Source organism: Lytechinus variegatus, chromosome 15, assembly GCF_018143015.1.
Source record: "Lytechinus variegatus isolate NC3 chromosome 15, Lvar_3.0, whole genome shotgun sequence".
Classification (NCBI taxonomy): Eukaryota; Metazoa; Echinodermata; class Echinoidea; order Temnopleuroida; family Toxopneustidae; genus Lytechinus; species Lytechinus variegatus.
In genome coordinates this window covers 18377552-18449640 of record NC_054754.1, presented here as the reverse complement: position 1 = coordinate 18449640, position 72089 = coordinate 18377552, and the positions used below count along the sequence as shown (strand labels likewise).

Sequence of the window (72089 nt, the reverse complement as noted above, 5' to 3'; positions counted from 1 at the left end):
AAATACCAGGTATTTTAGTAATGTGAAAGCAAACTACGCGTAATATCCCCGAAAGAAAATACCCGCTAAATAGCAGGTACTTGGCGAAATTACGAGAACTTTCGTGGGGATTTTTCCAAGGTCGCAGGTATTTTGGCGATGTGAAAGCAAATTACGGGAACTTTTATCCCAGCGTGTCGTTGGGCGCGGCGGCGTGGGTGGCTGCTGGGCTAGTGATTTTGAATCTCGCGCCTTGTCTGCTTATCAGACCATACTGCGCATGCTCGTAACTTCGGGAACTTATCCCGAAGGATGTGTTTCGGGGCGGTGTGAATGCAGGAATAATTAACGGGTATTTTTTAGCCTTAAAAAGTTCTCGTAATTTAACGGGGATTCTTGTGATCGAGGCGGTTTGAAACCGCCTAATGAGGAACTGACAGAACCTGAAGAGAGTGAGAAAGAAAGAGAGAGGGAGAGAAAGGGATGAAGTGATGAGGATTGGCCAGAAGGAGAGAAAGAGAGAGAGAAAAGAGGAGACAAGAAATGGAAGGAGAGGAAATAGGGGGCAGATGTGGCTAGGAATTGCAACTGAGAGAGACAGAAAATGATGACTACACTGAAAAAACTCTGGTGTTGATTTAACACCAGCCCGGAATCTATTTATGTCCACAGCAGAGAAGTGTTAAACAACACCAGTTTGGTTTTGGTCTAACACCAGATATGTCTTAATACAACACCAATTAGTATTAAAACAGCATCGGTTTGATTCCAAACTGGTGTTATTTCAATACTTCTCTGGTGTGGACACATACAGATTCCGGGCTGGTGTTAAATCAACACAGGAGTTTTTGCAGTGTAAAAGAGAAAAAGACAGAGAGAGAAAGAGAGAGCTTTATTATGTTTATTCATTTTTGTCTACAGAAAATATTTTGAAAATTACAATTTCCCATAATATTGAAAGAAACCATAAAATGTAATACCTTCTCATTAATTTCAATAACTAAGCTACTTATATCTTTCCTTTTTTTCTCATCACCATGGAAACCATCTCCTTTTGCTTCAGCTATAAACCGCTTCCTCGTGTCATATAAATCCCTCCCGATGTAACGCAACCCCCCGTAATCGTCTGCCATAAAGCAGCCTCATTTACCATAAAAACCCATGTGGTTGTGCCATTGGTAAAATGTCTGGTTCATTGCTCGCATATAAAAATCAGTTCTCTTTCACTCCATGAAGCTGGCAGCGTAGAATTAGTGCATAAAAAATTGTTTTTTTTTTTCAAGAATGAAACAAAAATAAAATCAACAAGAATAACATGTTTTAACAAGACCCATTATGGGGTAAAAATGCTGTTTAAAGGTCAAGTCCACACCAGAAAAATGTTCAATTGAATAGAGAAAATTCAAACTAGCATAACGCTGAAAATTTCATGAAAATTGGATATAAAATAAGAAAGTTATGGCATCTGAAAGTTTCACATATTTTTCACGAAACAGTGATATGCACAACTCAGTGACATGCAAATGAGTCAGTCGGTGATGTCCATCACTCACTATTTCTTTCGTTTTTTTATAGTTTGAATGATGCAATATTTCATTTTTTACAAATTTGACAATAAGGACCAACTTGATTGAACCATGTAGTATTAAACAATGATAATTCCACGTGTTCAGGGAGGAATTAATTGTTGTTTCACTTGACAATGAGAAAATTCAAATATTTCTTATAACATATAATAAAATACAAAAGAAAAATTGAGTGGATAACGTCATCAGTCTCCTCATTTGCATACCAACCATGATGTGCATATAACTTTTGTGAAATTAAGCGAAAGTTTAAAATGTCATAACTTTCTTATATTACATCCGATTTTGATGAAATTTTCAGTGTTATGCTTGTTGGATTTTCCCATTTTTTTAAAAATCAACTTTTTGTTGGGGTTGACTTGTCCTTTAAAAGGAGAAAAGAGAAAATTTGAAAAGTAATTTAATATATCGTAGTCACAAATTTTCAGACTCGTCTACATTGAACATGGTGTTTTAAATGGCTTCAGTATATAGAGAACAATGCAGTCTGAGGATCTGATGTTGTACACATAATATCATATGCGTCCTTGGGAGATACTTCAATAGATTTTAGTATATCTAAAAACAATCCACCCGAGTTCCATTTTTTTCAGCACAATAATTACCTTTCAGTAAACATCGTTAGCAATGTTAACAATTTTTCTTTATTCTAAGATGCAATCATGAAAAGGTTCTTGACTACATCTCCTTCCATCTCCACTAGATTATAATTTCAAGGTATTCATCACCATGGAAACCAACCATTCTATTATCATCTTCAATATCATTCTCCGCAATAGAGGTCATGTCAAGGATGTTATCAAATCTCACTACTCTGCTGTAAGGATCAAATCATTTTCGTTTCCTATTTTATATATAGGCCCATACTTTTTGATTCAATCTTCTTCTAAAATGATGTGAATATAAGCACAGAATCATATTTTTTTTACATTTGTTTCAAGTACTAGATAATGAATTCATCCTTAATCTGTACACAAATGTCAGTATCATATTTATTTGTACACTTCTGTACAGTGTGTCCCCCCAAAAAGGAAACCCATTATCAGAGACAGATTTCACAATTATTAAATAGGTTTTTATTATAAATTTGATACTCATGGCAAGAGTGGAATCTCATCTCTCATTTGAAACCAACAGCTTAGCAAGTCGTTCACGCATGCCAGATTAAAAACAATAGATATTGAGGCATATCAGAAATGATTTGCACAGAAACATACGAGTGAATCCGAATCGAATCTCATTTTGGGGATCAGTGAGAGAAGCAAGAATAAAAAGAAATGCTCATGAGCCAAATATCAACGGTGGTCGTATCACAAACCAATCTTGTCCAATTTTTTTGCAAAATCTAGTTTTGACATTAAAATTTCAAACTTGTCTCACTCAATAATACAAGAAGTGTTTGTCTCATATTAGGTATAAAAATGAAGAGGAATAATTGAATGATATGATTATGTAAATGAAATATCATAATTTATTTGTCTTTCAATTTTGTTTTTCCTCTAATGTTCGTCAAATCGTACATATAATTTGTAAGTTTTTGTATCAATATTGTATTTTTGTTCTGAACAGAATAATGGAAAATGCCAATGATGTTCCAAAATAATTAAATCAAATTCACAAAGATTCCTCTTCTCTGTTACCATGGTGGTAACATTTGTTAACATTTCTTTATCCTCTTGTTTCTGCCAAATTAAGTCCATTGCCATCCTTTCCACTAAAATCGATCAAACTAACATGAAATGACGTATACAAAGTATTTTGCAGTTTCCTTCCCATACATTCCTTTCCTTCTCCTCCTCATTTCCCTCCTCTACCCATTGATCCATCTTCCTAGAGCTTCTTTTATTCCTTCCTCTTCTTCACCCCCTCCTATTCCTCCTCCTCCTCCTCCACCCCTTGCTCCATCCATCTCCCCCCCCCCGCCATCGCCCTCAGCAATGAATTACAGACGCTTGGGAGAAGATTCATTATGAAGCCACTGCTGCACGCAATGATAGATAAATGATGAACATCCCTCCGCACGTTCCTTTCATCGTACATTTGCTAGCTAGCCTTACAACCCGTCTCCCATTTTCACTTCTCATCTCTATCACCAAACTAGCACAACCCAATTTTAAAATCAAACGATGCAAGTTGTACTTTTAAAGAAGTAAATCTAGAATAGGCACTAAAAAAAATATGTTTAGTTAAGAATGTAGTGGGTCTTCCCTCATTTTCATTCATTCGAGACTTAACACCATTTGATTCCTTACTTTAAAAATCACTAACATATATTTCTCACCAATCAAAGTAATTTTTCTTCATTGTTACATACCCTCATAACAGCTTTTATCTAATGAACCATTCACACGTCCAATTTTTTTCACTCAATTTACTCTTTTACAAGTACTTTGCTGTCAAGTTCCTTCATAAGTTGTTTTTCTGGTGATTTTTAATTTTTACCAATATCGCAATGTAACATGAAATTGCTATTTACTTGGTTCATGATATCATATGTATTTGCTCTTTTATGATTGTTGTTTTATATTTTGTTTGTTAATTTAACATTTTCAGCCTGCGAGCTTCTTGTTTGATGTATCTTTAGAATTAACCAATTCAATCTATCTACCTAGATCATTCAAACACTAATGATTAACAAATGAAAAAGATGTACATAATATCTATTTCATTTACTTTGAACATGAATGCCAGTTCTTACAGCATTCAATGAAATGACCACCAAACTCTTTTAAATATATATTAATGAAAAAAATATGTGCCTAATGATTATAGTAGATAATCTGCAAGCGCTGAAAAATTGACAAAACAAGCATGCATTCCACCTGAAAGTCTTTTACAAACCAATTATAATACACTGCCCCACCTATGACTTATATGTGTTGGTGTTCTCCAGAGTGGTCAATTTTCAGCGTAAATTTCATGATGTCAGATACTTCAATTAATGTTACTGTACCACATTCAGAGGGGTTGTGGCTCAGTGAATAGGTTTTCAGACTTTGAACCACAAGGTCTGGGGTTCAAACCCCACCGCTGCATCCATGTCCTTTGGCAAGGCATTTATATACATTTGCCACTCCCCACCCAAGTGTAGTAAATGGGTACCGACTAGGAAGGAGTCCCTTGAATGTTCGAGTGTCTGATCAGGACAGCCATGCTAAGGCCGGGGTAATAGATGCAGTGCTTAGAAACATTTGTATTAGGCTGTATATGAATGTTACATATCATTTATTATTATTCTCTACCATGAAGCGATGGCAAGTGATCCTGATTTTACTGCAAGTTTATTCCTTCATCATGCCGCTCCAAAATGCTCATCCTGCTTTAAAAATTATGGCTCAACACAACCTGGGCCATCCTGTCAGCAATCCAGTCTCTGTCTATGCTCTTGTTGTTTATCTTTTTTTCAATTATGAATGCAAGCGGAAGAAAGGATAATAATTGAAAGATTTGGCACCTACCCGGTGGAATAGGAAGACAATAAAGTACTTTGAAAATGAGCTGAAGGATGAAAATCACTCACGACTGATTTCTCCTTGATTTTCTCATTAGTGCTTATTTAACTCCATAATCTAAGTTCTGCTATAGTACTGGGTGACAATGAAATTCCCTCCGGCGACAATTGCTCCAGGCTCTATTGCGTCTAAGATATAGGGTTAGGGTTGCAATAGGGTTTTATGTTCTGCTTAAAAGGGTGTGGGCTGGTTTGAACATGGGGTGGTGCACATCCTGGAGAGGTGGAACTAAAGTAGTATGGGGGGGTTACGTTTTGAGTCTTGAGGAGATGAAACTAAAGTTTGGAAAATTCAGCTGTTGAAAGCAGAAGGGGTAGAAATTTTCTTTTGCTTGCCAGTGTTGGAACTCTTCTGCCTCGGCAGGAGGGTGCACGTGCATCCAGTGCACCCCCAGCCTAAACACCCTTGGTTTATTATAAGATATAGTGCACTACCCCAGCCTATACACCCTTGGTTTATTATAAGATATAGTGCACTACCCCATCCTATACACCCTTGGTTTATCATTAGATATAGTGCACTACCCCAGCCTAAACACCCTTGGTTTATTATAAGATATAGTGCACTACCCCAGCCTATACACCCTTGGTTTATTATAAGATATAGTGCACTACCCCATCCTATACACCCTTGGTTTATCATTAGATATAGTGCACTACCCCAGCCTATACACCCTTGGTTTATTATAAGATAAAGTGCACTACCCCAGCCTATACACCCTTGCTTTATTCTAAGATATAGTGCACTACCCCAGCCTATACACCCTTGGTTTATTATAAGATATAGTGCACTACCCCAGCCTATACACCCTTGGTTTATTATAAGATATAGTGCACTACCCCATCCTATACACCCTTGGTTTATCATTAGATATAGTGCACTACCCCAGCCTATACACCCTTGGTTTATTATAAGATAAAGTGCACTACCCCAGCCTATACACCCTTGCTTTATTCTAAGATATAGTGCACTACCCCAGCCTATACACCCTTGGTTTATTATAAGATATAGTGCACTACCCCAGCCTATACACCCTTGGTTTATTATAAGATATAGTGCACTACCCCAGCCTATACACCCTTGGTTTATTATAAGATATAGTGCACTACCCCAGCCTATACACCCTTGGTTTATTATAAGATATAGTGCACTACCCCAGCCTATACACCCTTGGTTTATTATAAGATATAGTGCACTACCCCAGCCTATACACCCTTGGTTTATTATAAGATATAGTGCACTACCCCAGCCTATACACCCTTGGTTTATTATAAGATATAGTGCACTACCCCAGCCTATAAACCCTTGGTTTATTATAAGATATAGTGCACTACCCCATCCTATAGACCCTTGGTTTATAAGATATAGTGCACTACCCCAGCCTATACACCCTTGGTTTATTATAAGATATAGTGCACTACCCCAGCCTATACACCCTTGGTTTATTATAAGATATAGTGCACTACCCCAGCCTATACACCCTTGGTTTATTATAAGATATATATATGTATCGTGTTAAATCCAGGGTTGAAGTTGGTCATTCCATTAGCGAGTGGAATTTACAGCAGAGCAATTGTCGCCAGAGCAAATGTCATGGAACCATAATTTGACTTGTAAGGGGGAAAAAGTACTTAGCGATATCGATGGCAGTTATGACCTTCCAATTCACCCTTCAAGCGCTAATTTGACTCCATATTCTGAGTCCTGATATTTTTGACTTGTAGCAAGAAGATCCTCAGTGATATTAACGACAGCAAAACTCCAATTATAAGAAAATGTGCTTAATCTGCTCCACATTTTGAATTCTGCTATTCTTTACTACCTGCAAGAAGGTCTATAGAGCTATAAATGGCAGTAAAGCACTCCTCCCAATATACTGTTAAAGTGCACATTTCAACAAAATTATATAAGTGTTTATTTTACCACATATTTTGAGATCTAATACTGCTAATCTATTGCAAAAATACAAGAAGCGATAACATGACATTTGAAAGTGCACAATAGGTTTTTTTTTATTATTATTATTATTTGTTTGGCATCACCTGTGCCTGGGAGGCGAAAAGCGAACTGAATCACTATGACCCGCAGGTCTCTCCTCCCGATATAACTGATTGGGGGGAATGCAGGTGGACCACTACACCGGGGTTTCCCCCTACTCTTATACGAATAGTGCAGTGGGTTCTTAACGTGCAAAGGTGTTGACTCTCCTCTACACGGGGCCTCCATTTAACGTCCTATCTGAGGGACGGAGTGTTTTCCATTGTAACATAGCCTGCATCTATGAAACATGAGAGAGACGTTTACACACAATGCACTGGCTTCAGTCAATAGGTAAATTTCATAACTGCAGTTTAATCATATTTTATGCTTAGTAATTCACATTTGGTGAATTTGCTACTAAAATTCTGAGAATTTGTTCAATACATTGCGTTCAATGATACCTCTATTACTGATTATTCAGCTTTAACGGATTTAAATTGTTGAATTTGTATGTGTACGCATTCTATGTTGTTGTTTTTATGTTAACATCACCATGATAAAAAACATATCTGAACATGTTATCCTGTTTAAAGATATGAATAAATGATTCTTAGTACCTTTTCCATCATCATGTAGGCGGACAAAATGATGTCAAAGAATCATGATTCAAATCATTGTTATGATTAATCAACCATTTTCTAAAGTGATATCAAAACGCCCCTTTATCTGCTTTTCATGTAAGTGTTTTGAAACACGTTTACATTTACTTGTGAATACATGCATTCCTGATTGTCAAACCGTGTTTCGAATCATGATCCTATAGTAAAAAAAAGTGGTGACTGAACACAGCGAACGCACCCTAGAATACTCCTTGACAAATCCGTCTTACACCACTAGCGACTAAAGGGCAAACTGAATGAGGCTAATGTAAGGAGCTGAATAATTGAAGAACGTGATCTTGCAAATACTGACTTACATCAATAATAAAGAGGCTTTTGATATTTCCAATTATCAATTGGATTTCACAAAGCCAGCAGCGTGATGCAGGCAAGACAAAGCACAGCTTAGTACACAGTACAAAAAATGTTGTTTACTATATGAACTCTATTTTAGGCATCCATTATTAGAATATTGAAGATTATATATCCATAATCAAACTCGGTCATTTACTAAATTTCAATGCCTCTTTTATTAGTTGTTATGTACTGTAAAGTTCATAGAGTAAACGGCATTGTATACAAATTCAAACCAGCGTTATACTCAAGGGGAAAGCTGTTCTTAAAACGAACAACAGACAATCAGAAAAGCAGCTGGGCGTGGGGCAAGTTTGACTAAAATCACCTCAAACATCTGCAATGTCATGAATAATGAAAAGCTCTGGATAGTTTAGAACCCAAACATCTCTTGGGTAATGACAAGCTTCTATCTTCTGGTACTGGTAAGGAGCCACTCCATTGGTTGAGAGCAGATTTGTCAACAAATTCTACAATGCAAAAAAGATTGGCGTTAGATTTTACACCATGGGTGTCAAATTTAAGACCACCAAGCTTTAATATCAGACTAAACCTACATGCATTGAAACTTCACCATGATGGTGTCAACAGAAGACAAAATAATGGTTTATTTCCAATATGTCTAATGCTAACTTGTCTACTATCATTTGGTCTACCATCAATTTGTCCACTATCCACATGGTCTGCCGATTGTCCACTCACCATTTCATCTATATTCCATCCATTTGGTGTAATTGGACTAAGCGTTAATGGTGCAAAATAGAATGGATATTAGACCAACTGGTTATGAGACGAAATGGTCATAGACGAAATGATTTTAGACAAAGTGATGATTGGACCGAATGGTTGTGAGACAAAAAGTTGGACGGAATGGCATTAGACTAAATGAAAGTAGACTACGTGGTGAGTAGACGAGTTGGCAGTAAACGAATTGGCGATTGACCAAAATTATGGCCTAGCAGTTATTGGTGTTGATTGGACACTGTAGAAGTTGATATTTTAAAGGGATTGGGTAAGTGTGTGTAGGTTCACAAAAAAATTGAGCTGTGGAATGCTTCATGATATCAGTGCATGCAATAATGTTTCAAGAGACAACTTACACCACATTCGACAATTTACCCCCCAATGCCGGATTTGTAGTCCTCATTAAACACTGACCATTGTAAATTTAACACCCTTATATCCTTACACCATGTTATTGATCACAAATTTGAAGGAGAGCTGATCAACTCATCTTCTTTAGATGTGAAACTGTCAACAAGGCAGATCAAGACACCCCAATCGACAATTTACCCCCAAAATCCAAGATTTGTGGTCCTATCACAACACTGACCGGTGTAGATTTAACACCTTTAGATCTCATACCATGTTATTGATAACAATTTTGAAGAAAGGGAGCACTGATCAACTCATCTTCTTTAGATGTGAAACTGTCACTGAGGCAAATCAGATGCCCCAATCGACAATTTACCCCCAAATGCCAGATTTGTGGTCCTCTCACAACATTGACCAGTGTAGATTTAACACCCTTACATCTTTACACCCTGTTATTGATCACAAATTTGAAGAAAGGGAGCACTGATCAACTCATCTTCTTTAGATGTGAAACTGTCACTGAGGCAAATCAGATGCCCCAATCGACAATTTACCCCCAAATGCCAGATTTGTGGTCCTCTCACAACATTGACCAGTGTAGATTTAACACCCTTACATCTTTACACCCTGTTATTGATCACAAATTTGAAGAAAGGGACCACTGATCAACTCATCTTCTTTAGATGTGAAACTGTCACTGAGGCAAATCAGATGCCCTATTCAACAATTTACCCCCATGCCAGATTTGTGGTCCTCTCACACCATTGACCGGTGTAGATTTAACATCCTTCTATCTTCACACCATGTTATTAATAGATCACAATTTTGAGGAAAGGGACCACTGATCAACTCATCTTCTTTAGATGTGAAACTGTCACCGAGGCCAATCAGATGCCCCAATCGACAATTTACCCACCAATGCTGGATTTGTGGTCCTCTCACAGCATTGACTGGTGTAGATTTAACACCCTTATACCTTAACACCATGTTATTGATCACAAATTTGAAGAAAGGGAGCACTGATCAGCTCATCTTCTTTAGATGTGAAACTGTCACCGAGGCAAATCAGACGCCCCATCGACAATTTACCCCCCATGCCAGATTTGATCAGGATAATGAATGCAACCTTCCCCTTCAATTTAGTACCTGATTGTGAAGAAGCTTATTTGTTTATCAAGAAAGCCTTCAGGTTAAAGACGAGACCTTCATATCCAGTCTGTCAAGGCTGATTGGAATATACATTTGATGGAAAAAAAAACACGTTTTGAAGATTTCGCATTAGCTGTGATCAACTGTCAAATGTGATTATTCAATTTGTTGGAATCATGTTTGTAAATGTCCCCAAATGATTACCAACTCAAGGTTATCAGGAGCCAGTAACACAAAGCTTAGCAATGATCGTAGAAAATTTTTCTACAATTTGTTGGTGGTCATCTGAACCGTAATTCTAGGCAGCAATGTACAATCAATCGTAAAAATCAAGTGTTCGATTAATCGCTAACCTTGGTGTCAAGGGACTCGGGTCACATACTGATCACAGATATCGTTAACTTAAAGGAGAATGAAACCACTGGAACAAGATAGCTTGTATGAAAACAGAAATATCAAAGAAACAGATCAACAAAAGTTAGAGAAAATTGGACAAATAATTAGAAAGTTATGAGTATTTGAATATTGCGATCACTAATGCTATGGAGATAGCAAACTGGCAATGCGACAAAGATGTGTGATGTCACTTGTGAACAACTCTCCCCATTACTTTAGTATATATTTCACTTGAATTGCCTCTTTTCTCACATCTATCCATAGATCATGTGTTCTTTCTACATGAGGGCATGTATTACATATTTTTTAAGAATACATCATGGATAAAGAGTTTGTATCATTAGAAAAAGCAAAAAGAGACATTTTGAGGGTATTTTATAGTCCACCAAAGGGAAAGTTGTTCATCAGTGACATCACACATCCTTGTCGCATTGCTAATGGGAGGATCTCCATAGCATTAGTGATTGCAATATTCAAATGCTCATAACTTTCTCATCATTTGTCCGACTTTTCTCAAACTTTCTTTATTTCTATTCTTTGATTTTTCTGTTTCTACACAATTCTATTTGTTCCAAAGGTTTCATTCCCCTTTAATTTTGATGTTTAAATCCATCAGAAATCTAAAAATTATGAGAGTATCATACCTTTTTGTAGTTTGTGCACCACCTGATTTATCACAACTATATGTAACACAGAGCCAATATCTAAGAGTTATGAAGTCTATATTATACAACTCCCAAGAATGTTTTGTAATCTGATTGGTCCAAACCGGATCACATGATATTCATTGAATTGCACTAATATTGCAACCAAAATACACTATCCTGCACTCTGACGTCATACCAAAACTACTATCCTGCACTCTGACGTCAGAGTGCAGGATAGTGCGAGGTCATGAATTATCTAGAATTTAGATCAAATATAGCATTCGGGGCAACTCAGTAACATATGGGGGAGGGGGGTGTATAAAACAAACAATGCACAGATTCTTGTGCATAGAGGACCTAAATAATGAACTCTGCTCAACTCGCCAAATGGACATACTGCACTCGGTCCTATAGACCTCGGTGCGGTATATCCATTGGCTCTTCTTGCACTTCATTATTTGCCCCTGCATGCATCATTTGTATACTATCTTATACTGTATGAGATCATTTGCTAAGTGTTTGAGAACACCCCTAATTGGTAAATAGAATGCTGCCAGCAGAAGATAAATAACTATATATTTGTGCATACTGCCTAAAAATAATTTTGTTATAGAGATTTGTTACATGATGACAATATTTTTTCCTGTAAATGGTCAATATAACTGCAAATTATCTGAATCGGTATAAAGCATGATTAATACTGATTTCGATGTAAAAATATTAAGATTCGAGTTTAAATTATCATAAACCATAATGACATTATTTTGGTCAAAGTGAGATTAGCATTTTGCTATTATATTACCTGAAATTACAAAGTTTTTTCCATGTTAGATGTACACCCTACTGTATCATGTACATTAAATGTACTTGGCAGTGAGATTTATCAATAAATTCAATTCAATTCAATTCAGAATGTTCAAATGATTGATGAATAATGCATATGCAATGACAACATTATTGATGAATAAACCCAGACGCAGACATTTTGAGGAAACCTATACTAGTTTCACCATTCAAGCATGCCCTTCAAAAGGATGCTTGGTCTAGATAAAAGAGGAAGTGATAGAGGTCGAGGGCCTGAATGGGGGGTGTAATGTTTGTGAAGGTGAGCAGAAAGTAATGAGAGGGATGAGTGAGAAAGAGAGAGTGAGGAAGAGAGGAGGAGAGAGGGAGATAGACGGATCCACTCTAAATTCCAAGGATGTAAAACATAAAAAATCTTGCCATCCGTTGGAAAATGCTATGCATCTGTTGTGTACTCATTGCATACATGTTACATACGCACTATCCATTGAGCATCCATCCACTGCAATTTCATTTGTTCCACGGTACAACGTAAATCCGCAACATACATGAGCAACAAATGTTTCATGTCCGTTATCATCCGTTAAACTTCCAAACTTTGTCCATTTCTGGAGCAGATGAAAATGGATGGAGCCACCTGCGAAATTTTGCTTGTCCGCTGTGTCATTTATGAATATGTTTTGTGTCCACTGGCCTGTGGGACCAGGCCTTTAAATTTTTTGAGATTAAAAAGTAAATCCTAAAAGGGCAAGTCCTTGACATGGATCCATAGAGAAAAATCCAACAAGCATAATGCTGAAAATATCATTAAAATCGGATGTAAAATAAGAAAGTTATGGCATTTTAAAGTTTCCCTTTTTTTCACAAAATAGTTATATGCACAATTTAGTTACATGCATATAAAAGAATCGATGATGTCCATCACTCACTATTTGACAATAAGGACCAACTTGACTGAACCATAAAATTTTAAACAATGGTAATTCCACAAGTTCAGGGAGAAATCAAACTTTATTTCACAGGACAATGAGGAGAAAATTTGAATATTTCATGTAATAAAATAGTAAAGAAATAAAGAGTGATGTCATCAGTTCCCTTATTTGCATACCGACCGGGATGTGCACATAACTGTTTTGTGAAATTGAGCAAAAGTTAAAAATGTCATAACTTTCTTATTTTACATCCGATTTTGACCAAAACTTTCAGTGATGTGTTTGTTGGATTTTTTCTCTTTTTATTCAAATCATCTTTTTGTTTGGGTGGACTTGTCCTTTAAAATTAAAAATACATCCCATGTTCTGCTGGTCACTTATCATATCCGATCTGGATTTGTTTAAGATACTTCAAATTCAGAGTGTAGAGAGGGGGATAGGACTGGAAGAGATTAAGAAATAGATGATATTACAGACAGGCAGACAGTGAGAGAACAATGTACAGAGACAGAGGAAAAAGATAGAGAGAGAGAGAGAGAGAGAGAAGGAAAGAAGGGAGGTTAAGAGTTCCACAGGTTTATAGGTAACAATGGATTTGTGTTATTGCAAAAAAGAAAAGCAAGAGACAGGGGGAGGACTGTACTAAGAAATCAGGGAAATTAAGAAAAAAAAAGAAGTACGAGAGAGGGAGAGAGAGACTGACCAAGAAAGGTGGACATACGTATGGCATACACGCAACCGGCTAAGAGCACATCTAATTTACATCTGAAGGATGTGAGCAAGTTGGAGGGCCCACTCACGGAGTTGCCAATTTGATATCGGATGTAGCACGGCGTACTTTGGTTTCAGGCGGTCCCTCGTGCAGCTCTCCCCAATATTGGGGGAAGGTCAAGAGAAGCCACGGTCAATTGGCAACCTCATGTTTCTTCCATCCTTGAGGTCCTTACAGACATGTTGAGACATCTACCTTACCCGTTTCCCAGCGCATAGGAACAATTAAAATGGAATTCATGGATACTAATGAATGTCTAATAGATAGGAAAATGGATGCCATGACGATAAAAGCAACACAAATGTACAAGGTCCCTTAAAATTCAAACTTAAAATTACATCATGGAAGCCTTGATATTGAAAGACTGTTGATCCTTGTTACCATGGTAGTTACTATCATTATGAGGCACCAAGGCCTTCATGAATCGGGCATAAAAAACACATGATTTTGCCCTTAAGACAGCCTAAAATTGTCCCTAAAATTCCCCCCACCCCCCTTTCTAGAGTCGCCCTAAAATCTGTTACAAACAATATTCAAAAATATCTAGAAAGTTAATATTCTATGTGGAACAATGTTATTTGCTTGTATATACTGCACAATCGCCTGTTCCCCCTGAAAAGTAGCCCTTACATTGATTTTAAAAAAAATGCCCCCAAAATTCTGTGATCGCCTTAATGTGGAAAAAAGCCCATAAAAAATAAAAATCTTTTCCTACCCTGATCGGACAACAGACTGTTACAAGAATCTGTACGAAAATTAGAAAATGGGCACCTAAATCCAAAATGTTTTATAGATTAAGATACTGGACAACATTTAGCCTTAAAACAGAATGCTCAGGGGTATAGAGCTGATTGTATTAAAAAAAACCCAACTTTTTATAAACAAAAAGTTATGAAAGACTTTATGAAAAAGTGGAATATGGAAAGCAATGTTTTATTTCCAATGGTGAAATATTGTAAACATATAATTTTGCGATGTATGGTATCTGCCATAAATCTACCCGAATCCACTTCAAAAATACTAAAACCTTCTTGGAGCACTTGAGAAAAAGAATGTGGGCTGATAGTGAACAATTTTTATAGTTGTTTGTCAAACCGACTTTGAATCTTTACACGGGATATTTGCCTGCAAGGGGATTGGATGGTACAGATCTTATAGTCGTTGGTAATTATCCTCAATTTCAAAGCCATGCTCTAGCTCCATTTCAGCTTACCGGTGCAATTACAATCTATTAGATACAAGTCAAGTAGTATTATCCTGCATTCATACTTTTCTCTGCCGGTAGGAGAATCGGTTCCATGATGCTTGCTCCGGCATCAATTGCTCTGCTGTGAATTCCACATACTAATCCAATGCTCAACTTCAACCCTGGGTTTAACACTATTCCCTACCTTAAATCTAACCCTAGACTTAAATAACATAAAACCATATTGCATCCCTATCCCTACATCTTAGACAAAATTAACCCAGAGGAACTGTCGCAGGAGCAAATGTTGTGGTGTCACCAGAGAATCCAATCTTGCCATCAAACAGTCCCTGAATAATTTTTCCCCTCTTCCCACTCAGTTTTGGGGTTAAAAGAGCAATTTTTGGAGGAGAGAGCAACACGGGATGCAAACTGATGGGGCACAGCTGTTTTCATCGAGAGTGTGCATGCATGGAATGGGTTGAGGGGATGGCATGCCATTGCCAATACATACAACTTGCGCAGACTCCAAGTGGAGCTGACAGGTGTGAACGGTCAATCGTCAAAAATATAAGATTCGTGGAGACCGTTTCCTCCCCTCTAACGACAGTGTGAACAGACTATGTGAGTAGCTGACAGCATTACAAGAAGCTGAATCCCTATGGCTATTAGATACTAATGAAAATCTTAAGGAATGAATTTGAAAGATTTCCTCTGATTTATATAGTATGTCAATATTCTTCATTCTATATAACCTTGGCAAGCCTTCCTTTATCTGCAAATCAAGCAAGATAATGAGAAAAGGGAATTGTCTTACACTTGACAGGTTTCATTATTAAGTATATTTCTGAAATTCCATAGATTTGCTTTTTATACTTCAAAATATTCAACAATCCTCTATATTGTGCAATAAATAACCTTTTTGGTTTTCAGAAATTTAGGAAATGGATGACCCGAAATATACCTGCTTTTTCGGTAATGTTCAGTTTGGACAATAAATTGATATTTTTCCAATTCCATAGATTTATCTTTGATGCACCTTTACTTTCCAATATATTCATAATCTTCTATATTAAACCAAGAAAAGCCTTAATAGCACTTTCTAAATGAGAAAATGGACCACCCAAAACATATTCCTACATCCCAAGGCTATGTAACAGTAATATTAACATTCTAGTCTTTTTCTTATATATATATGTCATAGTGCATAGCATGTTATCATTTAACGTCAATCTGTGCTTTCAAAAGATTTTGGATATTATCATCCTGACCTTAGGCCCAGCCAAGCTTTTAATTTAAATACCAGTTGTGGTAACAATCTCAAAATGAGTTCGAACAGAATCCAATGAAATTACCACCAAAGTGTTTGTGTGTGTAAATGAAAAACATATGTGCGTATTTGCTGAGAAATAAGCAAAGTCAGCATGGAATTCCATCAAATGTCAGGTATTTTTCAAAGCAATATTAATACAATGTCCCACATATGTTTTTCTGTGTTAGTGATCATCAGGATTATCAATTTCTAACTAAGATTTCTTGATTTTACAAAGTTTGGCTTCATTTACAAGATTTAGATGTATGGTAATATTTCATTAACCTTAATTTACAAGATTTCCTCATGAAATAATTGTTTGCTGCAACTACTATCTTCTACCTTTAAACAATACATAAGCATATGTGTCAAGTACTCATTTACATCCTTGGGTCGTGAGTAGCAAATTGTGTGAATTAGGTCTTGCCAAGGGATATTATTCAAAATACTTTTTTTAATTGATGATAGCTCTCCAACAATCCTGCCTTTAATTGTAGCTATTGAATCATATTTGCAATCCTTGAGGTCAGATCGGAATGGCCAGAGACCACATAGTAATAGACCTAATGGCTATAAGACAAAATAGACTATAACCAACAATGTAACTAATGCAAACAACAATTACATCAAATAGTAATTGGACAAAATGATGACTAGACCGACTGATTATTCGACCAAATTATGTGAGACCAATCGTCTATTGGACCAACTGGCTGTAAACCAAGTATTTATAGCCTAATCCAGATGATAAGCCTCTTTGAAATGGTTGTTTGAAGGTTGAAAATAAATTCAAAACTTGGTGTAACTAATCAGAATGGCATATTTAAAAAAAAAGGAATTTATATCCTATCTGGTCCATAAGATCCGACCCGGCACAAATGCACCCATTTGGCGGAGGGTGAGGTTCCTGTTAACACAACACAACGCAACGCTACGGAACTTTTCGGTGCAAGCCCTTTCAGCTTGGCTTGACAGTCAAGGTCATGCTTGGTCATCATCTGCCAATGACCTTCTAAACATAGAATTTACATGTACATCATAAGCTTTGTGGCATCTCATATGAACACAACTTTACTCTTAAAATGATGTAATTAGATTAAGATGTAAAACAACCAGAAGAAACAGAGTCACTGACATATTTAATATCCCTCATATAAATTTCTATCCCACTCTTGAGCGATAGCGCCAATAAAATCACCCCATTTGCAGGCAATCTATGGATTAAGCACCACGTCTGAACAGAACTTAACTTTTATAATTAATGTATAAATCAGACTAAGATGTAAAACGACAGAACGAAAACAGACATGCAGGCATATCCCTCAAATAATTGTTCATCCCACTCTTCATTGATAGCCCAAATCAAATCCCCTGATTTGCAGGCAAACTACACATCAAGCACCACGTCTGAACACAACTTTACTTTTATAATGTAATCGGATTAAGATGTAAAACAACCAGAACGAATGGAGACTCACAGGCTATTCCCTCATATCAACGTTTATCCCACTCTTAAGCGATAGCGCCAATGAAATCATCCTATTTGCAGGCAAACCGGGGTTTAAAGGTAAATGCTAGTTTTGGTAACGATATCAAAATGAGTTCGTACAGAATCCAATGAAATGACCACCAAAGTGTCTGTTTGTATAAATAAAACGCATGTGCCAAAGGATTCTGGAAGAAATTGTGTAGTTGGTGAAAAATCAGCAAATAAGCACAGGATTTGGGTAGAATGTCAGGCCCGACGCTCTAAGCAATAATTATACATTGTCCCACGTGTGCTAATCTGTGTTGGGGATCTTCGGTGTGAACATTTTTCAGTGTAGATTTCAAGATTCACAAAGTTCAGTTAATGTAACTGTACCAGATCTAGATCCTCGATGATATACTGACAATTAAGCCTTCTTTTACAGACTTTCTCATGAAATCAGTGTTTACTGCAACTACTGGAATTTCTCTTTAAGCACACCCTCTGTAACTTAAGAAAGAGACTGCATATCCAATGAATTCATTTGACTTTTAGATCAGGTCTAGGCAAAAGAAAAGAGGTATTTTAGCTGTACGTTTTGGAGAAACGTGATCTTGGCCTCCTTCTTGGGCTCAAGATGACAGAAATCCATTAACTCGTCCTTGACAAAATAATCTTAAATACGATAGATACTTTATTCTCCAACATCTAAGTGCTGTGACAGCTGTTCAAAACTGTTTAAAATTACATCACAATGCTTAACCCATAAACTCCTCAAACCAGTTTAGCCCTCATACAAAGCTTGAGTATGATAGACGTCAGTAGTCATAAGGTTAATAGAGATTTCAAAGGTAGTCTGTCATAATCCATTAAAAATTATTTCTTTTGGAAAATTAAGACTAACACAATGATAATTATTAATTTATATTTGTGGATTATCCCTGTATTTGTCCCGGGGGGGGGGGGGGCACTCAGTGTATAATGAATAGTGGGTATGTGCAGCGGAGGGGAACCAAATTTTTTACACTCAAATTTCCGTTCCAAGGCATAGCATTTTTGTCTTGAGAAAAAGAACAAAGAAAGCCGTTCCAAAGCATAGCATTTTTCTTCTTATCAAGAAAAAAGAAAGAAATTCGCTCTAAAGCTTTGCATATTTTCTGTTACGCCATTCCAGCTGTATTGATCTGCTACAATGAGCTGCAATTTTGGTGAAAAGCGGCCGCAGAGCGCTGTCTGTCCATCGCAGCTGCCTAAGCGCACCCAGCGCCCCGTGCTGCCGGGCTAGCTGCATGCACGTATGCCTGTTCCATAGGGATAAATACGCACTCACACAGGCGACCCGTTCCAAGGACCCCCGTTTTCACAAACATTTGTAGTTTAGAAGCCCGTTCCAAGGACCCTCCTTTTTACAAGAAGTCTGCTTCAAGGCCCCCGTTTTTTGTCTCGCCCGTGGCACATACCCACTACTTTTTTGGTCGAGTGACCCCCCCCCCCCCGGATGAATGGCGTAAATTCCTTTGGCAAGAAATTTATCTACACTGTGCTGCACTCGACCCAGGTGAGGTGAATGGGTACCCGGTAGGATTTATTCCTTTAACGCGCCTATTAATATGGTGGCTCAGCTACAGCCGGGGTAATAATATGATACTAAGCATCAAAGCGCAGTTAAGTATATATATGCATATACAGCTCAGCTACTATGTGCATATATATATGCACATAGTAACTGAGCTGTATATGCATATAAAAATGTGAATATTTAAATATTTTTTGTAAAACAAATTTTCTTTGTTGACTGAAGTTGATGGATATAGGACTTTCTACTTCATATGACACTCTCTTGTCATCTACTTTTCATGCCATCACCATCACCTCTCCCTTTCTTTCTCTTTCATCGATTTCAATGAAGATCTGTCTTATCTCTCATTATTCCTTCTCTTCAACCTTCTATAGATCCTAAATTCACATTCACTTTAGTGACACCATTTTTTAAAAAAGAAAAATGATAAATGGTATATGTATAAACATTGAAAAGGAATAAACAATACATGAAAATGAACATAATGACAAAATTTACTGTCACCCCTTCATCTAAGGTCTCGATTTGTATATCATCAAGTTTTGGAAAATACTAAACATGTATCAATGATAAATATGAATACAATCAATAGCAAAAAACAAAATCAAAACATGTAATGAATGTAAAATTAGCATGAACCTATTTCTATGCAACGTTCCCCATGTGAACGTCTAATAGATCATAAGAGATTCAAAATATTTCCCAACATGGCCACCACACAAGTCACAGGAGATTAATCAACTCCTTTATTTTCAGCAAACTCAAATAACTGCTCCATTCAATTCCATGAGTACTTCCAAAGGGTTTATCCACACATATTTTGTAAAGACGCAATATGCACATTGGTTGAATGAATATTTGTATTATATTGGATGGCTCAGAATGGAATACCACAAATATTCCAAGAGTTTGGGGAAATATTCCACTCATCTGCGATTCATGGAATATTGGCCCTAACGAGTGGAATATTTCTGGTATTCCATGAAAGACAGATGGATCTAATACAATTATTATCATCTATCTCACCCCTAGCAATCAAAAAGAGGGAGAAATTTGATTAAACAAGTGGGTTCACTTATCACATAATGGCATCATCACTTCATAAGATCAAACTTGGTCGTTGACAAACGACTTGCAAGTAGTTCATTATGACATCATTGAGTGTCGTTGTGCTCTTATGCTGTGCATCACATTGCTTTCATTATTGTACGCGCAGTATATTTCAGGCATTCGCGCATGCGCACTTTACTTTTAAATATGCTCTCATATTCAATAGCAAATTTTGTACAGGAGCCTACGGGCTAATCTTCAGATTTTGGTTATTCTAGGGATACGCTCTGATACTGCACAGGCAATTGATGCAGACCAAAATATGTGTTTTAATTGTATGGCTAAAACACTCTAAATAGATGATAAAACCACATGTTGTGTAAGGCATACACAATATTGTATGAAAATCTACCATTGCAGCTTCCTTTACCCTTATATTTCAACCCAATAAATAGTTACCTGTTTACCCAACATTCTCAATAACAAATGTATGTTCCTCTTTTACTTAATATTTCACCATACAAATATATTTTTCCCTTTTAACCAATATTTGGTAAGATTATATTCAACAGTTTTCAGAGTGTAGTGATGCCATGACTTCAACAGTGGACACATATCATTATCAGATCAGAGTCCACAGAAATTTACTACTACACATATTAGTACACAAGTAACTTACAAGCTATTGCAAATTAATTTCCGGGGGGTGTTTTATAAGGCTGTTTGTAAGTTACGAGCGAATTTAAGATCAATTGGTGATCCTTTCTTGTGGTAGATGATGTACACCAAATTTTCATTTATTTTGATTTAGCGCCTTTGAAAGGATCACCAGTCATTTGTAAGGTCACCCATATGATGCACCATCTACCAGGGCCCTGTCTTACAAAGAGTAGTGATTGATCCAATCAATCACAACTATGGCAAGCCAGTAACGTCAACATCTATGTTAATAATATCTATAACATCTATCTAATATAAAATGATGGAAAGCGCTTTGAGCTGTATATGGGAAAAGCGCTATACAAAAACTACATGTTATTAGCTAAAATGCATGTTTGTTTCAAAATGTTTTTTTTTAGATTGTTGTTTTGACAATTCAGTGTACTCCCCTTTGATTACAAAGGACGATGGGAAAATTTCCTGTGGAAAAAATTATGATGATGATGGATTTCCATATAGTTGAGGTTGATCGGATTAATCGTAACTCTTTGTAAGACAGGGCCCAGGGCTCAATATCAGTAATATGAATTGCAATAAGTGGCAAATTTGATTTAATTGCTAACCTCACTTGCTTCTTTCAACAAGAAGCATAAACTGATTTTCTAAAGCTAAAATTGATCAACCCATTTCAAAATCCCAACAGAAATTTGCAATTGTTTGCAACTAAATTCTTGAAATACTCCCGAAGACAATTATCGATGCTATGTAGCCAATAACGCTTGATTGGGCAAATATCTTGATAGTGGAAATGTCTTAAATAGACTCACCTTTGGATTGGGAGGGGAAGCTATGTTGTTTCCATGGAAACCGCTCGTTGACGGCTGATTTTCACCGTTATCTTGCACCGAGGAGGACCGAAGCTGTGGCGAGGAGAAAATGTCAAAGAATATGTCAACTGAGGTTTTCCAAGGAAGGACAAGAGGCAATAGAAAAAAAAGGAAATCTCATTCAGTTTGCCTTCTGCACAGAATTATGATTATAAGAAGGAAAAGTACTGCTTGCTACATGAAGAACAAAGATATCATTGTTTGTAAACCTTGCATTCATCAGTATGGGGTTTTTTTTATGGATAATGCTTCCATCTTTTACAGAGATATCAATTTACTTGTTTACTGACAAACTATAGCAATGACTTGGTATTGTTTCTTGATTAAAATTAGCATAATCAGATGGAATGATATCTGCTCGCTTCCTCATTAGAAATTGAGGATGGAGTACCAATTGCAGATGGTTTGATTTTGATGTATTACACATTTATATAGGACCTAGCAAGAGATCTTGGGTGGAAAAGGTTTCATGGACAATGTTAAAGATAAAAAATTCATATATTAATTCCATTGGGTATATCACTATGATCCTTATCTGTGAATATTACAGCAGGAAGGAATATAAAATCTCAGTTTCATATTTCTTATCACAAAATTTGATCGCAATTATATCCTGTATTAAAACTACCCATAATATATACTATTTCAGTTTGCAGTTTGTTCACTTTTCATAATCTGCATCTCTCATGTGTGAGCTATCTATGATTTACAGCATTATAACAACAATTTTGTTATGATAACATCACGTCACCAACACAGTAGTCGGCTTCATCAACATCACTGCCACCACAAGTTTCATCAGCACCACATTTGTTCTCCTTCTCCTCCTAATCAACGTTTTAATAATTATCATTATCATCATCATCATCATCACCATTATCATCACCATCACCATCATCATCATTACCATCATCATCACAATCATCATCATCATCATAACCATCATCATCATCATCATAACCATCATCATCATCATCATCATAACCATCTTTAGGCGGTTTCAAACCGCCTCGATCACAAGAATCCCCGTTAAATTACGAGAATTTTTTAAGGCTAAAAAATACCCGTTAATTATTCCTGCATTCACACCGCCCCGAAACACATCCTTCGGGATAAGTTCCCGTAGTTACGAGCATGCGCAGTCTGGTCTGATAAGCAGGCAAGGCGGAGGATTCAAAATCACTAGCCCAGCAGCCACCCACGCCGCCGCGCCCAACGACACGCTGGGCTAAAAGTTCCCGTAATTTGCTTTCACATCGCCAAAATACCTGCGACCTTGGAAAAATCCCCACGAAAGTTCTCGTAATTTCGCCAAGTACCTACTATTTAGCGGGTATTTCCTTTCGGGGAAATTACGCGTAGTTTGCTTTCACATTACCAAAATACCTGGTATTTTCTGATCGGGGTAAATTTCCCGATCAGAGAATACCTGGAACTGGCGAACTTCGAGGCGGTCTGAAACCACCTATTATCATCTCCATCAGCATCATTGCTATCTCCATCATTATAATTTATCAGACCATCATCATCACCACCACTTCCACCACCAATACCACCACCAGCATCGCCATTAGAATTCTGTACATGATGACAGTGATGAAGTAAATAGTAGTAAGGAAGCAAAAGGAGACACTATTCAAGGCATAACCACTTCATGCAGGCAATTATAAACCCACTGAATAAGTCCCATTCCATTATATCAAATTATAAATATTCAGACCATGACCTTCCATCAAACTAGGCTAATCTCATACAGAGCTGCCAACCTGAACAAGAACATTTCAATATTTCTACAGCTGAAAATCAGCATTTTGGTGAGGAGATCAATATTTTCAAAGAAATACCATAGCAAAAGACTGAAACTTCAAATCAGTATTTTGCACCGAAACCATCAGTTTTCTTCTCATTTTCAGTACTTAATACTGAAAATCAGTACTACTTGGCAGCTCTGGCATAACCATTTCATGCAGGCAATTATAAACCCACTGAATAAGTCCATTTCATAATATCAAACTATAAATATTCAGACCATGACCTTCCATCAAACAGGCTAATCTCATACACTTAGAGAAAGAGGCAATATTCACTTAAATTTCAGAACAGGATCCCAATTCGAAATCCATATTAAAATGTTCATTTGTTTTTGAAAAAACACACCTTTTTCACCCCAAATTTTCCTCCGTCTCCTTATTCTAAACACCATTACCTGATGGTTGCCTGGCTATATTTATCTAGAAAGATCAATCATATTTTTTTCTTCCTATTAGTTCCCTCTCCTGCATATTCATGAATTTTTTTTTATCTATCGGTCAATCAACAATTATCAGTTGCATATGATCAAGTGGTGGACTGTGTTTTATTTATTTATTTTATTACTTTTTTTGTATTTCTTACACAATCGTCACAATTTGGCATTACTTTGTTATAATGAATTTCTTACCTGTCCTCTCCTCATTAAGACTGAATTTTTTTCTGGATCCTGCAGACTTAACAAGCCTTGCTTTTTTTATGCAGGTTCCCTCATATTTCACTCCTTTAGTTTGTCTTTAATTCCAAATCGCTTTTCTCTTTAATTTGAATCAATTGTTATGCCTTGTCTGATTTGTATTCTCACAAGTTTTTTTATATTGTTTTCATAATTTTGTTTGTACTTGTGAAATATGTAAAATAAAGTCAAATCAAATCAAATCAACACACACGTCAAAATATCATATTCTTTATTAATATTAAAATGCCGCTAGTAGTGTCTAGTATATTGTACTACTTCATTACTGTATACTACTTAATACTATGGTGTAATACTTTTAATGCATATTTGTGCTTTATGAAGCTTTTTAAGTGATATACTGAGTATTACAAATTCAAATGAATTTAGCATTTCGTGATCTAATGTAATATGACATTGGCAAATTATGTGAAATAAACAACAAGTTTTTACTAATTAAAATGAATACTCGAATTCCATATGAAAACTTTAATATCATGATATACTGCAACACTATTCCTGATGTTGGCCAAAGCCCTTTCCTTTGAAATTCTCCAAACATCACAAATGCATAATGCGGAAATATTAGCTGACATGTGTTAATAATATCATCAAACTTTAACAAAAATGTCATCCAGTATTTTAATAGTACCAGTGATGGTACATGTGAAGGAAATATGATTGTATTTCCAAATATTTTCCATGTGAGAAAGATTAGAATGTATTTTTATCACCATGAAAATTTCAAATAGGATTACTTCTTCATAATAAATGAGTTTTTATGAAAAAAATCATGAGACGCTATTAAAAAAAATCTGACGAAAGAAGAACACAACTGATGCAGATGATACTGACATTTTAAAAGAGACAGAATGAGAAGATGCAACACACTCACGGCTGAACATGAGAGGGAATAATAGCTCAAAACTATAAAAATGCTGTTTAAAATTATGTGCATGATGTTTGAGTCCATCACTCTAATAAATTATTAAAGATTTTGAACAATTGCTTTCTAATATTGTTTAAAAAATTTCTAAAACAATTTGTTTACAACTTTAAACAATAGTTTAATAGCTTAAACAACATGCTTACCATTTTAAAACAACATTTTTACAATGAAATCACTGAAAAGGTCGCCAATTTGCATCAGATCAATCCATCCCAAACTAAAAATTCCTGGATTTCTGCGTAGATCTAGAAAATATCCTTTCAAAAATATTTGTTACCAATAAAAGATCTGCTCTTTTATGTAAATAATTTCATCACATCCATCTTTCAATGTGTATTCGGTACACTCTTAATTACGAGGATTTGAAATAAATCCTTGTTGGATGCAAATAAAGGCCAGCTGAATATTAGATTTATGCTTAAACCTTACATGGATTTCAATATCAAGGTAAAAGATTTGGACTTATATCTTTTGAGATTAAAAAGTCAATTTCAATATACTGGTAAATGATAAATCCAATATTCGGCTAGTCATTATTCATAGCCGATTTGGATTTACTTTAAATCCTTGAAATTAAGAGGGAACAAACAGTCTGCATGAAACATGCATGAGATAAAAGAACTCTACAGAGAATGAAGAAACAAACAATATCCACAACGGTCTTTTTATTTGTAGTCGATATACTTTGATTTTTAATCTGTTGACTTCTGAATTCTTGAAATCCCATAGACTTTGTTCAGGGACCACTTGGTTCCAGTAGGCATCGTGTTAAATAAATAACCAGTATTAAACCAAATTTGATTAGAAATTCAATGTGTTAGCTGTACGTAATTCGTTTCAATTACTCCCCCATCCAAAGCTAAATCCTATGCAATAATTACAGACATGGAAGTTAATTGAGAACGGGGGCGTATCCTCTACGGGATTCCCCCGAACGAGAATCTGATGGCACCTCTAATCGGAACTAACCGAGAAAGGAAAAGAGCAGCCATGATAAATCAATATTTGTATTTAGCAGACGGGGTATAAAGAGGGAGAGACGGCTGGGACGCTCCCGTAGCTAATATATTTTGGCGAATTCCTATCCTGACCTAATTCCTTGCGCAGGTCTGTTTACAAACAGACATCGTGGGTGATCTAAAACAGTATGCATTATCATCACTAATCCACGAAGGATGCTTCTTTTCTTCTTGGTTATATAGACAACTGACATTCATGAACTTGGCTGGTATTCAATTTAACACTTTTCTCATTATTCTGCTAAAGTAAAATACTAATACATCTTTGCTACTAAATTGCTCTCTTTGGCTAGTTTGCTTATATCTACGTCAATCCCCAGCTGGCTGAAGTCAAGTTTGTGTGATTTACAAATTGAACTAATTTTGCCTTTTTTGGGGGGGTGTACAATCGCACATTATTAAAACTACAGAAGAATACAGAAATAAATGCATTTTCCCCATTCCTTCACACTTGACTTCTACATTATAAAACCCACTGAGTCAAAATGACTAAATCAGTAGTCAGCTAGATGTTTATATTTTTTCAAATCTAAATTCAAATTCATATCAAATTTTGTCTTTTTTTTCACAGGGTAGCCCCATATCTACTGGAAGGCCAGTATTGTCTAGTCATATTTTTTTTTTCATAGTTTTGGTCAGGAATGACTTTGTTCCACTGAAATATGACTAGAACAATAGTCTAATAATTTTTAAAATACAGTTGCACACAACTGACCATTAGATGTCAGTTTTATCTAATTTGACTTTAATAGAAACTGCATGGCTGATGCAAAAGGATGTCTTCACCTAAATTCACACTAAATCATTTCCAAATATAAAATTCATACAACTGATTTTTTTTGTTCCTTTTCTAGTTCACGCAAATTCTACAGCAAACACTGGAGAGTAAAACAGTATTTCTGTGTATTGCCGCATATTCACTTCAATTCTATCACAGTTCTCCCACCCTGGCCCTCAACAAGCTTCACTGATGATCTAATAAAAGCACACATTTCCCATGCTAATTCTCATTACAATTCACCAACTGCTTCAGAAACTCATTCCCTCCTTTATTTTGTATTATACACTGTCGTCATTTGTGTTATTTTATTTTGTTTACTTGTACTGTAAGGGGTCATTTTTAATGAGCTATCATTTGTGCTTTTTATGATCCCCCACAATACTAATATGTATTGAACATTGTATTGATTTGTATATATTGTTGCTTTTAAAGTGGAAATAAAGTGAATTGAAAAATGATCAGAACGAATAAAATATTCTTTGGAAGGACGACACGGCTAGCAACCAATTCATAACGAGATATGGGGCCTGTCTTACAAAGAGTTACGATTGATTATATCAACCTCATGGAAATCCATCAATGTCATAATTTTTTTCTACAGGAAATTTGCACAATGTCCTTTGTGAACAAAGAGAAGCAAACTGAATTTTCAAGAAAATGATAGATGAATGTAGGGACAGTGATTTTCCGCGATCGCGGAAAACGGACGGAATTCGTGGAATCGGCTGTTTGAAACGGAAAGTGGCTTTTCAAACGGAAAATCACGGAAAACATGCTTTTTCTCAAAATGCACAAAAAAGCAACAGAAATTAATCCCAAATCCTCAACAAAATATGAATATCAACTAAAAAAAAAAAAATCTCACTTTGCAACAACAATCATGACAATCAACACATCGTAACTACACTCGAGCCTCTCCATCACTCGATCGTATCCAAATTAGTTTACACTTACGTCCGCATAGAAGGCAGAATCCGGCTGTGTGTTGCTGCCCTCTACGTTCGGTCATAATATAATGATCACTGTGATTCATCAAATCCAAAATGGCGGATATTCGGAAGTCGTCGACTGCTCAAAACGATGTCCGAAAAGTCCCCAAATCAGCGATAAAATCCCATTTAACAATAAAATAATGCTAATAATATGAAAGGTGAGAATATATTCATGTTGATTATGTTTCCCTAAATATTTTATGAGCTCGAATCTCTTCGATTAATATGGATTTTAAAGCGATGTTAGTACATCGGTAGATGCAAGTTTTGAGCAGCGCTAGCATTTTGACATCGCTACTCGTTGCGTATTGGTTTTCTATGTAAACGGAATTGTCAATTTTTCTTGTACACAAAGTCTATGGGGAAACGGAATTTCCGTTTTCAGACATGCTGAAACGGAATTTGAGATTTTCTGAAACGGAAAAGGCAATTTTTAGAAACGGAAAATCACTGTCCCTATGTATGAATGGACGTCCTATCTAGAAAATATTTGGGGGGTGGTCATATTCTGTTTTTTAGGATTGTAAATTATCTGCTATATTTTACAAAATGTCAATGACGCAGCGCCTCTGTCAAACAATCAAAACCACAGTATTACACAGTAAAAACGCTGTTTAAGATTGTATACAACTCTGTTTACTATATGAACCTTACAGTAGTTTTTTAACAGTTTAAACAATCATTTCCAGTTTCTTGAAGGTTATATATTGAAAATTAAACTTTTTGTTTAAGATTTAAACACTTGTTCAAAATTTTTAAACCATTATTGTGAGGTTCATATAGTAAACAGCATTGTATAAAAAATTTAAACAGCGTTTTACTGTGTACATTAATGAAATGAGTTTTGTAAAATGATGATTGGATTATAAATGAATAAATACGCCTCAACCTGTCTCAAAGGAAATTGAACCTGCAAACTGGCAACACCTGAATTCATAAAGAAAAATACTGAAGAAAAGCCCAGAGACTGCCTCCTAATATATCAATCTCGCAAATTGGCAACACTTGGCTTTCATAACATAGCGGATGAAAACCACTATACAGATATCAGGCAAATTTCAACCTTAAAAAAAATTATTGAATGTTATGCCATCATTCAAATTGGCAACCTTATATTAACTAAATTACAATGATGATTAAGATCTGTAACCATATTGAGCTTGCAAATTGGCAATACTTGGCCTCCGAACAAGATTTGGCTGAATACCATCTCCACCTTACAGGTAATAATAGTTGAAATAATAGGTAGTTTTACACCTGTCAAATTACAAAAGTACCTCTAAATTGCATGATTTTTTTTCTGGGTTCAAAATGATAACAATTTGCAAAGTTTATGTATCAATTAATACAATGTTTCTAAGTGCAAAATATGTATGTACTATTATCCAAGCTTCAGGACAGCTTTCCTGATTGGGAGCTTGAGCATTCAAGGGATTCTGTCCTACCGGGTACCTGGGTGAAGAGTGGCAAAATACCAATGAATTATTGCCTGCATTCACACTTGTTAGAACCAGATTAAGTCTTCATAGTTATGAGGCCTGCAGAAATACTCTTACATTCATATTTTACATTATTTTTGCCTTACATCTTGAGTTTGCCTACACACTGAACAGATTCCTTTGACTTTGGAGAAATCCTATTAAGTGCTCATAATTTGCTTTCACACTGCAAAGACCCCTACGACCGTGGAGAAGTCCTTATGAAATTCTCTTGATTTGCTTTCACACTGCAAAGATTCCTGGGACATTGGAGGAATCCCTATGAAATTCACATATCTTTTTTTTTTAAAGTACCAACTAATTTGTAGGTGTTCTCTTTGGGGATATTACAAGTACTTTAGATTGATAGTTCAATTTTTAAATAAGTATTATATTTTACCCAGATCACAAAATAAAATAAAAATATATACATTAATATAGCACTTAACACTTTGTGTTTCTCAACACTTATGTATTATTACCCAGTTCATTTTATCTTGGTATGTGATCACACAATGACTTGCACTTTTTCCACTCCATGGGGAGCAATACAATATGAATTCCAAAACTCAACTGTTATTCATATTACATAGCATCCTACTGGGTACCCATTTAACACCTGGGTGGAGAGTAGCAAAGTGTGGTTTGACACCTTGCCAAAGGATGCTAGGTCATGGCGGGATTCAAACACACAAACTTCTGTTTACCAGGTGAGAGTCAGAACTGCTACACCAGGATGTGGAATGATATTCCATCTGCAGTAAGAAGGGCTGCAACCTTGCAATCGTTTATTCTATCCTATTGGAGAAACCAGAGATCTTAACCCAGGTTATAAGATGCAACTCACTAAACTTTATTCTTTTTGTATCGTTCTAACTTTGTTGCCCTTTGCTTTTTTTTTCTTTTGTATTGTGTAAATGTAGCATGGCCCTCTAGGAAAACAGTGTACATGTACATCACTGACAAGGCTATCCTGGATAAACAAGACTTCATAATAAAAACAATAATAATAACAAGTGGAATGCCTCTGGCCGTCTCACCTGCATCACGCGGTTCAATATAGCAGCAGTGCTGACTTTGAATACTACTCTAACTCGCACAAGATGTTCAGTGATACATGGTTACTCTTATGTCCACTTTTTATGAACTAGACCAATAAACTTGCAGAGATATGATGGTTATTCAACAAAAAACCCCAACATGGCCAAAGTTCATTGACCTTACCTGACCTTTGACCTTGATCATGTGACCTGAAACTCGAACAGGATATTCAGTGATACCTGATTACTCTTATGTACAAGTTTCATGAATCAGATCCATAAACTTTCAAAGTTATGATGGTAATTCAACAGATACACCCAATTCGGCCAAAGTTCATTGACCTTTGACCTTGTTCATGTGACCTGAAACGCGCACAGGATGTTCAGTGATACTTGATTACTCTAATGTCTAAGTTTAATGAACTAGACCAATAAACTTTCAAAGTTATGATGGTAATTCAACAGATACCCCCGATTCGGCAAAAGTTCATTGACCCTAAATGACCTTTGACCTTAATCATGAGACCTGAAACTTGCACAAAATTTCAGTGATGCTTGATTACTATTGTGTCCAAGTTTCATGAATCAGATCCATAAACTTTCAAAGTTATGATGGGAATTCAACAGATATCCCCAATTCGGCCAAAGTTCATTGACCCTAAATGACCTTTGACCTTGGTCATGTGACGTGAAACTCATGTAGGATGTTCAGTGATATTTGATTAACCTAATGTCCAAGTTTCATGAATTAGGTCCATATATTTTCTAAGTTATGATGCCATTTCAAAAACTTAACCTCAGGTTAAGATTTCGATGTTGATTCCTCCAACATGGTCTAAGTTCATTGACCCTAAATGACCTTTGACCTTGGTCATGTGACATGAAACTCTAATAGGATGTTCAGTAATACTTGATTAACCTTATGGCCAAGTTTTATTAACTAGGTCCATATACTTTCTAAGTTATGACGTCATTTCAAAAACTTAACCTCAGGTTAAGATTTGATGTTGACGCCGCCGCCGCCGCCGCCGTCGGAAAAGCGGCGCCTATAGTCTCACTTTGCTTCGCAGGTGAGACAAAAATGCTTCCAATTTACCAAACACATTTTCTGATAGTTCCATGACATTTGCTCCGGTGACAATTACTCCGCTCTAAATTCCACACACTAATCGAATGACCCACTTCAATCATGGGTTTAACACTATAACCTACCCCAAACCTAACACTAAACCTGATATAAAACCCTATCCCTAACTGTACATCTTGGACAAAATTAATCCCGTAGCAATTGTCGCAGGAGCAAATGTCGTGTCACCTTTTCTGCCATCAGTTAGGTGTGAAAACACCTAATGAATATGATGAGGAGGGGGACCAGTAGGCATAGCAGAGGCTTTACAGATTGGTGTCCATGTACTTTCCTGCCTTCCTCCAAGTCTCGGGGGCGGCAACGCAACCTTTCGGGGGTAAATATTGCAAACACGGCTCCGAAGACGAAAACGTAATTTGATGGAATTCAGGCAAACTCTGCCACGAGGTTAGTAGAGATTGGTATTTGTTCTGGCAGTTTTCACTGTCATGTCATCATGTTGACACAAATTTGTGAATGTTGTATTCTAGAGCTGGGTATGATTTTCTCTTGCAAAATAAATGCCTACTAAGAGGGTTATTTACAAAGAGAAGTAATGACAACCATACAAAGAAAACATTTATTGAGAATTAGGTATCAGAAATTAAACTTTGTTGTTTAAGATTTTAAAGACTAGTTAAAACCATTTAAGCAACTAATGTAAGGTTCATATATTAAACAGCATTGTACACATATTTTAAACAACATTTGTACTGTGCTCTTTATACTTTTATTTTAGGATTTTTTTCTCCTAAAAACAACATTGATTATCATAACACTTCCAAGCTTTGATTTTTATTATCATGAGGACAAGGCCCCTTTTTACATTGTAAAAGAAATTGGGAGTCCATCACAGCAAATCAGTAGGGTGCATCAAGCGTAGCTCAATGATTTTTCCAAAGGGTGTACATTTTGTCTCAACAAGTCCCTCCCCCAAGAAAAAAACATGGCGGCCATTTTGTCTTCCGAAAAAAATTGACAAGCACCTTACGCCCCCTCCCGCACATCTGAAGAACTTGGATATTATTATCCCCTGCTTAAGCCCAGGGATTGCCACGGTTCCATGACATTTGCTCTGACGACAATTGCTCCTCTGTGAATTCCACACACTAATTAAATGGCCAACTTTAACCCTGGATTTAACACTAAACCTTATCCTAAACCTAAAACAAAACCCCATTGCAACCCTAACCCTACATCTTCAATGAAATAAAGCCCGGAGTAGTTGTCGCAAGAGCAAATGTTGTGTCGCCATTGCCTCTTAACCAAAGTATTCATTTTTCTCTGGCACAGTGATAACGATGAGATGCATGATACTATGCTGAGGATGAGGAAGAAAAAGATGATTTGAAGCATCTGTTCAGCAATATATATTTGTTACGAAAAACAAAAATCATAGGACAGTAAATAAAACAAGTACTTATCAAAAGGTTCAATTCAATCATAAATTCATATGATTAAGAAAGTGGAACAATTAACAAAATAAAAATTATGTCCTACTCTTATGTAATGTTGAACAGACTTCATTTTCTACATTTGCCCTCTGTAGACTACTTGCATTGTTGTACAACTTGATCATTCCGGATACATTCGTAATTCCAGAGCTTCGTCATTCCGAAGTTTCAGATGTTCCGAAGGTTCGTAATTCCGAACATCGAACCTCATTTCGTTTTCGGATTAACGAACCTTCGGAATAATGCCACAAATGTTTGGATTAACAAACCCTTTTACATTTTCGGAATAACAAACATTGAGGTATAGGCAATTTACGTGTTTCGGAAATACGAACCTTCGGAATTACAAAGTGTAACCGGTCATTCCACATACTCTTTATTTAATTATTATTATTCTATTGCCTCTGATTCTTTCCGATGATACTGCACGATACTCCTCATGTCTCATCTTCTCCCCTTGACCAAAAATTCAAATTTGGATATCTCCATATCTCCATTTTCTGCTCTCTCTTTCTCTTGCACATTTCTTTCATTTCCATTACATTTTCTCTCTTAATCTGTTTCTTTCTTTCGCCCTCCCTCTCTTGCTGTCTCCCTTTCTCTTTCTCTCACTCTCCATCCATTTCCTACCCACAATGCCTTTCCCTCTCTCATTTCATCTCTCCCAAACTCTTCAATATCCATCTACCTTGAAAGAGTTGATGTTGAGGGCCTCCCTCGCATGATGACCGGAAAGGAGGATGAACGAAAAGATCAAGATGGATAGAACGATGGAAAAGATGATGATGGTTGCAACAACAGAAAAGGTTGTCGTCACGACGACCATCCCGACAGGCGCTCGACAACAGCCGAACAAGAGCCAGGCAGGTCCAAGAATATATACAAGATCGTCGACAGTGACGACGGAGGGGAGGTTGAGTGTTGTGTCTAGGGGGTAAGCAAGAGGGGATGGATAGGGGGCGAAGAAGAGGGGGGAAGGATTCCGGACAAAAGGGATGGATGGCAGACGGAGAGGCTGCGATTAGAGCAGGGGCAAACGCTTGTCGCTCTTGAGTCCAGGCCCCCGATCTCTCTATCGGCATCGCGCATCAGACGTGAATATCCTCCTTGGGAACGTGGGGCGATCCCTCTATTCCAAACAAGCTGCCGGAGCGCTGACAGCTAGTTTAGAAGTGTAAAGCGGAGATGAAGGAGTGACCGACAGGGTGCTTGAGGAAGACAGCTTAAGAAAAGAGAAAGAATGTGATGGTGAGTATAGGGATAGCGGTTATCTCAAAAACAACCATAGCTCATCCTAGTCAAACTTCTCTCAAGCAATCAGGTCTCAGAAAGGTGTACACTATCTATCAAAGACAGGGTATTTACCGCAAGGGGAATAAATTGTCTCTTTCTTTTTTTCAAACAACCTTGACATTCAACCACGACGCTAAGTGCTCAAGTGTCCATCTATTCCCTTTTTTATTTGTTTAATTTGATAATGTTATCAATTATTCTTCTATCAAATGGATGGTGAGGATATTGCATTGATAGATAATTCTGTTTGTAGTAAAGTCATTTTGGTCGGGATCGTAATACAAAGCATTGGCGAGGCTGCTTAAAGGTATTGTTTTACTTTGTGAGCAGCCGATTTAAAAAATTCTCAAACCAAGATGAAACATGTGTACAAGTGCATGTATTAGAACTAATAAACCCTGAAAACAACCATTATTGAGAATGAAAAGCTAAAACTACAAGGCAAACCCCGATTTTGTAAATAGGCGTCTTGTAGACGCCTAAATAGTACCCATAAGTGTATAGGATGAAATTAAGATGGTGTTTCCAGTCACTTTATATTTCAATTTTTGAAGCACTAAATAATTATTTTTCGAACGCAATTTTTCTGGGCTTCATTTTTGTAACATATCACAGACACGGGTGACAAGTTTGACCTTCTAGCTCAGATTTTTTAAAAGTCAAACCAATGTTAACCAATCACTTTAATATTGAAAATCGCCACGAAGAAAGAAATAAAATGATTGCATATTTGGAAGAAAATAACATTCAAATAAAAACAAAAGTGAAAAGAAAAAGCTGAATCTGAAAGCGAAATTAGAATAATTCCATATTTCCATGTTTAAATCGATACTTTCGGACCTGTGGAAACATCAGAATGGGAAATCACATATGGCCATTGCATATCCATGAAGACATGCACAGAACCGTTTCAGTACTTCAGTACTTTGAAATTCCCTATCCAATTTTGATGACATTTTCAGAATCCTGTTTGTCTGATTTTACTTTATCTATTCAAATAAAAAATTATGCAAAGTCTTTCATACAAATTGATAAAGAGCGAAATAATATTCCATTGATTTACAATGCTATGTACTTGTATGTTTAAAGGTAAATGCCAGTTTTGGTAACGATATCAGAATGAGTTCGTACAGAATCCAGTGAAATGACCACCAAAGTGTCTGTTTGTATAAAGAAAGAATATGTGCCAAAGGATTGTGTAAGAAATTGTGTAATTGCTGAGAAATTAGCAAATAAGCACAGGTTTCGGGTCAAGCGTCGGGCACGACATTCAAAGCAATAATAATAAACTGTCCCACGTGCGCTTATCTGTGTTAATGATCTTCAGTGTGAATATTTTTCAGCGTAGATTTCAAGATTTCACAAAGTTCAGTTTATGTTACTGTACCAGATCTAGATCCTCGATGATATACTGACAATTAAGCCTGGTTTTACAGACTTTCTCATGAAATCAGTGTTTACTGCAACTACTGGCATTTCTCTTTAAATTGTCACTTCCCACTCTATATTTTTTGGTGTTAATTGTTTCTGATGTTAAATAGTTTCCCGGGGGGGCCACTTCCATTCACGAGTGGATACCATGCGCGACCATAGGGTCTCGAAAAGCACCCTAAACACGTAATTTCCATATTCTGAAAATGCACCCCTTAACAAGTATTGGCGTGTGAAACCCTACCCTTAACAAGTATTTGAAACAAAACGATACTCTTGGCAAATATTCCCTGAAATGAACCCCTAAATAAGTACAATAATGTTTTATTGTTACGGGTCCTTCGGTCGTCGGCTTTACCATATTTGGTTTAGTACGACCCCAGCTTCTACACCTCGCCCAAATCGGACTCTACACACGAAGTGTTGGGGCAAAAAGGACATCCTTAATAAAATATTTTAATTTTGTTTTATCATCCCCGCAAATTCGACCCTAAACACGTAATTTTCCTAGCGAAATAGATACCCTTTTTTCATTATTTTTGTGTTTTTGACACCCTTATCACGTTACGTACGTAACGTGCCCTATCGTGAAAAAGACATCCTTTTTACGTGTTTTTTTGGTCGCGCATGGTATCCACTCGTCAATGTAAGTGCCCCCCCCCCCGGGAATAGTTTGTATTTTGTATTTTTGATGTTGTTTTTTTTATGATATATTTTATAGTTATCTTGACATGTATTTTAGACTGCAGGGCGCCTTTGTAAAGCAGTTTTAAGAACTGAACAGGCCTACCCTGCAGTATTAAATAAATAAAACAAAATAAATAAATAAATGATCTTATGTTCATCAATGGAGTACCCCTTTAAGAAGAGGCAGTGCATCTGTCAGATAGAGGGAGTCTGTTGCTCGACCATTTGTGACGATCACGCTTGATCAATCATTTCCATCAAATAGCACATTCACTATAAGCATATGGATATTAATATCAGACTCATGGTTAATAATCTGGAACTTGTTTCTTAATTTCGGCTCAAAGCCCATTAAAAACAGATTACATATTTCAGTTAGGGTGGGGGGGAAGTAGGCCTGGGACTTTCGGGTTTTTTTCTTTTCGGGTACCCATGTTAATTTTCGGGCGGGTACCCGAAAATCATGTCGCTCAAAATATGACTGGTGGAAAAACCCCATAGGTGACGTCATCATCAAGCCAATGCGATGCAAGCCAATTTATGAATGAAAATATAGTAAGCATGCGCATTGCAAGCCTCAGCCCCACGCAGTATTCCGTCAAAACAAGTATGCAATACTCTGTCACCTTGTACCAAAATCGACCTAGAAATCCACTTTTCTATATTTTATATGAATTATAAAAGGTATTCTCAGAGGATCTGTTTTCCCACCGATACCGCACTGGTAAGCAAATTTTTATTACTTCTTGCTTTTCCGTTAAAATCTTACGAAGTAGCGTCGATATTACATCGTGTTCGTGAGTTTGTAGAATCTATCGCTACGTGAACAAAGTCAATTGATTTCCGGGTTTCGGCAGGAGCGTCAAATGCGCCAGCCAATCACGATCGTGTTACCATTTTCGGTTTATGATGAACTGAAAAAGGTATCAAGAACGTGACTGGCTGGCGCCTCGTATGCTCCGAAACTCGGAAATCAGTTGACTTTGTTCACGTAGCGATAGATTCTACAAACTCACAAACACGATGCAACATTGACGCTACTTCGTAAGATTTTGACGGAAAAGCAAGAAGTAATAAAATTCCTTACTTGCGTGGTATCGGTGAGAACACAGATCCTCTGAGAATACCTTTCATAATTTATAAGAAATAAAGGAAAGTGGAATTCTAGGTAGATTTTGGTACGAGGTGACAGAGTATTGCAGACTTGTTTTAACGGAATACTGCGTGGGGCTGAGGCTTGCAATGCGCATGCTTACTATATTTTCATTCATAAATTGGCTTGCGTCGCAGTGGCTGGATGACGTCACTGTTCTGCAAAAGAAACATGGCGACGATTGAACGATCTCAGTCACATCATCATCACTTGAAAAACTAGTATATTGAAGGATATTTCGAGGTTAATTGGTGAGATTCAAAATGAGACTTGTGTACTTTTGTGATGAGTTTACAATCATGTCTTTCACTACACAATACAAATCAAATGTACGTTATACTGGTGAGCAATTTTCGGGTACCGGGTATTGATTTTTCTACCTGGGTACCTGACGCTTCCGGGCGGGACCCGGGTACCCAGGTTTTAGTCCCAGCCCTAGGGGGAAGCATTGTAAGGAAGTCTCACATGCAAATTTTACATACATGCTGAACTACTTCTTTTTTCTCATGGGGTATTTAAATATTTCAAAATGTTAAAGTGTTTAACTTCAAATTCTCTTCTGTATCTGCATCTGCTATACTAACTCTTACAAATAACAATACTTGTCAATTTTGTGTTAAGTTGTTTCATCTAATTAAATGATCAGATATCAAATAAATGAAATAAATTGAGCTACAATGACAGAAATTATATGACCTACATTTAACCCTGTCCTCTATGCAGTAATATCATTACTTTTGCTTTGTAGATATATATATCTTTTCTTTCAATTTTGTACTATAGATAAATATAGGTGTTTTTCTATATTTTGTTATTATTATTCAAATATATCTCTGACACTAAAAAGAAAAATACTAATTGAAAACTTGTCCAGTCTTTTTCAACAATTGTGAATGTCTGAAATATTTCTACAAAGTAGAATGAATTAATTGATGAAAAATAAATCAAATAAATAAACAAATGAATAAATAAATCAATAATAGAAATAAACCCACAGATTGTTAAAAGAATTTTGAAACGCTTATTTAACATGATTTCATCATTTAGTGAAGAGTGAATTTAACTTTTTCCTTCTTCAGAAGCGGGAAAAAGGTGTCTAAAAATAGGGTAATTACCTAACGAATGACTCAAATTATCCGACATTCTTTCGCAAATTCAATTAATAATATATTTGGTTCAAGGTTTCATGAAACGACTGTTCACATCAATACTGGGGTAACTATGCAAGTATTTCTAAAACAAATTTTATATTCGTATTTAGTTGAGATCAATATCATGGTGCAAGAATATTGACGGAATTCGTCTACAAAGGTGAAGAGCTTACTGTGTATTAAAGGGGAAGATCAATTACATGTTTATTAAAATTATTGTTTCCTCATTTATTGAAATAGTACATAAGGGAATCATCGACTAAAAATGATGTACTTGTGTTGTATTAAAGGGGCAACTAAGACATGTCACATCATATATCTTTAGCATTTATTGTAATAGGAGTCATATACAGAGTAAAATTAAGTCATTAATTATTAACCAGAAAGAAGCTTAACTTTTCTTTCAATAATGTCATTTTATTTGGTCAAATTCTAGTTTTTCCTTTTTTCTGACTTACATTGTGTTAAACGTGCTACACTTATATGCAATCGCTATATTTGTAGGATGTCTTCAAATGACCTCTTTTGTACAAAAGAGAGAGCACTGAATATATTTTAAAAGATACAATTTTTTTATTAAAAAAATCAACAAATTTGTGTTGTTGATGTATCATTATCTATTCAGTGCATAGTTTAAGTTGGTGGCCCCATTTTAAAAGCTATGCTTTCTCAACAGTTTACCAAACCTTCTTTTTTTGCTTCTTTATTTGCAAAATTTGTTGTATTTTTTTATAATTATGTGTAATTTGTTTGATGATCATTAATTGATTCTCATGTATCTGTGCGATTTATTGTAATTGATGATGGTTAAAATAAATAACTGAATTTAATTACAAAATATAAATATTAAGTCATATAACACTTTTGAAAAATTGGAGCCTACTCCAATATAATTTTCATCATTGAAACCCTACTAAACATTTAGTCGAGATGTAATTGATAGAATATGTTGCATCATGATACTGATATTATCATTCAATAAAATGGATATTACCTGTAGTGGAGATAGGTAAAAATGAGAATAGTAAAAATGCAGCTCAAAAGAAATATTGATGACATCTTTGGACTACTCCCCAACAATGATTTTCTTTTCAACTTCCTCATTAAAAAATAATATGAAACAGAATATTACCTAAAATGTTTTTTAATGGAACAAATCTATTATATGACAACTTCCCCCAAAAACACAAAATTGCCCCAATTACCTTTCAAATACAATATCCTTAGAAATTTGTTTGTTTGTGTCAATGAATTCAAATTTCATACCTCACTATGACAAGGTATTCTGAAAGTTAACATGTATATTCAAAACAAAAACAACCACAACAGATAGTTGTTTGTTAATCTGTACCTAAAGATTCCTTTAGAGATGACAAGAAATACCATCATTATTGGTGATGATGAGCCACCCATATTTTCAGTAATAATTAAATAAATGAATAAATAAATTATCCAAAGAGTAAAAGGAAATATTAAAAGCAAATTGTGAATATCTATCAGGAAACTCTGTATGTCTCCTTCTCTTTCATGATATGAAATTTGACAACTTCATACTTGCTTGCTTTAAAATAATATAAATATACCGAGAAATCAAAAGTACTTGGAAGAATTATTTTTAAAAGCGCAATTAATAACAATTATAAATGGAATACATTCTCGGCTTGCTTTCATAAGCCAGTCATTTATTTGATATATGACCAATCCGTAAAGTAGAGCGCTTGATTAAGAGAGAGAAGTTTCACTAGGTTCATGAGGTCATAAGATGCGTCTATGCTCTTCAAGGGAAGATTGGGCAATTTGACTTGAATAGTCTTTCAAATTGTAAATGGTGTTCAAATACACATTTACAATCAACTTTTCCTTGCTGGAGAGAGCCAAAATATAACATATGCATATATAAGTACCATTTATGTTTCTATAACATAGAAGGCACATCATGTGTTGTGAAAGTGGATTCCCATAGGTGAAGAAAGTAGTAGTCTAAATTGGTGTTAACACAATGTAAAAATGCTGTTTACAATTTTAAGCATGTTGCTTAAGCCTGTCACTCTAGCTACTATTGTTTAAACAAGTTGTTTAAACTTTAAAAGAAAGTTGTTTCAAATCTAAGCAATTGTTTTATATTTTGAACAGTTATTGTTAGTGATGGGCTTTAAACAATGTGCTTAAAGTATTAGGCAGCATTTTTACAATGTATAATAAGCAAGGATGAACCTGTACTTTGTATGGTTAAAATCACTGGTCCTTGCAATAAAGAAAATGAGCATAAATGCATCTTAGGCGATTACTGACAAGTGCTAAATATCTTTAATTCACACCTTGATTCCTGAAATATCACAATCAAATTAGGATATAGGGATTTCCAGGGCTTTGTAACACAAAGATTAACAATCGATCTTACTGTTGATTTGCATGACTGATTGTACATAGAGATGAATGTAATCAATCGTTACAATCAGACCGTTGATCAATTACTAATCTTTTTGAAACTGGCCCTGGCCCCCATAGAGGTGCATCAATTGTAAAAATAAAATCAGGCAAGAAAGAAAAAAATGTAGGTAAACCTATTCAAAAGTTGAATGCATGGAATTTTTTTAAAATCTGATTATCGTATAGGTTGTCCTAGTTGAACAATTACAGAACATCGATGCAAGATATATATACAAATACATGTAACAAAAGTTCATTAAAGGTATAATGAAATTCAGTGTCACAATGAACTAGAGCACGAGAAAGGCCAAAAAATACTTTTGATATTCATATAACATCCCTTACTTAATTCGTCGGCGGTCATCCGAACCGTCGTATCACACATACGATGGTGTAAACCCATTTAAGAGAAAATCGACTTCAAAGTTTACTATGATTTTCACGCTTAGTTCTCCAGCCTTAAAACATATTGCAAGAAATCTATAAGGTTGGAAAGACCAAGACAATTGCTTGACATTGGTATCCTTATCTTTACACAAAACTAAGGATCAGAGAATATATGGCAAAAGAGACATTCGGTTTGATCAGCTTAAATTTTCCCTGTACAAAAACGCCATAGGGAAAAAGCAATATGTTTTGACTGATCGCGTGCATTGGAATCGCGGTCAGTCAAAACGTTGTATCGCTTTTCACGTGCAAAGTCAATGCAGTGCCCAGGGCCGATACGACAGTTTGGCAGTCAAAACGTTGTATCGCTCTGTTACAAGTACACGTTCCTTTTGGGATTTGCGCATTTTACTAAAAACTTGTATGGCATCGCCATGAAAATACCCTCATATCTCAAAAACTAAAATAAATTGCTGCATATAAATTCCTTTATATTGAATAGGACTTGTGCTTTCATTGTTTTTTATCCCAAATTGACTGATACGACGGTTTGGATGAACACCAAAGAATTATCCACCTATCATCAATATTGTATCTGTCACACATATTTCTGGAAAAGATCTGTTGAAAAATGCATATGTGAATTTAATGTGGTAATTTGATTAGAAAGATCTTTTAAAATGATTTCTGTTTAACAGAATTAACACATTTCAAGCCCCCAGCGATAAGCAGTTTTAACCATATATCTAGCATCATATTTCATGCGGAGGAAAAAACTTAAACTGCACCTTTAAAAAGGCTAACAAATAAATAATTTTCACTGATGAATGACCAGATTACCGGCACGCAAGGAACACGCCCCCTTCTTGCAGTGCGATGAGGGATGTAATGAGAAACTCTAATGAAAATGTCAAGCGTTTTATAAATTTACAAGTTGCATGATTATTAGGTATTTTCATTGGTTTGGAGGAAAACAATCCATTCTGATTAACTGCAACACAACATTCCATCAGGACATCCTTTCCTGTACTATACCTCTGTCCCTCGCATGGCAATGTGTGATGCAACAGGTGGCCGACAGCATATAAACCCAAATTCTACCAATCACAGCAGAATGGTTCCATTTTGCATGCACCCCTCAAGGCCACCATTAATTTCCAGTGAATGATGAGAGATACTAACGAGTTAAAAAATAGCAAAAGTTTACTAAAAGGTGTAGAAAAAAGATGTATTTCTCTGCCTTTCTCGTGCACAGGTACACTGTGTTATGATCGAGCAGTAATAGAAAGCATGCTTGCCACAAGCTAAGGTTCTTACTCACCTTTCTTCTGCGTTAGATGCAAACACATGCCAGGCGGCGACTATATATATAATCCAGGGAGATAGGGGTGAAAAATGGGAGGTAAGAGGCAAGAAAAGGAAGAAGATTCCTGCCGGCGATATTATCCCGTCCAAATATGGCCAGAAATAGGGTGGCTAATGAGTGTGAGCACGACTACACTGCAATTCCACTGGATCTTTAGGAGGAATATCGTGTGGAATAAATGGTTGGTGGGAGTAGATCAAAAGCCAACGGGTTAGGGAGAGTGGGAGGGAGGAAGGGAGAGAAGGAGAGAGAGGGAGAAGGAGATTTCGTGAAGACACATACTTCAAATCCGACATGAAAAGATGCAGTCTTGTATGATAATAGATAGCCCTTTGCATTCCATGTCTATTCTTCTTACTCTCTCTCTCTACAGTCTCCTTTGCCTCTTCTTATTCTGTCTCTCTCCCTCTCTTCTGAGCCGTCTACTGTGGCCCACACATCTACTTCTATTTCCCTTACCATTTTACTGAATGATGTATTCATGGTGTATTTCTTTTCAATTTTCTGTAATACTGTAATAATATCATCCAACATTATATAGCGCTCAATACAATGTTTCTAAGCGCTAGCATACTACATGTATTACAAGGCCTACCAACCTGTAAGCACACAAAATAGGAGTGATTCATATAAAAATAGAAGTAACAGCATATTTCCAATGGAGGACTGTAAATAATATCTGGACAAAAAAGGAGATTTCTTTCCCTGTAAATGATATAATGAATATTAATTACATGAATTAAAAATTTCCCCCAAAAGGATTAACTCCAGGCCGGTATTACCCTTTCATTTCTTTATTTCGATTGCAATTCCTTCACTAATCTTTCCACAGATATCTTTATTAATTCATGTCAAACAATAATATAATTCTTAGCTATTATTCATTTTTTGATCAATCATGAAAGAACTCCTGATGCACTCTATCTTCTTCCTGATTTGTTAGCATCTAAAAATCGCCTCCCTGATTCTCCAGCCCCTCCTTCTTCTTCTCTCTCCCTCTCTCTTCTAAACATAGAATTCCCTTCACCTCCACCTGTTCATCACTTATTCTCTCTCATTAACTCTCACATTCCTAATTCCTTTTTTATTCTCTCTCTTATCACTATCAAAAACAGTGAATTATGTTCACAGCAAGCTATGCCTCTTAATTTTTCACAAGCTAAAGGCTCTCATATTTCACATTGTATTTTGTGTAATTTCTAATTCTTATCATTATGTTCTCATTTATTCAGAATGTATGTTTATGTGGAAAGTGAAGTGATAAAACATTAATTTTTCTCTCATCTTTGTAACCTCCACTTCCTCTCCCTCCCTCTTTCTTTCTTTCTTTCTTTCTTTCCCTCCTTCCTTCCTTCCTTCCTTCCCTCCCTCCCTTCCCTCCCTCCCTCCCTCCCTCCTTCCTTCCTTCCTTCTTTCTGTCTTTCCAGCCCTCTCTCTCTCTCATCTTTTCCTCTACGAGTTTCAATTCCACTCCTTAAACCTTCACTCTCGATCTCTGTCAGGCACTCTCTTCAACCGAGCATGTTACTAGACACACACGTGCTGACAACCAGCTTCAAGTGTGTGCACATGTGCCGGCGATAATGCGGCGCAGGGACGATGCAACAGCTTTTTAATTTACATACTTATACGTGGGATCTTCGGCAGCCGCGGCACAGCTTACAGCAGACATAATGAAAGACGACACTTCATATACTGATTATTCCATTGTTCGCCCAGAAGGGAGCGAAGGGGGGAACAAGGTGTAAGGCCAATTTACAGGAGAGAAGCGTTTGAATTTCTGCACATGTGCCAACAGATCGGTTTCCTGCGATGAGAATATATACACGTCATGGGCAATTGAAAATACATAGTGAAGAAATCGACTGTATTGTTGAGAAATATGAAATAATATGTTATTAATCTTTGTAGAAGTTATTAATCAGCAACTGCTTATCATGTTTAATAAAGGATATAATTCTTTTTACCTTGTAAAGCAGTTTTATAACTGAACCAAACTACCCTTCACCTTAATTTACCATTTGTTATAAAAACATTAATAAATGAATAAATAAATAATACCTTGCATGATAAAAACAAGATGGATAGGGACAAAATTGAAGAAGGAAAGAGAAAGAGTGAGAAAGTGAGCTGGAAAGAAAAAAAAGAGGAAGAGATTTAAATCAAAAGACTTAGATAAAAAAAAAGTAGAAAGTGGGAGATAAAGAGATGGAGACGAAGAAGAACTAAGGATGGAAGAAAGATTGGGAAAAGATATAAAATAAAAAGAGATATAAGCCTGTATTCTATTCTGAAGTCAGGTTTAACTTAAACCATGGTCTAACTCTGTGGTAAAATTATGGGAAGCCAAAAGTGTCAAAATTTTTATTGAAGTTGTATGCTTCTTATGTTTGATGGGCTCTTCTCTGATTCAATGATGGTGAAGAAAATCATCTATTTATACTTCCTAGACAATTATGAATGATTTGAGAGCTAGATGAGCTGAAATATGATATCTCTACCATTAATGATTTATGCAACAATTGGCTTTCCATACTAAAACCACAACTTTAAACCTGAGTTTAAGTTAAACCCTACTTCAGAATACGAGCCATAGACTGGGGGGAATTTCAAAGGGGGGATGAATAGACGAAGGGGGAGAAAAAGAGAGAGGAGGGAGGGTCGAACAGATTAACCTATTGACTACTAAATTCTCTGATTCCCTTAGACGTTGTACAGGGATAATCCGGTTGCAGTAGTCAATGGGTTAAAAGAAGAAAATTTGAGGAAACAAAATTCAAATTTAGAAGGAGAAAGGAGACGGAAGCGGAGACAGAGATATACCAGATTCTCACCGACTAACGTGCTTTTGACTTTTGGGCCGATCAAAATTCCCTGGTTTGAGGTATTTTATAATGAAATTCCCTGATTTTCCCTGACTGAAAAAAAGTGAAATATATTTCCCTAAATTCCCTGATGGGCTGGAAACCCTGAGAAAGAAAAAAGGGGACAGGAATATAGACATCTCGATGAGAGAGTACAAATGAGGATAGTAAAAATATTAATCAAATATAAATAATCAAATGCTAAAAAACAGAGGGAGCAGAGGGACCTTCATAAGAGAGAAAGAAAATGGCTTCATATTTATTATTCCTTTTTCCACCAATGCACCCGCAGTAAAGGTCATACGAATGTAATAATTGCTTTCGTCTACAGGGCCTTCAAGCCCTCCGTCTATCCCTCTCTTTCTCAATGGCCAAGATTGGCTGCATTGATCAGACGTGCATTAATCACTTTATTCTCTTTTCAAAGAAATGGCAGTACTGACATTTATTTCCACTTGCTACTTAAAGGTGTTATCCATTATCTTTGCGGGGGGGGGGAGGGGGGGTGAACGATTCTGCACTACCATATCAGCACTGTAAAAAGACACTACTTGTGGTAGGGATACTTGTTCGTCTATCAATTTTATTAAAGGGGAATGAAACCTTTGGAACAAATAGGCTTGTGTAGAAACAGAAAAATCAAAGAATAAGAATTAAAAAAGTTTGAGAAAAATGGGTAAAATAATGAGAAAGTTATGAGCATTTGAATATTACAATCACTAGTGCTATGGAGATCCTCCCATTGGCAATGCGACAAGGATGTGTGATGTCACAGATGAACAACTTTCCCTTTGGTGGACTATAAAATACCCTTAAAATGTCTCTTTTTGCTTTTTCTTATGATGATGCAAACTCTTTATCCATGATGTATTCTTTAAAAATATGTATTACATGCCCTCATGTAGAAAGAACACATGATCTATGGATAGATGTGATAAAAGAGGCAATTCAAGTGAAATATATACTAAAGTAATGGGAGAGTTGTTCATCAGTGACTTCACACATCTTTGTCGCGTTGCCAATTTGCTATCTCCATAGCATTAGTGATCGCAATATTCAAATGCTCATAACTTTCTCATTATTTGTCCGATTTTTCTCAAACTTTTGTTGATCTGTTTCTTTGATTTTTCTGTTTTCACACAAGCTATCTTGTTCCAATGGTTTCATTCTCCTTTAATTAGTTTGTTATTTCATATCAATTCATTCATATGTAGAGTTTTATTCTAATAGGAGCTAAATGGTGTTTTTCTGTAAATCAAGGTGTTTCAATTCACCACTTGCCACTTTTCTTTATCCACAGCTGTTTCATTTTGATATGATAGTGCTTTCATCTCAGATTAATTAAAGTATGTTTTTTAAAATCTAGCATTCAGAGTATATCAATTTTTGATATTTTTTTAATATGTACATTTTATGGATATAGCTCCTGTTGGAATAAAACCTTATATCCATATTTTCCTATAAGTATGATTAATATTTTAAATTGAACACAAAACACATTTGCTATAAGAGTACATTTTACATGATATTCAATGTTTATCCATTGAAAATTTTAAAAAATAAAAAAATAAAGCTTTTTCATCTTTTCTACGGACAATTACTTTTCAATGTTGAAGGTGCTAAATCAAAAAAATATTCATCAAAATATTAAAATTATATGCTTTTCATCAAAATTTGCACAGATGATTTGAACTTGTATCTACAACATGTACCTAAAAATTTGAATGCAAAAATATATGTAAAGTCGTAAAATTTAACCAACTTTTAAATGATGAGGTATTGGGTTTAGCTCCTTTTGGAATAAAACTGTTGTGAATTCAGCTCCTTTTGGAATCAAATTCACATTTGCAATCATTTTTTTTTTACTAATCTTCCCATTATTTTCAAATGCATGCCCAAGATACATATATTTGTAACAAAAAATTAATTTTGGTCAAAACTGGATTTAGCCCCTTTTTGCATCAAGCTCTTCATATGTGACCTGCAACCTCAAAGCCAATAAGTAAATGGCAGATCATGTGCTTTAAAATGATATATAACTGGTAATAGCTGATGGACAATATTCTACACAAGTACTTGATTTGAATGCAGAAGATATTCAGTGAGAGCTTAAAAATAATGGAAATTTTAGACCACAAATGTCAATTCACATCTAAATCAGGTTTAATTCTGCCATTTAGAATAACTAATAGATGGATATAGTGCTTTTTGCCTGAGGATCCAAAGCGCTGCTATTATTACCCCTGCTTTAGCTGTGCTTCCTGTATAGGTGCTCAAGCATTCAAGGAATTTCTTCTAACCAGGTACCCATTCATCTCACCTGGGTTGAGTGCAGCACAATGTGATTAAATTATCTTGCTGAAGGAAAACCCACATCCCTGAGGTTGAAAGACGAGAGAGTATTAACCACTAGACAGCGTATTCTGTGATTCCCCAAAAAGTGTATTTCCTAATAAAATGCGTGGCACACTCATCGCAGCGCACAAGCTGCATGCAAGCTAAAATGTGCACTGCTCTTGCAGATGAAAAAAAAACATGTGTATATCTCACCCTGGTTTTAACAAAATGATTCGAAAAAAAGTTACCTGAAATTACATTTATGAAATGGACATATTTAACGATGATTTTTTTCTCAATAAATTTTTTTTCACAAAAACATTTTTTTAAGAGAAAACATACTGCCCTACTTGGTTGCAAAAACATACTAATGGCAGGTCTGCAAGAAGCCCACATGGCTTTCCACGCATTTAGATAATTTAAATTGTCATAAGAAACTCGACACACAGCTAAATACACCCCCCCCCCCTCCCTGTGAGATAACAATCTTTTTTCCTTAGATTCAGTTCAATGAACTGTATATTAACAATTCTTTCAATTATGGACACTGCATGTCCAATGCTGGTTGTATCATCAAGATCATTCACCTTGGCCCCGTCTCACAAAGAGTTAGATTGATCCAATCAATTGTAACTCTATTGAAATCAAATAGTGTCATAATTTTTTCTACACAAAATTTGCAAAATATCCTTTGTAAACAAAGGAGAACACACCAATTTGTCGAGAAATCCACGAATTTATGGATATACATGCATGTATAGAATTTCTTTTAAACAAACATGCATTTTGTATGTTGACTTTGCTGGCTTTCCATAGTTGCAATTGATTGGATCAATCGCAACTCTTTGTAAAACGGGGCCTTGATATCACTTCAGAAAGAAACAATCAAGACACTATCCATGCATAATGACACAAACATTACCCCCATATTCCTATTGCAGTTCATACACACTCTGTTCACATCTGCCTAAGACAGTTTCATGATCAAACATATTCATGTGAACATTACCTCGTATTCGTTAATGCTGTTTATCACACTCTGTCCACATCTGCCTAAGACATTTTCATGATCAAACATAATCATGTGAACATTACCCCATATTCTTATTGCAGTTTATCACTCTGTTCACATCTGCCTAAGATTGCTTCATCATCACAGGAATACTAGATGACCATGTGAACATTACCCCATTTTTCTTTACACTTACAATTCATCACACTCTGTTCCTTCACATCTGACATAGGGGGTGTTGCAAGAAAGTATTTGAAATCAATCGCAACTATTCTGTTGCAATTTTAAAATTGATTAATCACTTTTAACAATAGCAAATCAGATTACACTCCTTTTTTCATAGAGCAGATTAGCAATCAATCCCAAATTTGTAATCAATTGCAAGGCATATGCTTGATTTTGGGAACGAAAATAAACTTGCAATAGATCGCAAGTTTCTTGCAACACCCCATATTTTATACTTTCATGATCAAATAATCCTAAAATATTCATGTAAATGTTACCCATATTCTTATTTCAGTTGATCACACTCTGTTACCATGTGTCTATGACAGTTTCATGATCACTTAACCAGAAAATCACTGTGTGAACATTACCCCATCTTTTAAACATACATTTAATCACACTATTCATCCACATATCCGCTTGACACAGTTTCATGATGACATATTCATGTGAACATTACCCAAATTCATAATAGTTTATCGCAATCTGTTCAAATTTGCCTCATACATGATCATGTAAACATTTTCCCACTTTCTTCCACATACAGTGCATTGCACTCTGAAGACAGCAGTTTACGTTTTTTAGATCTTACTACAGATTATCACACTATAGTCATATCTGGATAGGATTGTTTCATGATTACACAACCCCTTTGTGATAATGTCCCATTTTTACACAATACAACTAATCACACTATTCATTCAAATCTACCTGACACAGATTCATGATGATATTCATGTGAACATCACCCTGTATTCTTATTGCAGTGTATCACACTCTGTTCACATCTACCTAAGACAGTTTCATAACCAGATAATAACCACATGATTACACAAATCCATTTCTTTCTACATGCAGTTCACACAAGCCGCACTCTGTTAACATCTTTCTAAGATTGTTTTATGATCACAACCCCTTCATGATCATGAGAACATAACCTCATTTTCTTTACACATACATTTTATCACTGTTCGTTCACATTCTGCCTAAGACAGTTTCATGGTCAAATAATACTAGTATAATCTTCTGAACATTACTCCACATTCTTCAATTCTGTTTATCACACTCTGTTCACATCTGCATAAGATTGTTTTATGATCATGTGAACATTATGCCATTACATACACATACAGTTAATCACATTTTTCGTTCACATATCTGCCTAAGACAGTTTCATAATCAAATACTTCTTACATTATTGCATGAACATTATCCAATTTCTGAGTTCTTTCTACAGTATATCACACTCTGTTAATATCTGCCTCAGAATGTTTCATTACCAAAATAATTCTAACATGATCATGTAAACAGTACCCCATTTTTCACACAGATATTACTACAGTCTGTTCACATCTGCCTGAGATTGCTTCAAGATCAACTAACCCCTTCATGGTCGTGTGAACATCCCCCATATTCTTATTGCAGTTTATCAAACTCTGTTCACATCTGCCTAAGATTGTTACATGACCACAGAACCCTTCATACCCCTTCATGATCACATGAACATTACCCCCATATTATTGTTGCAGTTTATCAAACTCTGTTCACATCTGCCTAAGATTTGCTTCATCATCACATAATTCTAATTGTGTGAACATGACCCCATTTCACTCTACATATGGTATGTCACACTCTAATCAACCACATATGCCCAAGATTGTATCATGATCACATAATGCTAACATGATTGTGTGAACAGTATCCCATTTTATACACATAGTTTATACACTCTGTTCACATCTAAATAAGATAGCTTCATGATCAAAATTTTTTATACTCATAATATTTGTGTGAACATTACCTGATAGCAATTACCTTAAAGTAATTAATACTTAATTTTTTTAAACGATGAAAGTGTACTTATTATTAACGTCATCTGACCCTGGTATGCCTGCACACAATGTATACACTTTTTCCACTCCCTGGGGAGCATTGAGTTCCAAGACTCAATTGTTAGGCAAAGTACATACATGAACCTATTTCATTTGTAATATTATTATACAGGCTGAATTATACTCAAATGTCAATTGCCTATCAACTTGTTTTTGTGTGATTTATTAATAAATTGTACTCGTTTTTTAAAGAAGAAATGAATAAATGAACTGAACTTCAATGATATGGAAACGTATCAATTGTTCCCCATCTGAACACAGTCAGATATCTGCAGTTCGTTGCACTCTGGTCATGTGAAAAAAAAGCTTGGTTGAAATGCAATCAGAATGTAGATCATTCATCAATTATTCATTGTGTAATCAACTTCAACAAACATCAACAAAGCATCAACGCTAATCCAAACACCAATCCATCCAGGAGTCCAGGAAATATTAAAGAATAATGAATCATGAATAATGAAGTAGACAAATCTTTCAAAAGTTAGAGCAGAATAGCCAGACAAAAAGACCTACTTCGAATGAAATATGGAATCGATTTCTTGTAATAAATATTTCATGAAAACTACAAGCATGTATCATCTGAAAGCAGAAAATTGAATACAAGAGAAAATACATAAAAGAATGTAAGCTAGATAAAACAGGCACAGTCATATGTAGACACTTCACATCAAACACTGCTTATGTAAGTATGAAAATCTGAAAAATACCATATTTTTGTACTCCATTTCAATTATTTCTACAACCAGGGTATGGACCTGTTTATTCTTTTTTTTTTCAAAGATGCCTTTTACGAATAAATATACAAACACCAAAATAAAAACCTCACCAAAATTTTTTTCTGAAAATTGTCAGTTTCCCATCTCAACATTGGATAAATGGTATTCTAAATCTTAACATTCATATTTAATTTTATATCAATTTGAACTAATGTCAGGATGGAAATGACCTTTAACCTGTTACCTTTGCAATTCCTCATTTGGAGGGAATAATCTATGGACTACACATATCTTTTCAATTGCTCAAAAAAGCTCATTCAGAAGTCACTATACAAATAACATTCAGACAGAAACCAAATTCTATATACTGCCCTCTGTGGTGACTTTTGTATATTTGACTATTCACTTATGTTCATGATTATGTAAATTGCTTCTGAAAGACTCGGAGAAGAGTTCAATTGTTTTGGGCACGACCACAATCACTTCATATCCCAAAAGCCCTCAAGAAGATGTTTTTTGTTTTTAATTTAAAACAATTACCGGACTTTTATTTCCTGTAATTGTAGCAAAACATGCATATCATTCAGAAAATGGCAAAACATAGTACCAAGTTTTCTGCCTGGAATATATATTAGAAATCTTACACAAAAGTTTATATGTATTTATCCCAAGATAGTGGGGATATCTGCACTGTGAAAGAAGATTATTTATGAAAAATTTTGATGTGTGCAGAGCTGTGGATTCTTTACTTCACATCCTATTTTATCATTCAAAATACATTAAGCAACAGTTTCTGAAATGCCAACCTGCCTTCCTTTTCAAATATTGCAATAATGAATTAAAAATGGGCACAACATGTTTGCATATTATCAAAGACTAGAATTTATGCTTTGGGTTTCAGATAGTTTGTAAAATCAATGACAAGTTGACCGGTATTTTGAGGCCTGGAGAATTTCCGGTAATTTCTCAGGTTATTTCCTGACCAAACAGATATGAATACGTCTAATGGTAAACTACTTTCATGTTTTATCCTAAAAATTCCTTCATTGCCGAATTAATCACCTCCACCTCAAACAATTTTCAATACATTCCAATCTAAAGATTCAGCCCTTTTCTCGACTCTAGAGGCTTAATAAAGAGGCACATACAAGCCCGATTGACTGCCAATTGACCTGTATTGGGATGCCTTGGTTTCAAAAGGTATTAAATCCATCTTTGTCATTTTGCAGGATAAAGATGCATTTGTTTACCATATATAGAAATGATATCTACAGCACTGGCAACTAATAAAACTGGAAAAAAATACAATGGAAGGAAAAAAATGGTGAAACTTGAAACTATTTTGGGGATATAACAAAATCTATTTCAAAGATTAGAGTTTGGTAATAAAAAGTTTAAATTTTTACCTGCTTTGCTCTCTCGCAGCTTCTTATAAATTTTGCCCCATTAGCAATATCTTGCTACCTCCAAATAATTGAATTTATTACACTACATAATGAGCTATGGTAAAGTTCAGGGTGAATTCATTGAATTTGTTGACTAGATTCACAAGCAAGAATAATGAAAACGCAAGCACAAAGCAACATGGCTACCTGTATTTGGGAAAACCGTACATTTTCACATTTTCCTTTCTTATTACACCCACCCAATATGTATCACTGATCAATGACTTTGTTTGACCTAGGAAGTAAAGGTCAACCTTTGTTTGACCCTGGAAGTAAATGTGCATTTTGTGTGACCCTGGAAGTAAATGCCCACATTCGTTTGACCCAGGAAGTAAAGGTCAACCTTTGTTTGACCCAGGAAGTAAAGGTCAACCTTTGACCCAGGAAGTAAAGGTCAACCTTTGTTTGACCATGGAAGTAAAGGTCATCCTTGGATGAATAAAATAAATCTCTGAAGTTGTAGAAGACAAGCAATCAAATCAAAATTGAAGTTTACATTGCATTCAGTTGATTTTTAATGTCCATGGTTCTGCAAAATCATCCTTTATAACATGATTTTCAGTATTTCATGTTTGAATTTTGTAAGATACTAGTATTTCTTTACATGACCAAGGAATAATTGATCAAACACAACTACATACTGGAATGAGCATGCTTGAAAACCATGTTTTCAGGTTAAATAAAATTCAAGGATTTGGGATATATCCCTGTGCATAGTAGCCACTGCTCAATATTTACAGCCAATCTGGATTTATTCTAAATCCTTGAAATTTCATGTGTCACTTTAGACAAGCAAATATTGCTCTCAAAATTGAAATTTAATTCTAGTTTTAAAGTGAGATCCCTACTTCCAGATAATCAACTATTATCAACAACCCAGTTTCATCAAATGTTGACAAAGGACCTTTTGGAATTTATCTCAATTCCGATGATGAAAATAGGAGGAAGACACAAAAACGATCTAAGGATAGCACTGAGTCAAGGGCAAGAGGAAATAAAGAAGTAGAGATCAAGTGATGAGAATTGGAGAAGTGGATGGTAGTGCTATTATCACTCTGGAGGTGAACGTAAGTAGAAATTGATGAAGAATGGATGTGGTGATAGCCAAGAGGAAATGCCGAGGAGGATGCCAGTGAGGTGAAAGATAGGCACAGAGAGTTGAATAGGGATATTATGATAGAATTGAACCTGGTGGCAAATGAAGAGAATAAGTTGTGTTTTTCTCTCTTCTTTGCATCCCCATTTAAGTAATTCTTTCATTATCAAGGCAAATTGATGAGGACAGAGAAAATTATACAAGATCTTGGATATCACCTAGTTAACTTTATCAGAAGACACTAAGACAAGATTGAAAGCTTCTAGAATCGTCTTTAGAAATGAGGACTATGAATTGTATTGATTTGCTTCATTTATAGAGATGATATCTATAAAGAAACAGTAAAAAAATGAATAAAAAAGTTTTTGCAGTGAGCTAAAATACCAGAACATCCAGCTGGACAAGTTTATCAATAGCACAAGTCGTCCCATATGTGCATTTGTGTGTGGGTGCTCTTCAAGTGTAAGCAATATAGGGGTTTAGACTTGCCTGGTTAAGAGGGGATGAGAGCACTAGAACTGGAGAGGCTCAAGTAAAGATACAGATGGATCGAATACGAGGATGGATTGAGAAAAAAGAGGGGAGAAAATCAGATTGGTTATCAAGCAAAAGGGCTAACAATGAACTTCTCAAATTCATTCTTTCCGTATCAACTTTCAGTTCAGTGTTCTCGAAGTGTAAGGCTGATAAGATGCTGTGTTCAGACTATTGTTCAAGGGGAGGGAAGCAATCCTACATTTTTTCCATAACCAACTGTTCACCCGTGCCTTTGGCTGTACATAATAATAATAATATTGATAATAATGATAAAAATACTACTAGTAATAATAATAGCTGGATTTATATAGCGCTTTTTGCCTGAGGATACAAAGCGCTGCTATTATTACCCCGGCTTTAGCTTGAGCTACCATCACTGGCGCTCAGTGCATGCAAGGAATTACTCCTGCCGGGTACCCATTCACCTCACCTGGGTCGAGTGCAGCATAGTGTGGATAAATTTCTTGCTGAAGGAAAACACGCCATGGCTAGGATTCGAACCCACGACCCTCTGTTTCAAAGGTGATAGTCAGAACCACTAGAGTAGACCACGATACACCCAAGTGCTTTGGATCTTACAAGTGTCATGATACACTGTAATAGCTGTGAGTAGCATGCCATCCCTCCATGCAAAGCTTCAATAAAAACAGCTGTACCCTTTCATGTCACACCTCAGAATGATTTCTTCTCCAAATTTTGTCTCCTAATCCCTACATTGAAAGTGGAGAGAATAGGGTTCTCAATATCTGCTCAGATTACAGGATTAGAGGATGCTTCAAGGAGCAGGGAAGTTCCTTCCCCTCCCTCAATTTTTCGTTCTGAACCTTTTATGATACAGTGAAAATGACTGTATGAGAATAGCGCTATAACGGAGGTTATAAAGATTCATTCCACACGTCCATGCGCTTTCATCGACAAATGAGTGGAGTGGGTTCAAAATGCACTATGGACTTGCATTAGGTTTGGAGATTTTCTTTTCTCTCCTGTTTAATATTGAAGCTTACACACTAACATATTTTGAAATCAAATGCATATTTGCTGCCTGATTCAAAGTCATCTAAACAAATAAGTCTGCTCCCAAAGATTTGTGGGGGGGATAGCTCCCCTCCCCTCCAATAACGGTCTGAATGCAGGAAGGGTTTTGCGGGCAATGCTCTCCAGCAGAGCACTGGTACTTTCCAGCTAAACCAGAGCTCATCAACGCAGCCATAGATAACGGATGATTAGACTTGGGCGATGTTTGTGTGATAAATATTCAAGCGAGGGCAGGCTACAATATCAGTTATGTAGCTGTCACTTATGAAAACATACAAAACTGTACACAGGGTTTCATCAACTGATATAATTAACGTCAGAGAAACCTAAAAGTAGCAATTTCTTTTGAGAGAGAGAGAGAGAGAGAAGGGCAAAAAGGGTCATGTGGTCCAGTGGTTAGAGCATTAGACTCATAATTGCAAGGTTGTGAGTTTGAATTCCCACAATGTATGCACCTTCTCCACTCCCTGGGGAGCATTCCAACATGAGTTCCAAGACTCAACTGCTAGGCATACTACATAGGCTTTCACATCCTTACGCGTACCCATTTAACACTTGGGTGGAGAGTGGCAAATTGTGGATTGACACCTTGACAAATGACACTAGACCATGATGGGATTCGAACACACGACTCTCTGATTACAAGGCGAGAGTCAGAATCGCTACACCATGACACTTCCACAATGTATGCAGTGCTTAGGTACAGTTGTATTAAGCACTATATAAATGTTGCATATTACTATTATCAAAACTAAATGACAGTTAGACCAAGTGAAAGTTGGACCAAACGGTTATAAGATTTAAGGCCTGGTCACACCACCCGAGCGTTGTTGGCGCGGTAGGGAGAGAGGATCGAATTTCGCTCACAAAATTAGGGAAAAAATCGAAAAAAGAAACAATCAAAATAAAAAATGGTGAACGGTAGCGAGAGGTGATGATTTTTTCTCTCCGCTCCACGACCGCTCCAACAATACTCGGGCGGTGTGACCTGGGCTCCGTAACACAAAGGTTTGCGATGGATTGCAAATATGAAAGAAGCGCACTGATTGGTCCGTGGTCTGTATTTTAAACCAAATACGCATGTAACATTGATATTGATTGGTCAGTTTATTTAGCGATTGATCGCTAATCTTTGTGTTACGGAGCCCAGGCCTTTTTAGCCATAATGGTGTAAGGGGATCTGAGGATTAGACCATCTGCTAGTAGACCAAGTGGAAACCAACCAATCTGATTTATACAGCAAGAGAATTTTGTGAGTTTCCAATCTCAGCTTAAAGGTCACAGGTATAGTCTGGTCAGACAAAAGAAGTGATAAAATCAAATGTTTAATGACATTTTAAAGCTGTTTAATTGACCACCATTCAGCATCGGTAATTAAAAAGAGCCCTATGTGGTCACACGCTGTACGTGGGAGGATGGAACAAAAAGCGATGCAATCTGACATTTGGTTTACATGAGAAAATTGAATTATTCATTAATTGCATTGTTCAATGCTTAGCCCTTTTGAAGAAAAGTAGCGACAGACAAATTAAGTTTCTGCTGAAAACCTACTTTTTCACATATCCCAATAAATCAATAAACAATAACAGGTTGTATAAGTTATTACAAACATAACTACAAACTTCAATCATACATTCAGGGTGTATTGGTATATGACTATATATCTTATACGTCTTGGTACACTTCCATTTTTTATTCATGTTTTTTTAGGGGAGGTCAAAGTTCACGATGAAAGGCCCCAAGGAAAAAAAAAAAATGAATTCATATGCCACCATTTTCTTCCATTCTTTCTCCTTCCTTTATGTCCGTCTGTCTGTCTCTTTCTTTTTCTTTCTTTCTTACTTTCTTTCTCTTAATTTTGCTTTCATTCTTCATTCCTTCCTTTTTATTTACTTATTTATTTACTTATTCATTTATTTATTTACTTATTCATTCATTCATTCATTTATTCACTTATTTATTTACTTATTCATTTCCTCCCTCCCTTCTTTTCTTTCTTTCTTTCTCTGTACTAGATCAGCACAAGAATGTAATAAACCAAGCATATTATTCGAATTCCCCACCATCAACCCTTGAAATGATATTAAGTCAGGAGAAGATCGAGATTAAATTAATTCAATACCATATTATTTTTTAGCCATTTACATTATGCCATCCATAAAGACATAAATACATATGGGATTAATAAAGCCAATACCGACTCGACTCTCATACAACACAGAGTTTAACAACCTTCTACCACTCACTGGCTTTCAATCAAACATGCATCAATGCTTTAGTATATCAATATATCAATCCTGGAGGCATTTATTTAGATCTAAATGAACCCACTCAGGGAGTATGATCAATAATTGCCGCCACAATTCCAAATTAGGGATTTATCAAAATAAATTTGATTGATTAGAACAATCTTTCTATCCCCATAGGCATGTACACCTCTCAGCTGCATGTCCGCATGGCATTAGGTTATTGCTTGTTTCTCTCTCTCATTAAGGGATTTTTATCATATAACTTGGAAAATTTTCCTGAATTGTCAATAAATTATTCAAAATACAGCTTACAGTTTCTAATTATTTGAAGGAGGGGGGTCCTTTAAATTTAATTAAATAGGGGATGGTGAGAGAAGTTGCTACACTTTTTGCTTTTTTCATGTCAGAATTGATCTTATTGATAATCCTTTAGAAATAAGTATCTTGCCTTAAAATTTGATAGTTTTGAAATATTTTTCACCTACATATAACTTTCTACCCCCACACTGAAAGTCATTGTCACCTGTGAAAAAAGAGATGTCAAATGCCTCAACTTGCCCCATCTGTGGGGTAAGTTGAGCCACAAAAACTATGTACAAAATGTATGGGGGTAGACCTAGCAGGTCATTTTTTCTTATCTAAAGTCTTTTGACTTGCTAATTCTCTACAAATACTAACATAAAAGGAATAGAGAACAGTCATTTAAATTTGCTCCTTTCTGCCTGCATATCAATGGCTTTTTAAAGTTTCTTTTTTAAAATACATTACCATAAGAATTACCATGGCTCAACTTGTCCCATGTTGGCTGGCACAACTTACCCCAGTCCGAACTTAATGCGATAATTTTACATCCACACATTTCTTATGCGTCCAACATCATACCTGGGCTAACAATGTTGTTCTTATGTCTTTATTATATTTAAAGACGTGTGTATGTGTGTGTGTAAAAAACACTTATCTATTACACACTTTTTTTCCTACTTTTTTGGCTGAAGTTTGTATTTTTCCCTCTAAAAAGTAATTTCAAAAAATTTTGTTTCAAATTTGAAAACAAAGTGTTGGGGTTAAGGGTTATGCAAATTGACCTGTATGCAATTGGTCATCAATAGCACATGACACTACCACAATGTCTGACTCATTCATTATTGGCCTGGGGGTGGTGGCTCAACTTGCCCCTATGCTCAACTTACCCTGCCTTCCCCTACAGTAAAATTTCTCAAGATGTGATAACTTGACTTATGGGGTGTTGCAAGAAAATATTTGCAATCAATCACAAATATCCTGTTGCAATTTTACAATGAATTTGGCCGTGTTTATGCTTCCACTTTTCAGGCCAGAATCAGCACTTCCAAACGTGATTAGTCCAAAACATGGTTGCGTCCATGCTTACTTTCATTTAAACGCTGTTTCAAAACGCCGATCGTAAACTCACAAAAAGGTTGCGTTTGTAAATGTCGTTTGACCAGAATCAGGCTTTCTGGGGAAGTATAAACAGAACTACGATCGTAAACGTGTTTACATGACGTCAAAACGTGTTTAAATGACGTCATTTGGTACATGCTTCCGGTGAGATGAAAATCCGCGGGCAAATACAGTCGTATTGCTCCATGTTATCTCCACGTAATAACAATCGGAAAAAAAAGGCGCGCCCAATTCGACCTCGCTTTACGATGCGAAGCCAGCTGGAGATCATGATTCGCTCTGAAAAGTTAAGCATAAACGGCACTCCCAGAACCACGTTTACGATCGGTGTTTTGAATTAACATTTGAAATCGCTGATTCTGTCCTCGCAATGGAAGCATAAACACACCCTAAGTGAATTTTCGCTGTAGCAAGTCAGATTACACTACTTATTGCAAGGAGCAGTTCAGCAATCAATCACTAAGTTACAATTGATTACAATAGACTTGCAATTGATTGCAAGTTTCTTGCAATGCCCCATAATTTCACAAAGTTAGACCTACTATGGCTAATTTCAATAGTCACACTATGCTAACAAAAGCTATTAATCATAACACATTAACACATGCGTCATATCTTTGTCTCTTTCAAACATAATGCTGTAATGCATATGATTTTATGCAAAACGCAAGTTGAGTGTCATATTTGTCTCTTTCAAATATACATGTAATGCTGTAATGCATTTATGCAAAATATAAGTTTCCCGCAACATGTTATTAACAATGGCTTAAATGCCATTCTATATTGATTTTGAATATTCTTACATTCTGTTCATCTCTTTGTCAATGAGAGAGCCCGAGGGGGGGGCACTCAACCAAAAAAGTGGTAGGGGTGTGCCGCGGGCAAGACAAAAAACGGGGGCCTTGGAGCGGGCTTATTGTAAAAAGGAGGGTCCTCGGAATGGGTTTCGGAACTACAATGTTGTGAAAACGGGGGTCCTTGGAACGGATCGCCAGCGGCCTCCACCGGGTGCACTCACGCAGAGACGATGGTCGGACAGCACTCGGCGGCCACTTTTCACCAAAATTGCAGCAGATCAATGTGACCGGAACGGCGTAACGAAAAATATGCGAAGCTTTGGAGCAGATTTCTTTCTTCTTTTTTCTCGATAAGAACAAAATGCTACTATGCCTTGGAGCGGGTTTCTTTGTTTTTTCTCAATAAGACAAAAATGCTATGCCTTGGAACGGAAATTTGGGTGTAAAAATGGGGGTCCCCTCCGCGGCACATACCCACTATGCATTATATACTGAGCCCCCCCCCCCCCCGTGAGAGAGTCGTTTCATGCATTAGTATCTGAAAATAGGTTCATTGTCAGATGTGCAATGGATTGCTACAAACTAAATACCATTCCCAATTTTCATTTACATTGAAACTTGAGTACCCTCAAAAGATTCTTTTCATAACGATTGTACGTAAGGTATCTAGTATGGATCGTTTTTTTTTTTACAATTGGTATTGTTTGCAGTTGTATCAGTTTTCATTAAAAAGGAGATATTTATGACCTTGATTTGTATTTTTATCAATACTGATTTGTACATAAAAAATTGAAAATGCAAGAAAATTATAATTTTCAAATGTCCTACCCAAGTCTGAGCATAGACTACTACCCTATCTTTCGTTTGATGGAAAGCAAGAAAACAAAAGTCTGAACATTAAGACTAATTCCTCTACATTCAACTTGATGGAAAGCAAGGAACCCTGGGATTGAAGGTGGACATGGGAAATGGGTGGAACCGTGACGAGGGCTCTCTCACTTCATGACCAAGTGGAATTCCGACATCTAGCTAATATTTGGCTGCCTTCTCCAAAATGTTTGTTCACGACTAGGAAATGCTCTTAGAGTCCTCCCCACTGTTGTAAATGTTTCTTGAGTTTTCTGACAGTTGGTGGTGCGCAGCCCCTTTTTTCCCACACTGAGATTACATAGACAGGGAGCAATACACCTGGGGCCCCATTGCATAAAGGTCACTATCATAGTAACTTTGCAATCCAATGGTAATCAGCCAATCAGAATCAAGGATTTCAGGGAAGTTACCATCGCATGGCAAAGTTACCATAATAGTAGCTTTTATGGAACGGGGCTCTGGTGGGTGTTTCAAAAAGACATTTGTAAGTTGCGAACGACTTTATGCATGACTACATGTGGTTGACTAGTGATACTTTCTCCCGCTACATAAATGAATAAGAAACAGATTATACACCAATGAAGGTTTCACCACTTACTCATAAAGTCATTCATAACTTATTAACAGCTTTTATGAAACACCCTCCCCCTTTAAAGTGAATGATGAAAACAATGAACAAGACATCAGATGTGCTCAAACAAGAGGAGACGGAGGTTTCTCGACACAAAGCGGTAGAAAAGGCACTGAATCTGTAAAGTTGCAGAAGGACTCTCGCTCTACGGGGAGTGGTTTTTTAATTACTTAACACCTTCTTGTCCTACAGAGACTTTAAGAAATTATGTCGCGGCAGTGCGGAAGGCTTGTCGTCGGATGAAATGGACGGAACGGATGGATGAAAGAGGATAGGAAATACAAACGTCTGATGTGACGAAAAATGAGCACGTGGAGCGCACATGGTCTGGACTATGGTGTCACTCCCACAAAGCGTGGTTCATATATTTTACATAACACTTCCGACACTGATAGTCTTGATTTTTGTTTGGTCTCCTCTTAAATTTGACATTTTTTTTGGCAGAAGGACACAAGAGCAGATATGATAAGCAAACATTCGACTAGGATCACATGTCTTGTTCAATTAAGCCACTCAATGCTTGAATTTCTCCTTAAAAAATGGAGAGAAACAGATTTTAGGTTCTGCTACATAGAATGCAATAACACTACCAGCAGGGGCAAATCCAGGATTTTTCAAGGGGGGGCCACATTTTCCCTAAGGTAAAATTTGACAAGCGAAAAAAAGGACTTAAACTCCAAAATAGGGGATTTGTCCAAGAAAATATTTGACAAGCGAAAAAAAAAGGGCTTCACTTTTGAAAGGGGAGGGGCACATTTCTATTTTTAACAGCATTTTTCATTGTGCCTCTCAAAAGGGAGGGGGGGGAGTCGGGCCGGCTGTGCCACCCCCCCCCCCCATCCGCCAGTGACTAACAGTATCATTGTATTCTGAAATGAATATGTTCTCTAATTTGTTATGATTTTATGTAGTATGCAAAGTGCTTAGAAACACGTGTATAATAGCGCTACATAAATGCAATGAATTATTATCATTATTATCTCAAACCATAATACTATATCACATAGACTGTGGTATAGTAGACTGAATATTCACAGAATTATGTGAGTCCCACCCAGCAATGAACTCTTTTATGTAAGCATTTCACTGTATGAGCTAATAAATTTTCATTTCATACCATAATTTGACTAATTCAACATCACTATGTTTTTAGTTTAGTTTAATCATTTTCCATCTCTTTTTCATAAATTTGTTGATACTGAGTTCCTCCATGCCATCTTTACACTGCATGCTTTAGAATTGCCTTCCCCTCGCACTGCTCTCTTCATTTCTCTCCTTCTATCTCTCTCTATCTCTCTCCCTTTCAATCAGTCTCTCTGTGGCTTTAATATAAATGTTGACTTTAACACAAACTTTTATAAATAAAAGTTTGGTTTATCTATCCAAGCAATCTGTCAATCAATCAGTCAATCTACCTATACATATGTAATATATCCATGTATAGGTCTTAATTGGTATTGGTATTTATTTTCCATATCACAATATTAAAACAATGCAAGCTCAGAGTAAATCAAAAATTATAGTGAAATCCAGAACATGTATCATGATAATGATAACAATAATCATGTAGGGCACAATTCAATCTGCTTGTCTGCATTAATATATTCAACAAGAATATATAGACCCACTGTATATCACAATGAGGACAACTTGAAGCTGTCAGCGCAAGTGACCCAATTCAGTTTTGACTGAGATGCGACAATTTTAGCATTGCAGCTGTGCGTTCAGTCCAGGTGTCATTCACACGACAAACAAAGACGGTCAGTTGTCAATGGACCTGTTCTCATTAGCCAGAGGTAGGCACCAGCAGGGCTGGAATAAATTTAACACCATCCACGTCCTCTGATGCCCTTTCAACTTAAAGGACAAGTCCACCACAACAAAAATGATTGGAATGAACAGAGATCCAACAAGGATAACACTGAAAATTTTGTCAAAATCGGATGTAAAATAAGAAAGTTATGACATTTTCAAGTTTCGCCTAATTTCACAAAAAAATTATATGCACATCCTGGTCGGTAGGTAAATGAGGTGACTGATGACATCACCCACTCACTATTTCTTTGGCATTCTATTATATGAAATATACTTATTTTCTCCCCCTTGTCATGTAAAATCAAGTTTTATTCCTCCCTGAACGTGTGGAATTCACTTTTCTTTAACATTATGTAGTTCAGTCCAGTTTTACATTACTGTCCATTCTGTAAGAATTGAAATATTGTATAATTCAAACAATAAAAAACAAAAGAAATAATGATGGACATCATCAACTCTCTCATACGCATATCACTGAGTTATGCATAATTCTGTTTTGTGAAAAATAAGCAAAACTTTACAATGTCATAACTTTCTAATTTTACATCCAATTTTGATGAAATTTTCAACGTTATGCTAGTTTGATTTTTCTCTTTTTATTCCAATCAACATTTCTTCTGGGGTGGACTTGTCGAATCTTGACCTTGAAATCTCCAAAATAAGATGCACTTTTTGCATGTAGCCTCGGTGCCATGCGATAACTCAGAGCATGTGTCCCTTTGAAAATTTCAGTTTACTATTGATACCCTGGGTTTGGATGCCTTAAAGTGAGCACTACCATAACTCTCCTTTAAGTGCCCTTTACCAACAACAAAAATGGTCTTGTCCCCTTGAATTATGAATTTGAGCCCTACCACAGTAACACCAAAGAGTCCTTCTCCTGGGCCCCTATGCATAATATGCAAATAATGAATGTTTTTTCATTCGTGCAATGGACAGAATACTTCATGAGGTGAAAGATAAAATGATCCATTCAATGAGGTGTAGCAGAGTTGAATGGATCTTTATTTTATCTTTCACTGAATTAAGTATTCTGTCGATTGCACAAATGAAAAAACATTCATTATTTAGTTTATATGACACCTAAAAAAATATTTTTCTTTTTCCAATATGAAATTCATGAAATTTTGATGCAAAACATGCTCACGCAGTGGGAATTCGGTCTGTTGATTGTTACGTCATTACAACATGCACGCTGCTTGTGCATGAGCTGCAGGCTCAGCGCGCGAGTGCAATGGACAAAATCGTATGGATCCAAAATTGCACGGTTGATGACGTCGTTGCATAATGGGATGAATAAACAATAACAAGCAACCAATCAAATCACAAGGATCTATCTAAGTGACATATAAATGTTACTTTTAAAGTAAATGTGCCTTTCAATGGGATGCTTCATGGAATCCTTGATTCTGATTGGCTGTTGAGCCATGTTACCATGCTGTTACCACTGAATGGCAAAAAATATCATAATGGTGACTTTTCTGCAACAGAACCCAGACATGCCACAGTTATTATTCTATTTCCATTGGCATGTCATTGTTATTTGTTTTGTGCCCCTCTTGTATAACAATAAGGTATCTATTTGAATTTGAGTGGATTGTTTTTAGAGTGTACACTGGGCTGTTCATAATTCACCACATTTCACATTAAATTCAAGAATAGCAATTCTCTCGCATACATTCGTAATTCCAAAGCATCGTAATTCAGAAGGTTTGGATATTCCAAATGTTCGTAATTCCAAAAACAAAGTGAGGTTCGTTAATCCGAAAACGAAATGAGGTTCGTAATTCCGAAGGTTCGTTAGTCCGAAAACGTAATGATTAACGAACCTTATTTCGTTTTCGGACTAACGAACCTTCGGAACAACAAACCTTATTTCGTTTTTGGATTACCGAACCTTCGGGATAACGCCACAAATGTTCGGATTAACGAACCCTTTTACGTTTTCTGATTAATGAACATCGAGGTATAGGCAATCTACGTGTTTTGGAATTACGAAGTGTAACCCAATTCTCTTTCCCATTTTATTTTGCAAATCTCATACGTAATTTTCCATTGGCTCTATTATCCACACCATTGTGGTTTTAAACAATGTCTTATGTTAAATATGATGTTAAACAGACAGATTATAATGACAAAGTATAAGGGTTGGGATTATTGAGTAAATTACTTCTGTAAAGATTTCTTCTCATTCCACACTATAAACAAACCCGACCAAACACTCACAATTGAAACAAAAAATCAATTTCCAGGAGACGCATGCAGAGAGTTGAGTGATATAATCAACTATGCATGGACTACGTTCTTAACCAGTTAGTCAATGTGCCATCAATAATTCTTGAAAATAGCCATTTCAATTTGTAATTTATTTTCCATTGGCTCTATGATGCATTCCATTGTGGTTTTGAACAATGTCTTATATTAAATAGGATGTTAAACAGACAGATTATAATGACAAAATATAAGGGTTGGGATTATTGAGTAAATTACTTCTGTAAAGATTTCTTCTCATTCCACACTAAACCAAACCCGACCAAATACAATTGTCTTTGAAACAAACAATTCATATCCAGTAAACGCATGCAGAGGGTTAATAAAGCGTGGTACTCAAACTCTGCATGGGTCACTTTAACAAGCATGCCAACAATAATTCTTGAAAACATCCATTTCAACTTAATGCTCAAATAAATGTTCAGAACCTTATAAAAGTTTCAAATAGGACGGATAAATGTTTAGATAAAGGTGCAAGTTTGATATGGTAGTGTTAGCACCTCATTTTTTCAACGTAGTTTGGATGGTGGTATGTGACAGAGCCTTCATATTCTAATCAGTATTTCCCATGAGTTTTAATCATCTAACTAAGAGTAAAGACATTGAATATTTTGTCTGATGAATTTCCATCCAAGTGAACAAAAAAAAGTCCCCACAATTCTAATGATGCTAAAAACCTTTACAAAATACACAATAGCATTAATCACCCATTCGGGAAAATAGCTCACCAACTTCTTTCAAAAATATGTTGGTATAAAAAAGCTTAATGATGCATTCAGGAATGTGTACACTAGTAGAGTATCAATAATTCTACTGATAATGGCGCAGTCACATTTCCCTTACGGCGGCCATACGGCGAGTTGAAAACAGCCATTAAACATTTTTTGTACCAGCTACATATCAGTGATTTGAATAAAAATGAAGAGCGGTTTTCGAATCGCCATACGGCCGCTGTAGGGAAAATTTCACTGCAGCATTACAGAGGATAGGGATGTGTTCAATGTCAATTTTAATATTCAAATGAACAAAATGAATCATGATTGAAAACGCTATTTCTGAACGTGGATATGAGAAACAAGGCAAAAGCAATTTTGTGTCTCACCCACGTATAAAAATAACCAGAAATATCATGATTCGCGAGGGCATGCAACAGAATTGTATCAAAACTTCATTGTAATATGACCGGGATGGAATAACACTTGCCTTAAGAGCCTTGCACGTAAACTTTAATGTTGACCTGAATATGACCTTTGACCTTATCATGTGACCTCTGACTGCAGCATAACATGCAGGTCCCCCAAGTCCATCTACCATCCAAGTTTGGTTGAAAAGCGTCTTACGGTTGCGGAGTTAGGTGTCATAAGAGTCTTACATGTAAACTTTAACATTGACCCGAAAATGACCTTTGACCTAACCATGTGACCCCGACTGCAGCCAAACATGCAGGGCCCTCAAGTCCATCTACCATCCAAGTTTGGTTGAAAAGCGTCTCACGGTTGCGGAGTTAGGTGTCATAAGAGTCTTACATGTAAACTTTAACATTGACCCGAAAATGACCTTTGACCTAACCATGTGACCCCGACTGCAGCCAAACATGCAGGGCCCTCAAGTCCATTTACCATCCAAGTTTGGTTAAAAAGCGACTTACGGTTGCGGAGTTAGGTGTCATACGAGAGTCTTGCATGTAAACTTTCACGTTGACCTGAAAATGACCTTTGGCCTTACCATATGACCTCCGATTGCAGCATATCATGCAGGTCCCCTAAGTCCATCTACCATCCAATTTTGGTTGAAAAGTGACCTACGGTTGTGGAGTTAGGTGTCATGTAAACTTTAACGTTGACCTGAAAATGACCTTTGACCTTACCATGCGACCGCCAACTGCAGCATAACATGCAGGTCCCCCAAGTCCATCTACTATCCAAGTTTGGTTGAAAAGCACCTTACGGTTGTGGAGTTATGTGTCATTAGATTTGTGACGGACAACGGACGGACAACATTTGGATCCCTAAGTCTCGCCTTCACCTCTGGTGGGTGAGACAACAAAGGGTGTGTTCAATGTTCCCCATTCCCGGTCGTAAAAGTAAACGCCTTTAAGATTGCGATTGAGAAGAATATTTACACACCAAAAAAAGATATAGAAATGCAATCAGCTCAAATTTTACGACCTTTTGCATCGTGAATGTGACATCGAACACAGGTAAGTTTTGAAACATCTTTTTATTTGCTCTCGCAGTGGAAGCGTACGGTACACAAGCAGGTGCAAGGTCTGACCTTTCTTTTGAATGGTCAATCTACACAATAAAGCTGCGCTAACGAAAGCATAAAATTTAAAGATGATCGACAAATAATCGGCTTTATATTTTCAACACTGAACAGTACACCACTGATCATGTCTGTATTTTTTTTTTGCAATTGACTTTTTCAATCATGATTCATGTTGCTGTTTAAATTTGACAATCAACATTGAACACCACCTAAGTATTAAGCAAATAACTCGAGCAGCTCTCTTGGAGCTCAATGGCATAAACACACAAATAAATGAGGTTATAGGACTTTCTTACCAATCCAAACAAGAACATAAATTTCTAATTCAATATTACCTGCATTCATCATATTTCATTAGCTCAGTGGGAGAAGTACCGTTTCATGTTGTCAATTAAGTCGGCCAGTTTAAGAAAATCCCTAATTTACGGGCCTCATGAGTAATATGACTGGTGGCTTGTGAATATATGTCCTCATTTATATTGCATTTGTCTGTGGGGTCGTTATTGATAGGCCAGAGAGCGATCTGACAAATTCCGCTCATTAAGTTATCCATTTTATTTGGGAGTTATGATTGATCAGATGATCGCTGAGGTGATAAACCTTTTTCTGCATTGGATCTTTCACAAGACTGGACTTGCATTCAATCATTTTTTTTAAACCCAAGAACAAGGTTTTCAAAGGAAATAACCAGTATAATTCAAATATGGTTATGTTTGATTAACTTTTAGTTATACCTCGATCACATTTGCTCTAAAGCTGCCATTTCATTCATTCAACGGCGAGTCAAAAGCAGCCGTTTCATTCATTTTTATTCAAACCACCTATATATGTTGCTATTAAAATTAAAACGGCTGTTTTTTACTTGAATTTAAATTTGATATAAATTCCATCAAATGTTGGGTATTTTTCCAAGCAGTATTGATATTCTGTTCCACATATGTTTTTTTTTTCTGTGTCAGTGATCATCAGCATTATCGGTTTTGAGATAAAAATTTCACGTTTTCACAAATTTAAGTTTACATTAATGTATCAGATCTATGATAATATGGTGACAATTAATCTTGATTTAAACAACATTCTCACAAAATAATTATTTGCTGGAACTACTTTCTTTTACCTTAAAAAGCCACTAAAATCATTCAATTTGATAAGCCGATAGTAAACATGTTATAGAAAAGTGTGCATTTGTGAAGTTTTTACGAAACAGTCCCCAGGGTTTGAGCTATCAAACTAGTAAAGTTCTGCCAATGATGGAAATATCATGGAGGCCTCTAGTTTACGGATTCAAAGGCCTCGATTGCAGACAGGACATGACGACAGCAAAGAGATGACATTTCTGAATCACACCTTTGTCCCGCGACCGTACACCCACATAATGGATGTCAAAATAATTTGCCAGGAGGGTTGTTCCAAGGTGATCATTCATTCATACTTGGTGACGTTTTGAACCAAAAAGTGAAATTATCATATTCCTCAATCCATCTCTCTACCTCTCTCTTTCTTTTTAACTTGCATGTTTAGAAATAATTTCTCTTGTGTATGCACATTTTACAAGCCTTTTTATGGGTTTCTAGTGCATTCCCATTTCCATTAATCTGTTTCAACTAAATTGTCATAATTATGTGCCAAACTATTATTTTACTACCACTGTTTGTTCCTGTCAATCTCGTTGTTTTTGTTCTTGTTATTTACATTTTCTTTGTCTATATATATGATTTTGTTCATCTTGTGTTTTTTAATGAATTTGGAAATAGAAACTGGAATTGATTTTACCTTTGACAAGGAGAGTTCGCAGTGAAGAAATTTGAGGACTTTTTGCTGGGGGGGGGGCGGAATTTATCTGCACCATGTATTTCTTTTAAACAGCAGCTCTCCTCCTTCCTATGTCTCCCAGCTTTGACTAAAGATGCTTATATTTCTAAGAGCAGATTTAGAAAAATGAGCACTTCAGTAATTGCTGAAATAGTCCAGTTTGGCACCAATGAGAGGGAAGCTACATTCCTCAAAGCCAAGGATAAAGGGATACCACAAGGTCTTGTTCCCCCCCCCACCCCCCCCCCTTCTTTCCCAAACCCAATGCAATACAGCAGTTAATTGCTGAATAGGTGGCTCATTTTGTCCATATGTGTTTCCCCTTCAGTATTTTCTGCAGCCCCTGAAAGTGGTTTTAGGAACTACACACCAAGAAATACACTGTATGCTTTCTGTGAATATTCAAACATTTCCCTCCTTATCTAATAATCAACTACTCATCCAACACCAATAGTTTAATTTCTCACCACACCCTTTTCAACATGGAGCTATTTTAATAGCTCTATGCTTTTCAAGAATCAATAGTTACTGGCTACTAGGGACTTTGCCCCCACCAAGATATACCACTGTATACTAACTATGTAAATATTCATACATTTCCCTCCTTATCTAATAATCAACTACTCATCCAACACCAATAGTTTAATCTCTCACCACACCCTTTTCAACATGGAGCTATTTTAATAGCTCTATGCTTTTCAAGAATATTATTTACCTGCGTTACGGTTGTATAGCAGGTAAATGTTGTTTGTTTCGTTAATGTTCGTAAACCTTGCAGGAATGCATAGTCAATGGGGTTCGAAGCCTCCGTGGAATGTAATTACAAGTGCATTGGAGCGCGGAAAGAATGGATAACGCGCGGTAAGGACACGTTGGGTGTATCATTCTAGCTTGTTCTCTTCGTTACGACAAACTTACAGAATTAAAAATCTGCAAAGTGAAATTATTCAAATCATTACAGTTCATAATAATATTATAATCAAATTTAAAGGGGGTTTTTTGCAAAAGTCTTTCACAGTTTTTCCAGAGTCTTTTGCTCATCGAGTTTTATCTCTGGTTTTTTCAACTGGTCTGACTTGTCGCATAATATAGGGTAAGAGGTCAGTTCATGTGTCACTATTACTCTACAAGAAACGGTGTATATGTAATGTCATAGATTCATAATATCTATCAAGAACGGAGATCTGCAAGTTTGATATTTGTTTTATCATATGTAATAAAAACGGTCGGTCGGCTCCTAGTCGTCGGGCAAGCTATATCCATATATTGTGGTTAGAAAGAGTCTCTTTTGTGTATTACCAAATGAATGAATGAATGAATAAATGAAAGAATGAATGGATTTAGGATGTGAGAATTTTACAGAAATCATAGAACAGACTCAATAGTTACTGGCTACGAGGGACTTTGCCCCCCCCCCACCAAGATATACCACTGTATACTAACTGTAAATATTCATACATTTCCCTCCTTATCTAATAATCAACTACTCATCCAACACCAATAGTTTAATCTCTCACCACACCCTTTTCAACATGGAGCTATTTTAATAGCTCTATGCTTTTCAAG

General features: G+C 36.2%; 1 long non-coding RNA gene across 1 annotated transcript; it reads right to left on the bottom strand.

Annotated features, from left to right (window-relative positions):
- Positions 1 to 21700: 21700 nt before the first annotated feature.
- On the bottom strand, positions 21701 to 43331 carry LOC121429011. The gene is made up of 3 exons (XR_005971861.1): positions 43185 to 43331; positions 34020 to 34553; positions 21701 to 22040 (listed from the first exon to the last, which is right to left on the bottom strand). It is a non-coding gene; the product is annotated as an uncharacterized LOC121429011 (long non-coding RNA).
- Positions 43332 to 72089: the final 28758 nt, after the last annotated feature.